Here is a 72089-nt window from a genome sequence, read left to right on the forward strand (position 1 = left end):
TTAATATGTGCCTCCTATGAACTTGAGCCCTACACGTATTTTGGGCTATGCCATGCCATATTTACAGGGGTGTATGCCATGTATTTTTGTGATCATTGTGGTGACTAGCACAAGCATGCAAAGTAGCTCTCGTGATGTTGCTGATTTCAGGGACTTATAATTCTTCTAAGTCATTTCCCTGATGTTATTTTAATGTCATGTATTCTTGTTGCTACAGAGTGATCCATGCCTCTTTTGAGCAAGTTCAGTAAGGCTGATTTTGAGATATTGTTATGCTCTATCCATACATGTCTTTGTTTGCAATTATGGAGTACCATAGCATGACTCAATCTTGCTCTACTTTTGCTATAAAATGTTCCTGGCAGATTGTTTACGTGTCAATCAATTTTGCCAAGGTTATTGTAGTTGATCCATGCATGCTATGAGGTTGTTCTTGCCATGGTTAGCTACTTGATCATGTCTTCTTGCTGGGTGTATGCTTAGTTTGTCAGGAAATGCCTTGTGGTGAGTGCATCAAGCTCGCAAACATGCCTACGTAACTCAGTTTTTGCCATGTCCGGTTTTCTGCCAAGTCTGAATCTGTTAACGAAACTTGCTATGTTCACATGGTTGCCATTGTATCTTCTGATCCCTTTTGGATTATGGTCATTAAGGGACTTCTGTTATATGCTTTGAGTAGTATCATGCCATGCCTTGATTTTCCATGATATCTTCCTGCATGTTGTTATCTTGCTCTAAACAATGCTTCCTGATGTTAATTCCTGACATGTTATTTTCACTAAGTCTGTGAACCTTATGTCTTTTGCACTTTTGTCATGCTTGTTTGAACCTGCTATTGTGTGAATTAGCCATAGCTCAGTGTTCATCTTTTGTCAAGAATCTTGAGTGGATCACTGCCATGTGCTTTGTTGCTATGTTAGAGTGCAGTAGCTGATTTTCTTGATGCATTCTAGATGGCATCGTGCTGTTAATCGCAGTTTTGTGCCATTATTGTTTTGCTTGCCATTTGCAAACCGTGCATCCGATTCTGGTGATCTTTATATCGATTTCGACCGAAATCAACTCATCTTTCCAGCGGCACTCTTGGTTTTCCAAGTTGACATCTGGTTCAATCTTTTCCTTCCGGAGAACGCATATGCATTGCATATCACATCCCGCATATCATGCCATGTTTTGCATCATGTTGCTTGCGCATTGCACCGTGGTTGATTGTGTCTCCCTTTGCTTGAGTTCTTGTTTGGGTAGAGCCGGGAGATGAGTGCGTGATTAAGGAACCCGTTGAGTATGCTTACAAGGTTCAAGCTTACGTCAACTCGGAGAACTTTGCAGGCAAGATGACCATACCCTCGAAATCACTTCTATCTTTTCTTGCTAGATGCTCGCTCTATTGCTATGCCTATGCTACGATACCTACCACATGCTTTATCATGCCTCCCATATTGCCATGTCAAACCTCTAACCCACCTTGTCCCAGCAAACCGTTGTTTGGCTATGTTACCGCTTTGCTCAACCCCTCTTATACCGTTGCTAGTTGCAGTTGAAGCTTGGAGTTTGTTCCTTGTTGGAACATGTTTATTGTTGGGATATCATTATTATAACTTGTTTACTTTAATGCATCTATATACTTTGTAAAGAGTGGAAGGCTCGGCCTTATGCCTGGTGTTTTGTTCCACTCTTGCCGCCCTAGTTTCCGTCATACCGGTGTTATGTTCCTTGATTTTGCGTTCCTTACGCGGCTGGGTTATAATGGGAACCCCTTGATAGTTCGCCTTGAATAAAAATCCTCCAGCAAGGCCCAACCTTGGTTTTACCATTTTCCACCTAGCCTTTATCCCTTGGGTTTCGCGGACTCAAGGGTCATCTTTACTTTAACCCCCCCCCCCCCGGGCCAGTGCTTCTCTAAGTGTTGGTCCAACCTGAGCGTCCGGCGCCCCCTGGGCAACCAAGGTCTATGCCAACCCGACGTCTGGCTCATCCGGTGTGCCCTGAGAACGAGATATGTGCAGCTCCTATCGGGATTTGTCGGCACATTCGGGCGGCTTTGCTGGTTTAGTTTTACCATTGTCAAGATGTCTTGTAACCGGGATTCCGAGTCTGATCGGGTCGTCCTGGGAGAAGGAATATCCTTCGTCGACCGTGAGAGCTTGTGATGGGCTAAGTTGGGACACCCCTGCAGGGATTTGAACTTTCGAAAGTCGTGCCCACGGTTATGGGCAGATGGGAATTTGTTAATGTCCGGTTGTAGAAAACCTGAAACTTAACTTAATTAAAATGGATCAACCGCGTGTGTAGCCATGATGGTCTCTTTTCGGCAGAGTCCGGGAAGAGAACACGGTCTCGTGTTATGCTTGAAAGTAAGTAGTCTAGGATCACTTCTTGATCAATACATTCTCGAACATGCTTTGCCTTCTCTTCTCGCTCTCATTTGCGTAAGTTAGCCACCATATATGCTAGTGCTTGCTACAGCTCCACCTCATACCTTTTACCTACCCATAAGCTTAAATAGTCTTAATCGCGAGGGTGTGAGATTACTGAGTCCCCGTGACTCACAGATTACTTCCAAAACCAGATGCAGGTGCCGATGATACCGTTCCAGGCGATGCGATTGAACTCAAGTGGGAGTTCAATGAGGACTCGGGACGATACTACGTTTCCTTTCCAGACGATCAGTAGTGGAGCCCAGTTGGGGCGATCGGGGACATTATGCATTTGGGGTTGTCTTTATTTTGGTTCCATAGTCGGACCTTGAGTGTATCTGGATGATTGTAATGCTATTTGTGTATTGTTTGAAGTGGCGTTTGTAAGCCAACTATGTACCTCTTTCTTATTCAGTACATGGGATGTGTAAAGATTACCCCTCTTGCGACATTGCCTATAATGCGGTTATGCCTCTAAGTCATGCTCCGACACGTGGGAGATATAGCCGCATTGTGGGTGTTACAGAGGTGACTTGCGTGTAGTCTCCTACTGGATTGATACCTTGGTTCTCAAAAACTGATGGAAATACTTACGCTACTTTGCTGCACCACCCTTTCCTCTTCAAGGGAAAACCAACACGGTGCTCAAGAGGCATCAACCAGCATCACCATCCTCCACGTCCAACCTAATGATGCCAAGGTCAACAAGGCTATGCCAAAGAGGTTGTACACTTGTTGCATCACTTTGTTACTCTGCATTCATGTGGATCCCTCAGGGATCCTTTGCTATGGAACTACTATGGTACTACTATTCGTGCATTTGGTTAGAAGGAGTGGAGCATAGCAAAACTGGAGGATGTTTTTCCTTTGGTGTCTCTTTCAAAGAAAAACTTAGGAGTTTTAATATCCACTTGGACGTCCTTTTCAAATTAATATGCATGAAGAACAAGACTAATTGCATTACTAGCATAATAAGATTCTTATTTTTTTCATTTTCACATGGTTTGACTTTAATTTGACCATGTTTCTCCATTCCTGTGTTCTTCCAATTCATGTGAACCAAACACCCAGGTTGACAGAAATCCTATGTTTCCAAATGCTCTGATTTGCACGTGCATTACTATCCTATTCCTGTGTTTTCCCTGTCCCTGCGTTTATAGAATCCTCCAATTCTAAGGAGCCCTTACAGATTTACTTCATTTTCAGATAGGCGTCAAAGAGAACTCTGTGTGTTATGTCCTGCTCCTGTCGTGTCGTCATTGACCCCACCTAAGGTGCACCATCGACAGAAGCGTTCACTGCAGCAGAGATTCCCCCTGCAGACTTTCTTTCGCCGCCTCAGATCATCTTCCCCGTTGCCGATAGCCACGCCAACTGCATTACCATCATCGACTGAGCAGATGAACCTGAGGACTACATAGTTCCGGAAGAGAGGTCGCAGTCTTTTGTGTTTTCTTATGTTATACATCGGTTATTATTACCTGCTACTTTATCATTCAAACTTGAGTTTTAATATGCCCGTCTCATATCGAGGCAGCAACGAATAGTATCTGTCTACTATCTGGTTCATCTGGGGTCTTCTATTGGGTTCATATTGGGTGGGCAACAAGTAGTAAATGATCCATTCTCTATCTTTTTAAAACTGAAGCTATAATCTACCTACTATCATTAGTTTTGGATCTATCCACTCATTTGCTACCATCAGTCTTGATTTCTGCATGCACCCCTTAGGACTTACAAAATCTAACTTTTTTTATTATGCATGTCACTTATTGTACACAATCATACTGAACATGTAGAGAAAAAGAGAAGACCGATGTGTGGGAATATAATGTCATGCAGACGCCGCTCCATGGTGGGCGAAATGCCCCCCCTCCCTCCCGCCATTCCAGATTGTATTCCAGAGGAAGATAACTGTTCAGATGGGGATTCAGAGCGAGCCGACCACTCCTATTTACCACCTGAGGTGTTTGCTCTAACATGGCATGCTGATGTTGGTCATATCATGCATATGGCGCCTCGCATTGCTTACATTATACATCTTATATGTCATCAGCTTAGTTTAGGTTTGCTTTATGTGAATGCCACCTGTTTGGTTTCTATATCATACTCCCACCGTTCCTAAATATTTGTCTTTTGTAGATTTCAACAAGTGACTACATATGGAGCAAAATGAGTGAATCTACACTCTAAAATATGTCTATATACATCCGTATGCGGTAGTCCATTTGAAATCTCAATAAAGACAAATATTTAGGAACAGAGGGAGTATATGGGAATTATGAAATGCCATCTTCTTTAGCCAGGCATCATATACGTGAATCATGCAATGCCATCCTGTTTAGCCAGTCATCGTATAATGTGAATTGTATCATGCCATATTTTTTTCATAATGTATTCCATTTGTCAACAATGTTTATACATTCATCTACTCTTCCTATGCATCAATCATTTGAGTCGGTCATGGGAAAATCTGGAGTGAAAACAAGGTCTTCTGAGCAGTCAGTGCTACCTGTCGATGCAGATTTCTTGCTGGTTACAGATAGCTCCTCAGAGGAGGATTCAGAGATAGATGACCAGTCATATCCCCCCCGAGGTGCATGCTCTAACTTGGCAGGGTTATATTGCTCATATCATGCATATGGTGTCTTGCATTGCCATGCCATCTGCTTAGATTAGACATGCTTTATGTGAATGTCTCCTGTTTGCTTTCTATATCACATATGTGAATTATGCAATGCCATGTTTTTTAGCCAGTTATCATATATGATAATCATGCACCGCCATGTAGCCAGGCATCATATATGTGAATTATCTCATGCCATCTTTTTTTCATTACGTATTCCATTTGTCGAAAATTAGTGTATATTGAACTACTCTTCATGTGTATCAGCCATTTGAGTCGGTTATGGAAAAATCAGGAGTGAAAACAATGTCTTTAGAGCAGGCAATGGTACCTGTTGAAGCATATTTCTCGATGGTTGCGAGGAGCTCCTCATAGGAGTTTTCAGAGACAGATGACCAGTCCTATATCCCACCTGAGGTGTATGCTCTAAGTTGCAATGTTTATATTTCTCATATCATGCATATGGTGTCTTGCATTGCTTAGTTTAGACATCATATGCACAACATTGAATTCGAACTGCTTAGTTTAGATATCATACATGCGAGTGCCAGCTGCTTAGTATATGAATCAATTATGTCAATTGTATCATGCCATCATGTATACCTAGACAACATGTATGTCAATTATTTCATCCCAACCTATTTTAGAAAGACATCATATAGTTTTGTCATGTCATCCTATTTAGATACTCATCATATGTTGAATTATGCCATTATATCCTGTTAAGTTATCAATCATATATCTGAAACTGTGTCATGTTATCCTGTTTAGTTAGGCATCATATATGTGAAATTGTGTCATGTTGTCCTATTTGGTTAGACAACATATATGTGAATTGCCACATCTGTCTATCATACAATGTCTGTATGTTCAATTTATTTTCTTGTTTATCAGCCATTTGAATTGGAGGGGGTGATGGCAGTATCTAAGGGAGCAAAAACCCGTTCTCCACAAAAGACAGCGCTACCCGTTGATGCAGATAGAACCATGGTTGTACTGGCCCACAAACTAGCCCCACCACACACAATCGAGACTCTTCCAGATTGCACACTTACACCGTTGGGCAGAGAACCAGCTACAATCCATCTAACCCCAACCCTAGCGGATAGTAACCCACTTGTAGTTGACAAAGCACCATGTCCACGACAGAGTACCCCCACACGAGCAGTTTGTAAAGCAACTGCAGTGCCCAAAGCACAAAGACCACCACAGCGTACCCAAACTCCATGTTTAAAGCAGAAGATCAACTGTTCTTAGGTCAGATTCCGTAGCTATTGTCCATACTCCTTTGCTGTTGCATCACTATATTTACTCATACCAACTACTTTCAAATTTGAAGAATCCAATTGAAACTTCAATGGCGCAACGGGTATGTTTTAAACCTATTTCTTTAACTGGATTGCTGTTCTAACTTCTTGCTCTATGTTGATTTCATTTTCAATTGTATAAAGAGTTACGTTCTCATGTGATGCACATTACAAGTGTTGCCAATGTTGTGTAGTTTCTCACACTTATATTCTGTCTATGCTGCTGTGTCTTAAAAATATATGAGTTGAACTGTGTCTCTATCTTGATTTGGCAACATAAACTAGAATGATATGGACAATACAGTGACCATAGTACAAAGATATATGTTTGTTTCATGTTGTTATCCTATCCACCTTACTACTCAACCGGTTTACCAAAATGAGTTTTGTATACTACATGCTAAGCCTGTGATGTGTCTGCTTGTTTCTCTTGTAGTATGCGAACAGAATATTAGAGAAGAGCACCCCACTACACAATGGTAGAAAAGTATTACAGATAAGGTTCAAGATAGTGCGACAGCCCTATTGGTCTCCAAGAAAGGTGATAAAAACGATCTTGTAGACAGTGAGAAAACCCCATAGTCCTGTGTTGATGTAGTGTTCGACTTACTATCCAGTACCGCTGGCACAAGCTCTTCGAACTCACTGCCTGAATCACTTCAGTTTCTTCAGGCTCAGCTACAAGTTGAAAGGCATCAGTCAGTTGTGCTGCGGCAAGAAGCCGAAGGTCTGAGGAAGTCCCTGCAGAATTCAGATGCATACTTTCTTGTGCAACAACAAGTGCTGGAGGATTTAAGCGCTAAACAAGAGAAAGTTAATAAGCTTGCTAAGCATCTTGCCAGCACTATGGGTACCCAGGATATAGTTTCTTGAGCTCTTTTGAAGTGGTTTCAATTCTGGACTTGTTTTGCTGCGGCGTTTATTTGCACTGCATGCCAAGTTTGACAACCAGTGTATATCATATGCGGCCTTGTTCCCTATATTTGCACTGGCGGCGAACTTTGTTGCCCAGTGGATGTAATATGTGTAATAGCTGTGATAGCCTAGCGTAAGTTGCTTGCTTATTTATTTCCTTGTTGTCTTGTTTATTTGTTTGCCTGTAGTCAGTGCAGTTCTTTTTCCGCGGTTTGCTAGTGGCCGCAATAACCTATTTTTAAAACTAGTCCACAATAACCATGGGCTATATATTTACTGCAGTTACCATGGGCCTCCTACAAGCCATAGAAACAATGGGCCTTCTAAGGGTCGTAGAAACGATGGGCCTTCTATGGGCCGTAGCATCAATGGGCTTTCTACGAACCGTATGATCGATCGGCCGAACATGGGCGAATAACAGACCGCGTTATGGGTCGTAAATGGGCTAGATTTGGAATCATCCATTCATGGGCCGACCATAACGGGCCGTCGTTAATCTACCGTATTTGATGACGCTACGAAAACGGCCCAATGGATTAACGGGCTGCAAACGGGCCAATTGTAACCACTGGCTGAATTTGGCCCACAAGCAGAAAAGGCCAGTAACGGGTCGTAAGTAACCAAATGCTGGAAATAAGCCAAGAATAAATGGACCCTTAGAAGGCCGAAAGATAACATGGGTTGGAAACGGCCCAATGGAATAATGGGCCGTTAATGGGTATAAAGCGGTACACTGTTCATTACGGGCCAGATTCACCACGGGTCGTTAATGGGCCAAGAGTTACAAATGGCCTCGTATGGGCCGAAAGACATCATGGGCCGTATATGGGCCGGAAGTTACAATGGGCTAGAATCATATTGGACGGCCCAGATGAAGCTACTGGGCTGAATTCCGATAGGCCATAACGGGCCGTGAGTTAGCGAGCCGTAAATGGGCTATATACGAACAGGCCATTAATAGGCTTTCCATGGGCCGGTCCATTACCATTTGACCAAGTCAAATGGGCCGGCCTTTTCACCGAAATGGGCTTCTATTGGGCCATGGCACGTGTCGACGTATCATAGGCGCCTCATGTCCAATGAATGGATCAAATCTGTCCCAACGGTGAGCCAACACGTGTTTCCTTCGGCCAATGACAATTTTACACGTGGAAAATCTTCATTGGTCCGGGCTGTTACGGCGACCCGTTACGGTGGGTGCCATGTGTCGGTCACCCTTGATGAAAGCACTTCCATGACGCGCGATTTATCGTCATGGAAGTGGACACTTCCTTGATTATAATATTGGTAATGTCATGGAACACTTCTACGACAGCACAGGTATGACTATCTTGATTTTTCATAAAATTGTCATGGATGTACATGCATGACAGAAAAGGTGACCTACTGTGACAAACACGTATCATCACGGAAGTGTCTTTTTTGTAGTGTAGAGTGTTGGAGGGGGTGGTACTGGAGTTGCTTCTAACAAATGGTGGGAGACAGTGGCGGAACTAGGAATGGGCCAGGCCCCATGCGAACTGGGCCAAGGCCCGGGCAGCTTAGTTGGCTGTAGCGTTTTATTGTAGCTATAGTGTTAAAATATACAAAGGAGATCGGCCTTACGCCCCAGGCCACCGCCCCTTCTGCCGAGGGCCTAAATCCGCACATGGTGGGAGAGGCTTGCTAGACAAACGGAGGGCACGCCTACAATATCAACAAGAGAGGGGATGGCTGCCTGTCTGTGCACGTGCGTGCGAGAGACAGGTCAGGAGGCATGCACGAATGACGAGGGGGGACGATATGGCTGTGGTAAGCAGATGTAACTACATAGGAAGATCAATCGTCCTTTGTCAGAGAAAGGAGAGACATAACTTGTGAGGTACGTCGATCGATGGGTGGGGGGAAATAGTTAAAGTCGACCTAAGTATATGTAGGGAGATCGATCGATATACATGCATGTATGTGTTAGAAGCAAATAAGGCCCGAGGAGAAGGATAGAGGGAGAGGCATGCATCTAGGAGGTGGTGCGAAAAGCATACTATATCGAGGGGGAAAGAGTGTGTGAGTACGAGATCGATGAAAAGAGTGGTGGGAGTGAGGCATGGACGGTGAGAAGAGAAGAGGGGAAGCTTGCGTTTGTGGTAGGCACACCTGGCTAGAGAGGCATATCGATCGATGTGTGCCATAAAGAAGGAGCTGGGGGGCCTACACACACCGTGGGTGAACGACGTAAAGTGAAAAGACGAATTTGCATGATGGAGCTAGAGAATGCTGAGGGAGGGTGAGAGGGATGCGGGCGTGTGCATGCACGAGAGAAAGTTAGCGCTAGCTACAAAGATAAGAGGATTGTGTGGGTGTAAAAGACGAATAGAGATCATAATTCATTATAAAAAGCAAATTCGGATATTTCAAGAATTTATCATGGTGTTTTAAACCGACTCATGCGTGAATATATATAACGGTGATACACATGGTGTGGTTATGAACATGTTATACTACATATAATATATTTTATCTCTACTCTTATAAAAACAGAGTTGTTGATGATGGTGTGCCTACCATCCTGCAATATAGGACGTCCGATTTATATCTGACGAATCGGAAGGAAACTATGGCAATTTTGAAAAAAAGATACCCACACCCCTCTCCACATTTGCAAATAAGGCCTCCCCTTGATCATGTTGATGTTCCGTGGAACGCATGGGCATCTTGCTAGTGCTACATATAATATATATAGAACATTGATTATAATTTGGGCTAATGTGTGGCTTTTGCAGCTCAGGGCTAAATACTTGTCATAATGTAGGGGGCGAGGCACTATACTTTGTGTGATAAACACGGTATACGTATGGAACATGGTTTAGATTATGAATATATAGTCAGTACATCAAATGTACTATTATTTGGAATCAACATCAAGTGTATTCAAAAAATTGAATTTGAGTTCATATAGTACACATATTTCATATCCATATGTATAGTAATCATGTGGTGTGGTGTTAAGGTAAGACACGAATGATGGTTGAAGTTGGCAACAATCATGATTGTAGATCCTTATTGAAATAGAGAAATGAATTCAAATTCAGTTCGAATTGCAGCGGTAGTATAGACATTTGGAATGCACTAAAATGTTGGTATGAGTACGTTACATGCATTATACAGCCAGCGAAAAAATTAATTGGACAGAACATGGATTCATAGTAGCTTTGAATAGCATTTGTATAGTAAAATGGGACAAGACTCTCTCTGTGTGGTGTGAATAGTTTTTTTTTGGTTTTTTTTCATTGAAGGAAGTGCGAATTGATTTGGTATGTACAAGTACAATAATACATGTTAGGCCCGTCCCTAAAATTCAACCTGCGCCTTGTTATATCCCGGAAATTCAGATATCGTACTCCCAGAACTGGCGCCTTCACAACCCGCGCCTTGCTATCCCAAAATTACAACACGTGCGAAAACTCCCTCCAGCTGCCAAATCCCGACACGTGAAATCCCCCTTCTAACCCTGAGCCGAAAGGGCCTCTAGTTCAAATCGGTGGGGGTACTTTTGTAACACACCCTACATTTTGGACAAGCACGTATCTAAGTCATGGTTCCCCTCCCATCGCCTCCCTTTTGCCATTCGAAATCCCAGGCCGCCATAACCTCCCCGCTCCAGCCGCGAAACCCCATCTTCCTCCGTCCGCCACCTCACGGCGGTCCAGCCGGAGCCTCTTCCCCGACGACGTCGTCCACCGCAACAGCCCGACGTCCCTCATCCACCTCCTCAGATGAGGATTCGTCATCCATCTCATCGTCCCGCTGGTTCAGCCGCCCCGTCCTCCACCTCCAAGGAGCTGCTCCGACGATCGTCTTGTCTATCGCGACTACTCCATCCCCACAGCACCACCTTAACCTGCTCCACCAGAACCGCATCATCCTCACCGACTCCTGGGACGAAGCCGAGGCCTACTCGGCGCCATCAAAGAGGTTGTACACTCATCGCATCACACCTTCTCCTTAACTCGACCTCCCAGCGCCGACGGTGCTCCATCCTGCACCCCCATGGAGCGGCTACCTCGAAGCCAGTGTCGTTGGCAACATCTCCACGGCGGCTCTCCCCCCAGTGCGAGGCCCCTTCGGCGACGGCGGCCATACCAGTCGGATTTGCTGCTGCTGCTTCGGCTCTCGCTCGCTCGCGCTGTTGCTGCTGCTGCTCCGGCTCTCGCTCGCTCGCCCAGTTGTTGCTGCTCTCCCCCTCGCTTGTGCTGCTGCTATGCTCCGATTTAGCTACACTTCAGTCGACTGAATCAACTTTTGGGTTAGTTGATTTTCAGGGGGTGGGGGCTTGATACGTCCATTTTGCATCATGCTTTTATATCGATATTTATTGCATTACGGGCTGTTATTACACATTATGTCATGATACTTATGCCTATTCTCTCTTACTTTACAATGTTTACATAAAGAGGGAGAATGCGGGCCGCTGGGATTCTGGCCTGGAAAAGGAGCAAATATTAGAGACCTATTTTGCAAAGCTCCAAAAGTCCTGAAACTTCACAGAAGTCATTTTCAGAACATATAAAAAATACTGAGCGCAAGAATTTCCAGAGGGGGGCCACACCCTGCCCACGAGGGTGGGGGCGCACCCTACCCCCATGGGCGCTCCCCCTACCTCATGGTCCCCCTGGTGGCCCTCTGATTCCCATCTTCTGCTATATGGAGTCCTTCGATGAGAAAAAAATGATAAGCAAGCTTTCGGGACGAGACTCCGCCGCCACGAGGAGGAACCTTGGCGGAACCAATCTAGGGCTCCGGCGGAGCTGTTCTGCCGGGGACACTTCCCTCCGGGAGGGGAAATCATCACCATGGTGATCACCAACGATCCTCTCATCGGGAGGGGGTCAATCTCCATCAACATCTTCACCCGCACCATCTCCTCTCAAACCCTAGTTCATCTCTTGTATCCAATTCTTGTCTCTAAGTCTGGGATTGGTACCTGTGGGTTGCTAGTAGTGTTGATTACTCCTTGTAGTTGATGCTATTTGGTTTATTTGGTGGAAGATCATATGTTCAGATCCTATATGCACATTAATACCCCTCTGATTATGAACATGAATATGCTTTGTGAGTAGTTATGTTTGTTCCTGAGGACATGGGAGAAGTCTTGCTATTAGTAGTCATGTGAATTTGGTATTCGTTCGATATTTTGATGAGATGTATGTTGTCTCTCCTCTAGTGGTGTTATGTGAACGTCGACTACATGACACTTCACCATTATTTGGGCCTAGAGGAAGGCATTGGGAAGTAATAAGTAGATGATGGGTTGCTAGAGTGACAGAAGCTTAAACCCTAGTTTATGTGTTACTTCGTAAGGGGCTGATTTGGATCCATATGTTTGATGCTATGGTTAGGTTTACCTTAATACTTTTGTTGTAGTTGCGGATGCTTGCAATAGGGGTTAATCATAAGTGGGATGCTTATCCAAGTAAGGACAATACCCAAGCACCGGTCCACCCACATACCAAATTATCAAAGTACCGAATGCGAATCATATGATCGTGATGAAACCTAGCTTGACGATAATTCCCATGTGTCCTCGAGACTGCTTTTATCTATATAAGAATTTGTCCAGGCTTGTCCTTTGCTACAAAAAGGATTGGGCCACCTTGCTGTACTTTATTTACTTTTGTTACTTGTTGCTCGTTACAAAATATCTTATCACAAAACTATCTGTTACCTATAATTTCAGTGCTTACAGAGAATACCTAGCTGAAAAGCGCTTATCATTTCCTTCTGCTCCTCGTTGGGTTAGACACTCTTACTTATCGAAAGGACTACGATAGATCCCCTATACTCATGGGTCATCAAGACTCTTTTCTGGCACTGTTGCCGGGAGTGAAGCGCCTTTGGTAGGTGGAATTTGGTAAGGAAAAATTTATATAGTATGCTAAAATTTACTGTCACTTGTTACTATGGAAAGTAATCCTTTGAGGGGCTTGTTCGGGGTATCTTCACCCCGACCAGTAGAGCATAGAGTTGCTCCTCAACCTACTGAACCTACTGAAAATGAAAATGTCTGCTTTGAAATTCCTTCGGGTATGATAGAAAAACTGCTAGCTAATCCTTTTGCAGGAGATGGAACATTACATCCTGATGAGCACCTAATATAAGTGGATGAAGTTTGTGGATTGTTTAAGCTTGCAGGTATGCCCGATGATGTTATCAAGAAGAAGGTCTTCCCTTTATCTTTGGAGGGAGACGCATTGACATGGTATAGGCTATGTGATGATATGGGATCATGGAACTACAAATGATTGAAATTGGAATTTCATCAGAAGTTTTATCTTATGTATCTTGTTCATCATGATCATAATTATATATGTAATTTTCATCCTCGCGAAGGAGAAAGCATCGCTCAAGCTTGGGGGATCTTAAATCAATGTTATATTCATGCCCCAATCATGAGCTCTCAAGAGAAATGATTATTCAAAATAATTATGCTCGGCTTTCTGATAACAATCGCACCATGCTCGATACTTCTTGTGCTGGCTCTTTTATGATGAAGACTATTGAATTCAAATGGGATTTATTGGAAAGAATTAAGCGCAACTCTGAAGATTGGGATCTCACCGAAGGTAAGGAGTCAGGTATGACACCTAAGCTTGATTGTGTTAAATCTTTTATGGATACCGATGTTTTCCGTAAATTTAGCACTGAATATGGACTTGACTCTGAGATAGTAGCTTCTTTCTGTGAATCTTTTGCTACTCATGTTGATCTCCCTAAGGAGAAGTGGTTTAAATATCATCCTCCCATAGAAGTAAAAGTAGCTGCACCTATTAAAGTTAAAGAAAATACTATCACTTTTAATGATCCTATTATTCCTACTGCTTATGTTGAGAAACCACCTTTTCCTGTTAGGATAAAAGATGATGCTAAAGCTTCAACTATGGTTCGTAAAAGCAATATTAGAACCTATACACCTCCTGAGCAAGTTAAAGTTGAACCTAATATTGATATTGTTAAGGATCTCTTGGCTGATATATTGTTGGGCATGTTATTTATTTCTGTGATGAAACTGCTAGGATTGCTAAACCTTGTGCTAAAGATAAACATAGACCTGTGGTAGGGATGCCTGTTATTTCTGTTAAAATAGGAGATCATTTTTATCATGGCTTGTGCGATATGGGTGCTAGTGCTAGTGCAATACCTATTGACTTATACAAAGAAATTATGCATGATATTGCACCTGCTGAGTTAGAAGATATTGATGTCACAATTAAACTTGCCAATAGAGATACTATCTCACCAATGGGGATTGTTAGAGATGTTGATGTCTTGTGTAGGAAAACTAAATATCCTGCTGATTTTCTTGTTCTTGGTTCCCCACAAGATAGCTTTTGTCCCATTATATTTGGTAGACCCTTCTTAAACACTGTTAATGCTAGGATAGATTGCAAAAGGATGTTATTACTATTGGTTTAGGTGATATGTCTCATGAGTTCAACTTTTCTAAATTTCGTAGACAACACCGTGAAGAAGAATTGCCTAGTAAAGATGAAATTATTGGTCTTGCTTCTATTGCCGTACCTCCTAGTGATCCTTTAGAACAATATTTGCTAGACCATGAAAATGATATGTATATGAATGAAAGAAGGGAAATAGATGAGGTGTTCTTTAAACAGGGACCTATTCTAAAACACAACTTGCCTGTTGAAATCTTAGGGGATCCTCCTCCACCCAAGGGTGATCCCGTGTTTGAGCTTAAACCATTGCCTAATACTCTTAAATATGCTTATCTTGATGAAAATAAGATATATCATGTTATTATTAGTGCTAACCTTTCAGAGAAGGAGGAAGAAAGATTATTGAAAACTCTGAAGAAGCACCGTGCTGCTATTGGATATACTCTTGATGATCTTAAGGGCAATAGTCCCACTCTATGTCAACACAAAATAAATTTGGAAAAAGATGCCAAACCAGTTATTGATCACCAATGACAGCTGAATCCTAAGATGAAAGAAGTGGTAAGAAAAGAAATACTAAAGCTTCTTGAGGTAGGTATAATTTATCCCGTTGCTGATAGTCAGTCGGTAAGTCCTGTCCATTGTGTTCCTAAGAAGAGAGGTATTACTGTCGTTGCTAATGATAAAGATGAATTGATTCCGCAAAGAATTATTATAGGTTATAGGATGGTAATTGATTTCTGCAAATTAAATAAGGCTACTAAAAAGATCATTACCCCTTACCTTTTATTGATCAAATGCTAGAAAGATTATCCAAAGATACTCATTTTTGCTTTCTAGATGGTTATTCTGCTTTCTCTCAAATACCTATATTAGCTGATGATCAATCTAAGACTACTTTTACTTGCCCTTTCGGTACTTTTGCTTATAGACATATGCCTTTTGGTTTATGTAATGCACCTGCTACCTTTCAAAGATGCATGATGGCTATATTTTCTGATTTTTGTGATAAGATATGTGAGGTATTCATGGATGATTTCTCCGTTTATGGATCCTCTTTTGATGATTGCTTAAGCAACCTTGATCGAGTTTGCATAGATGTGAAGAAACTAACCTTGTCTTGAATTGGGAGAAGTGCCATTTTATGGTTAATGAAGGTATTGTCTTGGGGCACAAAATTTCTGAAAGAGGCATTAAAGTTGATAAAGCTAAAGTTGATGCTATTGAAAAGATGTCGTGTCCGAAGGACATCAAAGGTATAAGAAGTTTCCTTGGCCATGCCGGTTTTTATAGGAGGTTCATTAAGGACTTCTCAAAAATTTCTCGGCCTCTGACTAATTTATTACAAAAATATATACCATTCGTCTTTGATGATGATTGTGTAGAAGCCTTTGAAATACTTAAGAAAACATTAATCTCTACACCTATTGTTCAGCCACCTGATTGGAATTTACCTTTTGAAATTATGTGTGATGCTGGTGATTATGATGTAGGTGCTGTTCTAGGGCAAAGAGTTGATAAGAAATTAAATGTTATTCAATATGCTAGTAAAACTCTAGACAATGCTCAGAGAAATTATGCCACTACTGAAAAAGAATTTTTAGCACTTGTATTTGCTTGTGATAAGTTCAGACCTTATATTGTTGATTCTAAAGTAACTATTCACACGGATCATGCTACTATTAAATATCTTATGGAAAAGAAATATGTTAAACTTAGACTTATTAGATGGGTTCCCTTGCTACAAGAATTTGATTTCCATATTATTGATAGAAAGAGAGCTGTGAACCCCGTTGCAGATAACTTGTCTAGGTTAGAAAATGTTCTTGATGACCCACTACCTATTGATGATAGCTTTCCTGTTGAACAATTAAATGTCATAAATGCTTCTCACACTGCTCCATGGTATGCTGATTATGCTAATTACATTGTTGCTAAATTTATACCACCTAGTTTCACATACCAGCAAAAGACAAAGGTTTTCTATGATTTAAGACATTACTTTCGGGATGACCCACATCTTTATAAAGAAGGAGTAGATAGTGTTATTAGACGTTGTGTGCCTGAGGATGAATAGGAACAGATCCTACGCAAGTATCACTCTGAAGCTTATGGAGGACACCACGCTGGAGATATAACTGCACATAAGGTATTGCAATCCGGTTTTTATTGGCCTACTCTCTTCAAGGATGGCCGTAAGTTTGTATTATCTTGTGATGAATGTCAAAGAATTGGTAATATCAGTAGACGTCAAGAAATGCCTATGAATTATTCACTTGTTATTGAACCACTTGATGTTTGGGGCTTTGATTATATGGGACCTTTTTCCTGCCTCTAATGGATATACACATATTTTAGTTGCTGTTGATTACGTTACTAAGTGGGTAGAAGCTATTCCAACTAGTAGTGCTGATCATAAAACCTCTATTAAGATGCTTAAAGAAGTTATTTTTCCGAGGTTTGGAGTCCCTAGATATTTAATGACTGATGGTGGTTCACATTTTATTCATGGTGCTTTCCGTAAAATGCTTGCTAAGTATGATGTTAATCATAGAATTGCATCACCTTATCACCCACAGTCTAGTGGTCAAGTAGAATTGAGTAATAGAGAGCTCAAATTAATTTTGCAAAAGACTGTTAATAGATCTAGAAAGAGTTGGTCCAAGAAAATTGATGATGCATTATGGGCCTATAGAACTGCATATAAAAATCCTATGGGTATGTCCCCGTATATAAAATGGTTTATGGAAAAGCATGTCACTTACCTCTCGAACTAGAACATGAGGCATATTGGGCTATTAAAGAGCTCAATTATGATTTCAAACTTGCCGGTGAGAAGAGGTTATTTGACATTAGCTCACTTGATTAATGGAGAACCCAAGCCTATGAGAATGCCAAATTGTTTAAAGAAAAAGTTAAAAGATGGCATGACAAAAGGATACAAAAGCGTGAGTTTAATGTAGGTGATTATGTATTTCTATACAACTCTCATTTAAGATTTTTTGCAGGAAAACTTATCTCTAAATGGGAAGGTCCTTACGTTATCGAGGAGGTCTATCATTCCAGTGCCATAAAAATCAACAACTTCGAAGGCACGAATCCGAAGGTGGTGAACGGTCAAATAATCAAACATTATATCTCAGGTAATCCTATAAATGTTGAAACCAATGTTATTGAAACTGTAACCCCAGAGAAATACATAAGAGACACTTTCCGGAATGTTTCAGACTTCGAAAAGGAATATGTATGTGGTACGGTAAGTAAACCGACTCCAAAACAGTTCTAATGGCAATTTTTCTCCGTTTTGGAATATTTAGAAAAATAGAAAAATAGAAAAATAAGAAGCAGTCCGGGAAGGACACGAGGGCTCCACGAGGGTGGAGGGCGCGCCCTACCCCCCTGGCGCGCCCCCTGCCTCGTGGGCACCTCGTGTGCTCTCTGGACTCCGTTTTCTTGTACGATACGTATTTGGTCGGTAAAAATTCATTATGTAATCTCCTGAAGGTTTTGACCACCGTATCACGCAAAAATCTCATGTTCTTGTCTCGAGCTGTTTTCTGTCAGGTTGTCAAAGCCAAGCATCATGTCGTCTCGCTCCTCCTCCAACAATCCGAGCAACGATGCTTGCCTAATGAAGACAGAGCTGAAGAGAGAAGAACCCATGGAGATCAACAAGGATGAAGGGATCAAGAAGGCCATGGAGGACCAAGTTCCGGCAACACAAGACATCCTTCAACTTGATCACAATCTTCTTAGCCCAACTGAGATCGAAGCTTTCAAGATGATTGAGTTAGCTCGTATACAAAACAAGTATCTCACATGTGAAAATATTTTGCTGAAGGAGCATATCATCGCTCTCAAGGGCATTATCCGCAAGTTAGAAGACCTCCTACGCTCGATGTGCGACTATCCATCATCACCACCACCTTCTTCACCAACAGAGGAGACATAATCATAAGGGTATGGGCACCCCCCTTGGCAACTGCCAAGCTTGGGGGAGGTGCCCCGGTATTGTATCACCATCACTTCTATCTTTACCATTTTTCTTAGTTCGATCCTTTTGGTAATATCTTGATCTAGTAGCATAAAGTTTTAGTATGATCTACTTGTGAGTTTTGCTTTATGATCCTTTTATGTAATCGAGTCCGTGAGATATATATAATAAAGATTAGTGTTGAGTCAAGGGCTTGATTATCATGCTATGATCTTGAGTGAATAAAAGAAAAGGGAAAGAATAAATATAAAATAAAATAGATCATATGGGTCTTATGAAGAGTAATGAGCTCACATAGAAAGAGTATGATGAATAAAAGCTGTTGAGAGTTGACAAACATAGTTTTGGTCATCGTTGCAATTAATAGGAAGTAATAAAGAAAGAGAGGTTTTCACATATAAATACACTATCTTGGACATCTTTTATGATTATGAGCACTCATTAAAATATGACATGCTAAAGAGTTGACGTTGGACAAGGAAGACAATGTAATGGGTTATGTTTTCTTACATCTGAGATAAATTATATTGTCATGGATCATCCAACATGATTGAGCTTGCCTTTACCTCTCATGCTAGCCAATTCTTTGCACCAAGTAGAGATACTACTTGTGCTTCCAAATATCCCTAAACCCAGTTTTGCCATGAGAGTCCACCATATCTACCTATGGATTGAGTAAGATCCTTCGAGTAAGTTGTCATCGGTGCAAGCAATAAAAATTGCTCTCTAAATTGTATGACATTAGTGTGGGAGAAAATAAGCTTTACACGATCTTGTGATATGGAAGAAATAAAAGCGATGGACTGCATAATAAAGGTCCATATCACAAGTGGCAATATAAAGTGACGTTCTTTCGCACTAAGATTTTGTGCATCCAACCATAAAAGCGCATGACAACCTCTACTTCCCTCTGCGAAGGGCCTATATTTTACTTTTATCTCCTACCTTGCATAAGAGTCATGGTGATCTTCACCCTTCCTTTTTCATTTTATCTTTTGGCAAGCACAACATGTTGGAAAGATCCTGGTATATATGGCTAATTGGATGTGAGTTTTCATGAACTATTATTGTTGACATTACCCTTGAGGTAAAACATTGGGAGGCAAAAATATAAGCCCCTATCTTTCTCTGTGTCCGATTAAAACTCCATACCCATAAAGTATTGCATGAGTGTTAGCAATTGTGAAAGACTATATGATAGTTGAGTATGTGGACTTGTTGAAAAGCTCTTACATTGACTCTTTCCAATGTTATGATAAATTGCGATTGCTCCAATGACTGAGATTATAGTTTGTTAGTTTTCAACGAAGTTTATGATTCATACTTCAAATTGTGATTGAATTGTTACTCTTCCATAAGAGATCATATGACAAGAATTATATACGTTGTTGTTCTAAGAATGATCATGATGCCCTCATGTCCGTATTTTATTTTTATCGACACCTCTATCTCTAAACATGTGGACATATTTTTCGATTTCGGCTTTCGCTTGAGGACAAGCGAGGTCTAAGCTTGGGGGAGTTGATACGTCCATTTTGCATCATGCTTTTATATCGATATTTATTGCATTATGGGCTATTATTACACATTATGTCACGATACTTATGCCTATTCTCTCTTATTTTACAAGGTTTACAAAAAGAGGGAGAATGCCGGCAGCTAGGATTCTGGGCTGGAAAAGGAGCAAATATTAGAGACCAATTCTGCACAGCTCCAAAAGTCCTGAAACTTCACGGAAGTCATTTTCAGAACACATAAAAAATACTGAGCACAAGAAGTTCCAGAGGGGGGCCACACCCTGCCCACGAGGGTGGGGGCGCGCCCTACCCCCTGGGTGCACCCCCTGCCTCGTGGTCCCCCTGGTGGCCCTCCGATGCCCATCTTCTGCTATGTGGTGTCCTTCGATGAGAAAAAATGATAAGCAAGATTTCGGGAAGAGACTCTGCCGCCACGAGGAGGAACCTTGGCGGAACCAATCTAGGGCTCCGACGGAGCTGTTCTGCCAGGGACACTTCCCTCCGGGAGGGGGAAATCATCGCCATCGTCATCACCAACGATCCTCTCATTAGGAGGGGTCAATCTCCATCAACATCTTCACCAGCACCATCTCCTCTCAAACCCTAGTTCATCTCTTGTATCCAATTCTTGTCTCTAAGTCTGGGATTGGTACCTGTGGGTTGCTAGTAGTGTTGATTACTCCTTGTAGTTGATGCTAGTTGGTTTATTTGGTGGAAGATCATATGTTCAGATCCTATATGTACATTAATACCACTCTGATTATGAACATGAATATGCTTTGTGAGTAGTTATGTTTGTTCCTGAGGACATGGGAGTAGTCAAGTGAATTTGGTATTCGTTCGATATTTTGATGAGATGTATGTTGTCTCTCCTCTAGTGGTGTTATGTGAACATCGACTACATGACACTTCACCATTATTTGGGCCTAGAGGAAGGCATTGGGAAGTAATAAGTAGATGATGGGTTGCTAGAGTGACAGAAGCTTAAACCCTAGTTTATGTGTTGCTTCATTAAGGGGCTGATTTGGATCCATATGTTTCATGCTATGGTTAGGTTTACCTTAATACTTTTGTTGTAGTTGCGGATGCTTGCAATAGAGGTTAATCATAAGTGGGATGCTTGTCCAAGTAAGGACAGTACCCAAGCACCGGTCCACCCACATACCAAATTATCAAAGTACCGAACGCGAATCATATGATCATGATGAAACCTAGCTTGACGATAATTCCCATGTGTCCTCGGGATCGCTTTTCTCTATATAAGAATTTGTCCAGGCTTGTCCTTTGCTACAAAAAGGATTGGGCCACCTTGCTTCACTTTATTTACTTTTGTTACTTGTTGCTCGTTACAAATTATCTTATCACAAAACTATCTCTTACCTATAATTTCAGTGCTTGCAGAGAATACCTTGCTGAAAACTGCTTATCATTTCCTTCTGCTCCTCGTTGGGTTCGACACTCTTACTTATCGAAAGGACAACTATAGATCCCCTATACTTGTGGGTCATCAGGGCTCGTCGGAGTTACCCCACTATCTATCGCCGCAGCGGGGAGGGGGGCTCGCTGGAGAGGTACCCCACTATCTATCTTAGGGTTCAGGGGTGGGGGTGGTGGTCGCCGGCGGTGGGGCGCGGTGGTGGGGCGGGGGGGGGGGGATCACTGGAGAAAAACATCCGCACAGGGGGGGCTAGAGGGCTAGCCGGGGCGGCGGCAGACCGACGGTGGGGAGTGGTTTCGGGGCAGTGGCGGACCGGTGGGGGGGAATTGTTTCGGGGCGACGAGGCGGCGTGGGAGCCAGCGGTTCGGCCGGTGGTGGCTGGCGGCTCAGGGGGGTGCAGGTTGAAGATTAACTGCATGCCCTCCCTAAACTACATGTCAAGTGCCACTCTGCTACCATTGTGTTCAGTTTCGACAGTAACATTCAGATTCCACAGTAAATTTCAGTTTCGACAGTTAAGTTCAGAGTCAACGGTTTTTACATCATCTGTTGTAGTTAGGTGGTTTTTCATGATGTAAATTTTACATATATTTTACATCATCTATTGGAGATGCTATTAGAATCCCACTCGAGATTAACGATGTATGTCTTGTGCTGCTTCAGACTTGACGTCTTACGGCTCACCGGAGCTGTTCCAACGAAGAACAGTCCATCACAATCGAGAAGTGCCCTGGACGCCGTCTACAGATTCCTCAGAACTTCCTCCATGCCTCCGACAGCCACCTCTGCCTCAACTTTTTCAGCGACCAACCCAATGATGCTGAGGTCGACACGGCTAAAACAAAGAGGTTGTACACTTGTTGCATCGCTTATTACTCTACATTCATGTCGATCCATTAGGGCTATTTTGGTTCAACGGAAAACATAGCAATAGGAAATTTTCCTATGGCACTCTACTATTCAATTATTCATGCATTTCGTTGAAAGGAATGGAGCAAAACATCCACCCGGACCTACTTTTCAAAATCCTATGCATGAAAACAAGACCAAGTGCACTAGTGGCAGAATAACATTCTAACTATACACGCTTTCATATGGTTCCACTTTATTTTGGCCAAGTTCCTTTGGATTCATCTTCTCTTCCAATTCCTGTGAACCAAACACCCAAGTTGACAGAAATTCTGTGTTTACAAATGCTCTGTTTACCATGTGCATTCCTATCCTATTCTGGTGTTTTTCCTATCCCTGCGTTTTTAGAATCATGCAAGCCAAATGAGCCCTTACATAATTACTTCAGTTACAGGTAGGTGTCGAAGGAAATTTTGTGTGGTTTGTCCTGCTCTTGCCGCAACGTCGTCCACCTCACCTGAGCTGCTCCATCGATAGAAGCATCCACCAAACCAGACATCATGACTCTTGACCGTCTTTCGCCGCTTCAGATCTCCTTCCCTGCCATCGGCACCCACCACAACGGCATCACCATCATCGACTCATGTAATGCCCCAAGTCCGATGCGCCAGGTGTCTTCCAGTTATCCGCTGTCGTTGCCAGGTCATTTGCTTGTGTGTCGCATCTTTTCCATGTCATCATGTGCATTGCATCCTCATGTTTGCAAAACTTGCATCCGTCCCGGTCTCCTAGCTTTCTCTGTTGTCCGTTTCGGAATCCGACACTCTCACACGCACCCGTTGCACCTCTCAAACCTTGTTTCATGAGCGGGAGAAAAACTTTCTCAGAATGGGCCGAGATTTGTCGAGTGGTCTTGGTATATCACCGGTAGACCGGCTATCAAATTCCATTCCACTTGGAGGTCGTTTCATACCCCAATGGTTAACCGTGTAACCGCGAAACCCCTATCTCTTTTCAGCCCAGCACCCCTTCTTAACAGCCCACTAGCCCATCTAAACCCCCTCCATGCTCTCCGTTGTTGGATCATGATCGTGCGGGCAAAAACCGCACCTCATTTCGAGTCTCCAAGCTCCCCCTACCTATAAATTACCCTCCCCATCCAAAATCACAGTCCAAACACTACCTTCCCCTTCCTCGTGCAGCCGGACATGTCCACCCTCGCCGGACATATCCAGCCAGCCACGTTGCCCGGCCAGTCCGGTGATGCCACGTCACCAACACCGCTACCCCGACCAATGGGGCCGCGCCATGTCACCCCATCCACCTCCTCCGCGCCTCCTCTCTCTCTCTCTCCCCGCCGCCGTGGCCTGCCGAGGCCCAAGGCCGGCCCGCCCCGGGCCATGACTAGGCCTGTCCGTGCTTGAGCTCATCGCCCGCGTGCCCGCTCGTGCTCGCCGCCATGCCGTCAACGTCCTCCACCGCCGCTCGCCCGGCGTCGCCTCCACCCAGCCACCCGTTCGCCGGCGCCGCCACCGCACTTCCACCGTGTCGCGCCGCCCCTCCTGTAACACCCTCGATGCGGCTATATCTCCTATGTGTCGAAGCACGACTTAGAGGCATAACCGCATTGAAAGCAATGTCGCAAGTGAGGTAATCTTGACAACAACCCATGTAATACAATAAGGGAAAGAGATACATAGTTGGCCTACAATCACCACTTCACACAATACATGAGTAAAGCATTACATCAACACTTGCAATCAAGGTCTGACTACGGAACCAAAATAAAGAAGACTACCCCAAATGCTACAGATCCCCGATCGTCCCAACTGGGCTCCACTACCGATCAACTGGCAACGGAAACAACATAACGAACACGATCTTCATCGAGCTCCTCCTTGAGCTTGGTTGCATCACCTGCACGGTATCATCGGCACCTGCAAACTGGTTTTGGAAGTATCTATGAGTCACGGGGACTCAGCAATCTCACACCCTCGCGATCAAGACTATTTAAGCTTATAGGAAGGGTAAAAGCTATGAGGTGGAGGTGCAGCAAGCGACTAGCATATCTAGTGGCTAACATACGCAAATGAGAGCGAGAAGAGAAGGCAAAGCACGTTCGAGAAACTATGATCAAGAAGTGATCCTAGAACAACCTACATCAAGCATTACTCCAACACCGTGTTCACTTCCCGGACTCCGCCGAGAAGAGACCATCATGGTTACACACGCGGTTGGTGCATTTTAATAAAGATCAACTTCAGGTTTTGTACAACCGGACATTAACAAATTCCCATCTGCCCATAACCGTGGGCACGGCTTTCGAAAGTTCAAATCCCTGCAGGGGTGTCCCAACTTAGCCCATCACAAGCTCTCATGGTCAACGAAGGATATTCCTTCTCCCAAGACAATCCGATCAAACTCGGCATCCCGGTTACAAGACATCCTCGACAATGGTAAAACAAGTCCAGCAAGACCGCCCGATGCGCCGACATCCTGATAGGAGCTGCACATATCTCGTTCTCAGGGCAACACCGGATGAACACTACGTACAGCTAAAACCAGCCCTCAAGTTTCCCTGAGGTGGTGCCAAAAGTGGCTCTGTTTCGGAGTAACTCTTAGACAAGCGCTGGCCCGTGGGGGTTAAAATAAAGATGACCCTTGGGCTGGCCTAACCCAAGGGAAAGAGAGGCTAGGTGGCGAATGGTAAAACCAAGGTTGGGCCTTGCTGGAGGAGTTTTATTCAAGGCGAACTGTCAAGGGGTTCCCATTGTAACCCAACCGTGTAAGGAACGCAAAATCCGGGAACATAACACAGATATGACGGAAACTAGGGCGACAAGAGTGGAACAAAACACCGGACATAAGGCCGAGCCTTCCACCCTTTACCAAGTATATAGATGCATTAATTAAATAAGAGATATTGTGATATCCCAACAAAATATCCATGTTCCAACAAGGAACAAACTCCAATCTTCACCTGCAACTAACAACGCTATAAGAGGGGCTGAGAAAAGCGGTAACATAGCTAAACAACGGTTTGCTAGGACAAGGTGGTTAGAGGCTTGGCTTAACAATATGGGAGGCATGATAAGCAAGTGGTAGGTATCGTAGTATAGGCATAGCAAAAGAGCGAGCATCTAGCAAGCAAAGATAGAAGTGATTTCGAGGGTATGGTCATCTTGCTTGAAATTCCGCAAGGAAGAAGAACGAGTCCATGAAGAACACAAACGGACGTAGCCAACGGATCCTCACAAACGCAACGTTACCGGAACCAACCCGAAGAAGCAACACCGGAAAGGAGCAAACAACATAGTAAACAACCATCACATAATCATGTCATGATGCACAATCAAGTATGATGCATGTCCGGTGTACATATGCATGGCATGGCAAAGTGCACAAACAATCCTACAAATTAAGTGGACCTCAATATGCCGTTGCATATTGACGAAACACCACATGACTTATTTAGTTCTCTCTCGTTTAGGTACCCAACAAGATTAAATGTTGATTAAAATGGCAAGAGGGTGAAGCAAAATAAAACTACCTATCTAGTCAAGTTTAAATGAGGCCAGAAGCAACGAACAGCAATTCTGGTAAATCCCCATATGCATATATTAGGTTTGGTACTGTTCTGTCCTAAACACAATTTTATAGTTGTTAAACATGCAAAGTGATGCCACCATGTTAAACTAGGCATTCTTCCACCCCATTTACATATAAAGTTTATTAAAATCCGAGTTACGATTATTTAGATATGAATTAAATCATTTTAACATGGCATATGGACAAATTTAACCAAACAGCATGTTTAAACATTTTAAACATGGATGAAAATGACATATTATGAAACTACACAAAATTCTAAGCATCTTTCATATAAAGTTTGTTTTAAAATGATGCACCGTTTGTGAGTTATTATATGCATGTTGTGCAAGGGGTTTTCTGTTAAACTGCAAAACCTGGGATAATAGCTAAATTCGCAGAGCCTCAAAAAAATAGATACTGGGCCGGATCTGCTGGCCCAACAACGAGAAAAAAGGGGTGGGGCTCCAGGGGTGTTCTCACCATGGGCTTGGCCCATTAGTTGGAGGGAAGGCAGCTGGGCCTGGCACGGCTAAGACCGAGCCGACACTCGCGGTCAACGGGGACCGGATCAAGCCAGGGAGCTCGGGCTGTGCGTGCGCGCATGCATGAGGCGTGTGGCGCTGCAGCTGTTCGAGGCAAAGCAGGGGCGCAGCGCTGGGGTCGTCCCACGCGGGAAGCAGAGGGAGGTTCGAGCATCCATGGAGGCACTTCTGCGGCAGCACGACCATGGCTTGAAGAAGAACGGGGCGACGGCGGTTCGAACAGAGGAGGCCGACAATGGCGTCCTGGTTGGGGACGAGGAGATCCTCGAGGCAGAAGCGCACGAGGCACGGGCGGCCGGTGGCTCTGGTCGCCGGTGGAGCTTCGGTGGTCACACGTCGACGCAATGGCCATGGCGATGTCCCTGTGAACCAGAGTGAGAGAGAGAGGAAAAACTAGGTGAGAAAGAGAGGGATCCAGAGGGAAACGACATGGGGAGAAGGAGGCATCGGGGAGATGTGCCTGGTGACCACGGCGGCATCCTCCTGGACGGCTCGATCGAGGGGAGGCACTGGTTGGCTTGCTGCCGAAAACGAGGCGGAGAAGGTGAGAGGCGGCGGTGGATCCGAGAAGGAAGCTGGTTGGCTAGGTGGGGAAGACGAGGAGGAGACCAGGTGGGTCGACGGCGGCGCGAAGGGAAAGGATGGATGGGACTAGGCCTCCTAATTTTAGGGTTGGACCAAATATATACATCAGGTGAAAAAGGTTAGGGGCTATCTGGAGCCTCCGATCAAAATCGGACGGTCGCGAATAAAATAGCTAGGGAGTCCAAATAAGAAAACGGTGACTGTCGGTGTCAAAACCGGCGGATCTCAGGTAGGGGGTCCCGAACTGTGCGTCTAGGTCGGATGGTAACAGGAGGCAGGGGGCATGATGTTTTACCCAGGTTCAGGCCCTCTTGATGGAGGTAAAACCCTACGTCCTGCTTGATTAATATTGATGATATGGGTAGTACAAGAGTAGATCTACCACGAGATCAGAGAGGCTAAACCCTAGAAGCTAGCCTATGGTATGATTGTTGTTCGTCCTACGGACTAAAACTCTCCGGTTTATATAGACACTGGAGAGGGCTAGGGTTACACAGAGTCGGTTACAATGGTAGGAGATCTACAAATCCGTATCGCCAAGCTTGCCTTCCACACCAAGGAAAGTCCCTTCCGGACACGGGACGAAGTCTTCAATCTTGTATCTTCATAGTCGAGGAGTCTGGCCAAAGGTATAGTCCGGCCATCCGGACACCCCCTAATCCAGGACTCCCTCAGTAGCCCCTGAACCAGGCTTCAATGACGACGAGTCCGGCGCGTAGATTGTCTTCGGCATTGCAAGGCGGGTTCCTCCTCCAAGTACTTCATTGAAGATTTTTAACACAAAGGTAGTGTCCGGCTCTGCAAAATAAGTTTCCACATGTTGCCATAGAGAGAATAATATTTACACGAATCTAATCTGCTGACGTATTCCGTAGCGTGACATCACACCACGGCCAAGCCTTTATTCGAATCGTTTTACTGTCCCACCTCAGCGCGTTTAGCGACGTGGTTTCCTTGGCACGTCTTGTTAAAGCAGAGATCGTGTCCCCTTATTCCGGGATTCTCATTAATACGAGTGTGGGTAACCCAACCGCGCCATTGACTACGGTGCATGGGAGATAAGCGAGTTTTACCACGCTGGTGGGGGCGCATAGTCGCGTCCGCCCATATAAGGGGATAAGGATCCACCTTTTCATCCACACCTTCTTCCTCCTTTGCCTATCCATTTCCGCGCACTCGAGCTCCAGCGCCCAAGTCCGCACACCCCACCTCAACCTTCTCCAGCCATGCCCGGAGCGGGAGGCAAGTGGATGGTCTCCTCCGTCATGGAGGGACATATCAAAAGACTGAGGAAGGCCGGATACTTGTCTAACGACATTGCGCACCGGCTTCCCGAAGAGGGGCAGCTCATCCCCAACCCTAGGCCCCATGAGAGGGTGGTGTTCCTCCCCCATTTCCTCCGCGGACTGGGCTTCCCTCTCCACCCAGTTGTCCGGGGGCTCATGTTCTACTATGGCCTGGACTTCTACGATCTGGCCTCGAACTTTGTCCTCAACATCTCGGCGTTTATCGTCGTGTGCGAGGCTTTCTTCTGCATCCGCCCCCATTTCGGCCTATGGCTCAAGACTTTCAATGGCAAGGCAAAGGTGGTGCGTGGCACCCAGGCGGAGTGCGGAGGCACCATGGTGGGCAAGATGCCCAACGTCCCATGGCCTGAGGGCTCCTTCGTGGAGTCCCTAAAGGGGTGGCAATCGGGGTGGTTTTATATCACCGAGCCACGCGACCCTGAATGGGTCGCAGCCCCCGGGTTCCGATCCGGACCTCCTACGCGGCTCACCTCCTGGAAAGAGACATGCCTGTCGTGGGGTAAAGAAGGAGAGCTGACCGGACTCCAAACATGTGTCCAAACCCTGGTGGACAAGAAGTTCAAACTTGTCAACGTAGTCCAGGTTATGCTCATCCGTCGGATCCTCCCGTGTCAACAACGGGCTTTCAACCTGTGGGAGTTCGACCCGGCGCAGCACCGAACTCTGAGCAGGCTCTTTGACACAACGTACGAAGATGCCTGGAAGGTGCTTTTCAAGGGCGCCGAGTCCCCCGCATCCGCTACTGAGGATTGCAGATTCAGCACGCAGCGTCGCGCTCGTGCGGTAAGCTATTTTTACCTTTTACAGGGTATTAGTTTTTCATAGTGTGACTCTATGCGGGATCTTAAGCTCCCTTACCTTTGACAGGATTGGCAGGAGACGTCCGGACAGAACAACTGTCCGGCTCCTTTGCCCGAAGGCCCAGCGGACGCTCGCTTGGCGAAGCTGCTGGTTCCGGCACCATATGTCGTGCCGGAGAAGAAGGCCACGGGGACTCGGAAGAGTGCCCGGCGCCTGGGGGTGTCGGATTCATCATCCGATGACTCCAAGACGCACTCCTCCTGTGAAGACAAGGAGGAGGAAGAAGAGACCTCTCCCCCTCTAGCGGGGGGGGGGGAGAGAAGAAAAGGAAGGCTGCCCCAACTGGGGAGGCCGAAGGATCCAAGAAGGGGAAAACCCTTCCTCCGGACGGCTCCACCAATGCCGATGACAGCAAAGAGGAGTGGCCGCACAGGGCCAAGCCCCTGGCGAGATCGTAAGTGTCCGGATACCAAAGTGATTCATAGTATTCCTCCATTGCACAGCTTTTCCTTATGTCGAACATGTTTATGCAGTCCACCCAAAGACCGGCTCGACGTGTCGTCAAGCGGTTCCCTGGATTCGTCGGATGTGAATTCGCTTCCGATGGCTACCTCCCCCCACCCTATGGACGATGCCGAGGTGCTGTCCCAACAGGTTCCAAGCCAGGAGGAGGTGGTCCTGGAGGCGCCGCAAGGCGACCTCCCGGACTCCAGGCGCAAAGGGGATAAAACCCCCAAGGGCTCCGAGTCCGGCCTTGAGCCAGACACCGCGCCGGAACCTTCAATGGCTCCGGACTCCAGTAGGCAGCCTCCTTCCAAGAGGAGTGAGCCTACCGAGCCGGCGACCTCCGTCCAACCGGAGGCACCAGACAATTTGCTGGAGACGCTTAACAACGCCTCCATCGATGAGGAGCACCGCACTATTATGAGTGCGGTGATCCAGAAGGTTCAGTCCACCAAGAGCGGACTGACTGAAGCCTGTGCCAGCCTTCTAATAGGCTTTGAGGTAAGTAAAGAATATGTAAAAATATTACCACATAGACAGTAGCCCCTGATGCTCTGTTCGGCATTCGGAAAGAAAAGCCGAATAGAGGATCTAATAACATTCGCAGGAGTCCAACATGATCAAGTCAATATGCGTATGCAGGCTTCGCTGCTGGCCTCCGCCGCACTGTCTGCGGGGGTGGATATGCTGAAGCAGAACCTCGAGCGGTCCGAGCAAAATCTCGGCCTAGCCAAGCAACAGCTCGAGGAGAATGAAGGTAAGGAATACCTTATTGAAATATGTGAAAGGTGCAATTGCAAAAAGTGACAGGATTAACGCGGCTATTGTAGGGGCCACAACTGAGGTGGCGACCCTTAAGCAAGCGCTGTCCGAGGCCGAAAAGAGGGCGGCCACGGAGCGCACCGAGTGGGAGAAGCATGAGACGCGGGGTGGCGAGGTGCGGCAAGAGCTCCAGGCTCTCATGAAAAAACATGAGAGTTTCGAGCTTGACTCGAAGACGCAAGAGTCTGAGCTCGCGGCGGCCATTGAAGATGCCAAGTCTGCCAAGGCCGAAGCCCAGAAGGCCCACTAGGAGGTTGAGGCAATAAAAAAGATAGCGGCGGGTAAGGCATTCTTTATGCAAAGCAAGCACGTAAAAGTGAATTACTTGTCACTTACCCGAATCCGGAGCTCTCCAGGAGCATTCGCTGACTTGCCCCGTAGCGTGTCGGATGCCGCCGCCTTCTACCGAGCCGAGGAGGGAAGCTCGACGGAGAAGGTGTTCTGGTCTCAGTATGCTGAGCCCGAACACCCGGTGCCCTTAAGAGACCAGCTAAAACAGCTGGTCGAGCTCCATAAGGTGGCTGAACAGGCCATGAAGGGCCTCATAGTCCGGTTGTGGCCTGGAGAGGCCATGCCTGGGAGCTACTTCGGGCTGGTGAGGCGGCTGGTGGAGGCCTGTCCAAGGCTCGAAGTCATCAAGTGCTCCGTATGCATCGAGGGTGCCCGTAGGGCGCTTGCCCGTGCGAAGGTGCACTGGGCAAGCTGGATGCTGAGAAGCTTGTGAAGGACGGGCCACCGCCGGGCAAGGAGCATCGCAAGCCCGAGATGTATTATGAGGGCGTTCTGAAGGGTGCTGTTCCATGAATGTAATTTCTCAGTGAACTCGCTCATTTTGTCCCGTGCGTTGAAAACTTGTTCATGTGCGCTAAGCAATGCTTTTTGAATTTAAAATACTACCTTCTGTGCGGCCGTTTATGAAATTTGAGAGATGGCGAGTCGTCAGCTTCTGCCCCCATGGCACGAGTGCTGGGGTGTTCGGGATAAACATGACCGCTCTTTTTCCCATTCTTGGGTCCTTCGAGGGAGGCGCTCAACACAACAAACAAGGCAATCGGACTATAATGCTTGAACACTCTCACTTAGCCATAGAATTCTATAATTTTAAATTTCAGCGAAGCCCCTAGTGTTCGGAAGACTGAGTTCGGGGCGCTATCCACGCCTAGGCCGGACAAAGCCGACTCCTCGCTCTAAAACCTCTCGAACAGGACCAGCTCTCGCCTCATCATGACGGTCAGTTTTAGCTTTCTCTACTGAGGTGCTTAGCCCAGCTCAACTGGGCCACAATCGCAGTAGTTCTCCTAGTGCTACCTTAGCCGATATAATGGAACGTAAGGTACCAAAACATAGGAGCCAGGCAAACCCAACTATTAACCCGAGACACGATTCGGAGCCGATTCATATAATGCTATAAGTTCGGGGTGCCGCACTTGTGAAAGTGTTCGGACTTCTCACACCATGTTGTGGGGTACTTAAGCCCCTGGCGTATTGGCCGTACCAAAGTGTACGGGTGCAACATGTCATTAATGAACATATATTCGTAAAAAAGAGGTAATGCAATAATAGACGGAAGCTATGCATTGTTTATTTAAAAAAGCTGCGATCAAAGCAGAACGATACAAATAGTGCGATAAGCAAAAGATGGGACTATCAAATATGTCCTTTCCAGGGGCGAGCTGCGGAATGTTATGCGAAATAGGTATACTGCTCGTTATAGAGACCACCTTAGAGTTCCATAGTGCGGCGTAGCTTTCTGCTTCCCTGGTTGTATCGTTTGTGCGGCAATTGTACTGCCAGACAAGCCCTCCGAAGAATGGAGTCCTGAAAAATAAGAGAAAATTAATAAATCGGCAGCCCCTAGTGCGGTTTAAGCCGCGTTTCGGGCGTGCCGTGATGGTGCCCCTCCCCCTGTGCCCATGGTATTTCTAGAGCGTAGTTATGTACGCGCAACACTGGTTTCGCAAGTTCGCGAGGGCTGGGGTTGGGGACGCATTGCTACGCTTGCTCGGAACGTGCCTGGCGGTCTTGTTGTAGGTTACTCCGGGCGCGCTTGACGGTGTCCGGACGTTTAATGGCCAGACTTGAGAGTTGCCTTGAGAGGCTGCTTTGTACTTCCGCTGTGATAGCCGCCATATGCTCCTCCGTTCGGAGAGAGCGTTCGGTGTTTCCATTGACCGTGATGACTCCTCGAGGGCCTGGCATCTTGAGCTTGAGGTATGCATAGTGCGGCACGGCATTGAATTTGGCAAATGCGGTTCGCCCGCGCAGTGCGTGATAGCCACTGCGGAACGGGACTATGTCGAAGTTTAACTCCTCGCTTCGGAAATTATCCGGAGATCCTAAGACCACTTCAAGTGTAACTAAGCCTGTACAGTTGGCTTCTACACCTGGTATGACGCCTTTAAAGGTCGTTCTGGTGGGTTTAATCCTCGAGGGATCGATGCCCATTTTCCGCACTATATCCTGATGAAGCAGGTTCAGGCTGCTGCCGCCGTCCATAAGGACTCTAGTGAGGTGAAATCCGTCAATAATTGGGTCTAGAACCAATGCGGCGAATCCGCCATGACGGATGCTAGTGGGGTGGTCCCTTCGATCAAAAGTGATCGGGCAGGAAGACCATGGGTTGAACTTTGGGGCGACTGGCTCCATCGCGTATACGTCCCTTAGCGCATGCTTCCGCTCCCTCTTGGGGACGTGGGTTGCGTATATCATGTTCACCGTCCGCACTTGTGGGGGAAAACCTTTCTGTCCACTGTTGTTCGGCGGCCGGGGCTCCTCCTCATCATCGCTATGCGGCCCTTGTCTCTGCTTTCAGAATTTAACTTGCCTGCCTGCTTGAACACCCAACAATCCCTGTTGGTGTGATTGGATGGTTTTTCGGGCGTGCCATATATCTGGCATGAGCGGTAGAGTATTCGGTCCAAACTGGACGGGTCCGGAGTATTTCTTTTGAATGGCTTTTTCTGCTGACCGGGTTTAGAGCCTCTGAATCCGGCATTAACTACCATATCCTCAGCATTGTCGCCGTTAATGTGGCGCTTTTGCTTGTTGCGACGTGACCTACCACTACTGTCCTTGGTATCCGAATTACCAGGGCTCTTGGTCATGTTATTGCTGCGAGCTAGCCAGCTATCTTCTCCCGCGCAAAAGCGGGTCATAAGTGTCGTGAGGGCTGCCATAGATTTCGGCTTTTCCTATCCTAGGTGCCGTGCAAGCCACTCGTCGCAGATGTTATGCTTGAAGGCTGCTAGGGCCTCTGTGTCCGGGCAGTTGACGATTTGATTTTTCTTGGTTAGGAACCGTGTCCAGAATTGTCTGGCCGATTCCTGTGGCTGCTGAATTATGTGGCTTAGGTCATCTGGGTCTGGTGGTTGCACATAAGTGCCCTGGAAATTGTCGAGGAATGCGGCTTCCAGGTCCTCCCAACAACCAATTGATTCTGCTGGCAAGATGTTAAGCCAATGCCAGTCTGGTCCTTTAAGCTTGAGTGGGAGGTATTTGATGGCGTGTAGGTCATCACCGCGGGCCATGTGGATATGAAGGAGATAGTCCTCGATCCATACCGCAGGATCTGTTGTGTCATCGTATGATTCGATGTTCACGGGTTTGAAACCCTCGAGGATTTGATGATCCATTACTTCATCTGTGAAGCATAGTGGGTGTGCGGCGCCTCTGTATTGGGCTACATCATGACGCAACTCAAACGAGCTTTGTCTACTGTGTTCGGCCCGGCCAGATTTACTGTATCCGGCGTGACGAGTACCGTCTCGTGCCATGGGGCGCCCACGTGATCCGTAGATCGATCTTGTTTGCCTTGCCTTGTCCTCCAATATATCTCGCAGGTCTGGCACATTTTCCCATGCCTTGGTGGTTGTTGAGCGGCGCCGGGGTGCGGCTTGAGTGGAGGGCCGAGAGGCCTCTCTGTCGCGGCCACGGGGTGGCCGGTCGGCCGCATCATGCGTTGGTGATCTAGGTTTAAGTGCTTCCTCCTCTAATTGGGGTAGCAACCTACGCTTTGGGTAGCTCTAGGAGGGGCGTTCGAGTTCATACTCTTCGGCCGCAAGGACTTCAGTCCACCTGTCGGCTAGCAAATCTTGATCAGCTCTAAGTTGTTGCTATTTTTTCTTGAGGCTGCTCGTCGTGGCCATAAGCCTGCGTTTGAAACGCTCTTGTTCGGTGGGATCCTCCGGGACGACAAATTCGTCGTCATCGAGGCTTGCCTCGTCTTCGGAGGGAGGCATATAATTACTGTCCTCGACCTCTCTGTCTGCCGCTCTCTCATGAGGGCTGGCTTCTCTATCCTCCTGTGCTGAATCTTGCTGGAGGTGGTTGTCTTCAGCACTGTCCGGGGTGTTATTATCCCCCGTGCCGGAATCACCGTTTTTGTTTTGGCGGGATTTAGAGTGGCGCCGCTGACGCCGGCGCTTAGGCTGCTTCTTGGAGGGGTCATCCTCTGCTGTTCCATCGCCATTGCCTTCTTTTGGGGTGTCCACCATGTATATATCATACGACGAGGTGGCTTTCCAGTGCCCTATAGGCGCTGGTTCTTGATTGTCTCCTGCATTGGCGTCCATACCGTCGATGTCTTCGGAGTCGAAGTCGAGCATGTCGGTTAAATCATCGACAGTGGCTATGAAGTGGGTGGTGGGTGGGCTTTGAATTTCTTCATCATCCGCATCCCAACCTTGCTGACCATAGTCTGGTCAGGGCTCTCCTAACAAAGAGAGAGACTTTAGTGAATTCAAAATATCGCCGAAGGGCGAGTGCTGAAAGATGTCCGCGGCGGTGAACTCCATGATCGGCGCCCAATCGGGTTTGATCGGTCGGGGCGCGCAGGGCTCGGAGTTTGGAGAGGAGTCCGGCTCCTTGGAGTCATGGGCTTTGCAGAGAATAGGGCTGGTGTTCGGCTTGATCGCCGTAGAGATTGCAGCCCCCGAGGCGGTGTCTAACCACCCATCCTCGGTTGGTGTGATCGGCTCCGAGCTAGGGGTCGGAGGGGACACAGGTGCGGCCTCCAGGGCACTGTTCGGCGGCAGAGCTAAATCATGCCCATCGTGACAGTGCGGCGCGCTCGGCGGTGGCTCGAATCCGCCGAAGATCAAGTCTCCGCGGATGTCGGCCGTGTAGTTCAAACTTCCAAATCTGACCTGATGGCCAGGGGCATAGCTTTCGATCTACTCCAGATGACCAAGCAAATTGGCCCACAGTGCAAAGCCGCCGAATACGAAGATCTGTCCGGGGAGAAAAGTCTCACCCTGGATCGCATCGCCGTTGATGATCGGAGAAGCCATCGGGCCTAAAAGTGACGACACAGAGGAACTCTCAAGAAAGCACCAATGTCGGTGTCAAAACCGGCGGATCTCGGGTAGGGGGTGCCGAACTGTGCGTCTAGGTCGGATGGTAACAGGAGGCAGGGGACATCATGTTTTACCAAGGTTCAGGCCCTATTGATGGAGGTAAAACCCTACGTCTTGCTTGATTAATATTGATGATATGGGTAGTACAAGAGTAGATCTACCACGAGATCAGAGAGGCTAAACCCTAGAAGCTAGTCTATGGTATGATTGTTGTTCGTCCTACGAACTAAAACTCTTCGGTTTATATAGACACCGGAGAGGGCTAGGGTTACACAGAGTCGGTTACAATGGTAGGAGATCTACATATCCGTATCGCCAAGCTTGCCTTCCACGCCAAGGAAAGTCCCTTCCGAACATGGGACGAAGTCTTCAATCTTGTATCTTCATAGTCCTGGAGTCCGGCCGAAGGTATAGTCCGTCCATCCGGACACCCCCTAATCCAGGACTCCCTCAGTGACGTTTGTTAGATGTTTGGGGATGATCCGGACATAATGGTAGCGACAGTCCGGGTCGGGTCCGGGACAGCTTTCGGGCGCGCACGCAAGGAGAGCCGCGGGTTGACGAGAGAGGTTGGGTTGGACCTGGCGGTAGGTAGTGGGCTGTGTAGATGGTCTCGAGCTGAGAGAAGAGAAGAGAGGGAGGCCCGGCGACTGTTTCCGGAGACCGAAAACGTCCAACGATAGACCGGCTATATTGCCGCTATAGTTATCCGTTGGGGCGTCAAACGAACTCTAAATGCGATGAAACTTGGCAGGTGGCCTACTGACAACAAAACAACACCGCACGCCAACTTTTAACCCATTCTGAGAACATTTTCCGGCCACTTATAAAATAATATTTCGGACATGCCGCGAGCGCGTGCAAGTGTGTCTGGGCTCAGAACGGATGATGGACGGAACTGGGGAACCCGGACGGATGAAAGTTTTGAAAACATGCAAATGCAATGTAGATGATGACATGACAAGATGCAACACGCAAGCAAATGACATGGCAACATTGGCGAATAATTGGAAGACACCTGGCGCATCGGTCTCGGGGCGTCACAACACTCCACCACTATGAGAGGATCTCGTCCCGAGATCTAGAATGGCACCGGAGGGACAATGGAAGAGAAAGAGAAGAGGTAAAACTAAGTTGCTTCTTTGCCCAATGAGTGAAACCAAAGAACCTTGAAAAGATTAAGCCATTTCTAGAAAAGAATACAATGGAGATGACGAAGTTGAAAACACTCCGTTAGAAAAGAGGAACAAGGAAGAACAACTTCGGGCAGCACTCCGATTGAAAAGAAAAGGAATTGAATAAGAACTTGATAAGATGAGAAGATACTTGATTAAATCACAACACACTGTCTCCAGAACTATTTAATGAATGGAACAAGGGATTAGAAAGATTTCAGACAGCACTCCGGTTGAAAAGAGGTGCAAGGCTTGATAAGGCAAAAAGAACTTGAGCAAAAGGGCACAACACTCCGGTTAAATGGATAGGCATGAAAAGAACATGATCTTTGACAAAACGAGATGATGGGTGAAAAGAACAACATCGCAATGCCTCCAGAACAAAAGAATAGAAGATAGATAATTGAAATAGGAGAATGGAGAAGAAAAATGCCAACTTCTGCCACAAAAGAGCTTGAAAAGGCATCCTTAGGAGAAGGGTCGAGCGGAGTTGTTGGAAAATCAACAACGAAAAGATAAGCTTGATATGGTCTTACGGAATACCTCTCAAATTATGAGGTGACAACCTGCCACTCACGGGAAAAAGAATTGAATTGGTATGACCAAGGAGACGAGAAACTATTTCACCGGTAGGATAAAAGAAGAACTTGGGTCATTTATGAGTACCACAATTAGCAACAATCCTTAGGGAAGGCTTTAGGTGAAACATGACACAAGATAACTCCAACAAAGAGGTGGATGGATTTAAAATATCTCATTCTTAACAACATGTGAATCATGAAGCATGAACTCAAATTATCAAGAATGCCATAACACCACCTCAAAAGATAAGGGAGAAACAATTGCACTCCGGATTGCAAGATGAAGAAAGCTTGATCTCTTCTGGAAAAAAATCTCAATGAAAAAAAACTTCTAGAAGGAATTAAATCCTTGATGAACCATCATGTAGAACCTTCATGAAGACCTTCGTTAAACAAAAGAATGATCAAACGGAAGGAAAGAGAAGTTGAAAACACAAGGTGAATCCTTGTACCGATTTAGATGAATCTCCGTGGTGAAATAATTGAAAAAGTTTGGAACTCCAGGAAAAAGAGAAGATGAAACAATTTAAATCAGGAATTTGATGAGCCTCCGGAATAGGGAATTGAGTTCACTCGATGAAACAAGAATAAGAATTACATTATGCTTATCCTTCACCAATTAAATTGATGACAATCAACGGATTTGACATATTACTTATTCTCATAGAAAAGATTAAGATATATATAGCGTCAACTTGGAAAGGTCTTCGATGATCCACTGGTAGGATTGGAAAGAACGAGTGAATTGATATGATAACGAAGGAAGAGACATCTTGAATGAACCACCTAAGAATTAAATGAACGAAGTAAAGGATGAATCACCGGTAAGAATTAGCAAATGAACGAACATACATTAGACAGTTAAGATACATGAGAACGAAGAGATATGAACTAAGAAGAGGATATTTGAAAGAAGCACCGGTAGGTTGGAGAATGATAACTGAAAACTGAGAATGAATAAACTTGAATTGATGGACTCCAGCTAGTTGAAAGGAATTCTCACAATCAAAACAATTATGAGAGGATGGCCTCGAACTAGAACCACGAATCTCTGAGAGAACGGATAAGATATGGAGGTAAAACTCTTCTTCGGTCTTCAAATACAGAGAATGACGATGAGAAACACCACCATGAATTGTTGATGCACTCCGTAACGAAAAATAGAAAAGGTTGAGCCAATGATGAAAGAATTTGAAAGATCTTGGGGAAAAGGCATTTGACTGATGGTAACTCATTCTTACATCAAACTTGGCAAAGAATTTGAGAATAACTCCAAAAAGAATTAGAAGATTCAGGTAAGATCCTGGAAAAAGACCTGTGGATTAGGGCCCACTCAAGAGAAACACCGTTGAACAATTACTTGAAAGGGAGATTGCACCGGTTGATTTAAATGGCTTAAATGAGATAACAACCTCGAAATAGGTTGAACGGATCTTGAATGACAAGACGATCCTTCTGAGATATCTTGAGCACTCCAGAACAATTGAATAGCAAGCGGGGAATGATTATGAGGCGCACCGGTATAAGAAAAGCATTGGGCAAAAAGAAAAGACTATGCTCAATACCAAAGCTTGAATTGAATCCACCGGAGAAGGAAAAAATGAAGAATGATGAACTTGAGGTTCCGTTAGGATCTTCATGAGAATCACCGGGTAAGGACATTGACGGAAAAGAATGAAGAGACTTCATATTCATAAGATAGATACTTGATAAAGAAATCCGAGTCCTCGAAGAAAAAAGGTGGGTGGACGGGAAAAACAAAGACAGCTCGGGACGAATGAAACAAACAACGTTGAGAAGACTTGGAGTTGACCTTATAGATGAGACAAATGGTAGGATCAACTTGAAGAGAATCACACCGGTTGAGAAGGATTGACATGACAAACTCGATGATCGAGAAGGATTAGTATTCACCTCGGAGTATGAGAACACCGTTTAGGAAAGGTATGGAATCAAACACTTGATTTCGAAGCAACTCGAATACCCAACTCAAAAGAAAACAAAGGATTGGCTTGCAAAATAAGCCGGAACAAACATATGATAGAGATTTCGTCTGAAGTTTTCGTGGTGGGGCCTACCCGGGCTCGATCGTACAGCACCATCATGTACAAGGCAGTGCACATGACATACGAAGCGTCCCCGAGTCGGCATAGCCAAGGACTCTTTAAGACACAACGAGACCACTGTAAAACCAACCGTGGATAGGCGGACCACTACATGTCGAACCCGAATTTCATATCATACATCTATCGGAAAGATATCCTAAGAGATACTTGAATTCCCACTTATAAACTCCCAAAATTCTCCCGTTTATGCAATCAGGTGTTGGGGATACAGGGGAAGCATAATATCTCACCCAAAACTAGCAAACCCTACATCCAGTTGTATCCATCCTTCAATTCATAACCAACAAACCTTCGGAAATCGTTTACCGCAACCTTCAAAAAGCATCTGTTATACGAGTTATGGCAATACTCCCGAACTCCCGCCCCAGTACTGGGTGGCGTCGAGGTTATCTCACCAACAACTGCATAGAAGAGATTTTCGATGTCGGCGAAAAACTCAGGTATTCCAGAATTGCAACAATAAAATTGTGACGACAACACCTCGGAGCTCAACTCCCCGGGACACTGCCACAACCCCTAAATGTCAGGAGGCACCAAGAACAATGTTCTCTTCACAAAACCAACGGAATGATTCCAAGATACCCGCGTGATCCTAAAAAAATTTAGTGAAATTGGAGAAGAGAAGAGTCAAAACTGTACATCAGGATGCCTCACCAGAGCGACGAAGGGACTGAGGAGTAAAAAAGAAGTCCTACTCTCCGATATATATATAATCCTAAATGACTCAAACATTTTTCTAGACTCAACAACGCCAGCGATTCGATCAAGCAGGGGGCTCCTAAGTCGGGGAAGGCTCTGATACCAACTTGTAACGTCCTCGATGCGGCTATATCTCCCACGTGTTGAAGCACGACTTAGAGGCATAACCGCATTGAAAGCAATGTCGCAAGTGAGGTAATCTTCACAACAACCCATGTAATACAATAAGGGAAAGAGATACATAGTTGGCTTACAATCGCCACGTCACACAATACATGAATAAAGCATTACATCAACAATTACAACCAAGGTCCGACTACAGAACCAAAATAAAGAAGACTACCCCAAATGCTACAGATCCCCGATCGTCCCAACTGGGCTCCACTACTGATCAACTGGAAACGGAAACAACATAACGAACATGATCTTCATCGAGCTCCTCCTTGAGCTTGGCTGCGTCACCTGCACGGTATCATCGGCACCTGCAAACTAGTTTTGGAAGTATCTGTGAGTCACGGGGACTCAACAATCTCACACCCTCGCGATCAAGACTATTTAAGTTATAGGAAGGGTAAAAGGTATGAGGTGGAGCTGTAGCAAGCGACTAGCATATCTGGTGGATAACATACGCAAATGAGAGCGAGAAGAGAAGGCAAAGCACGTTCGAGAAACTATGATCAAGAAGTGATCCTAGAACAACCTACGTCAATCATTACTCCAACACCGTGTTCACTTCCCGGACTCCGCAGAGAAGAGACCATCATGGTTACACACGCGGTTGGTGCATTTTAATTAAGATCAACTTCAGGTTTTCTACAACCGGACATTAACAAATTCCCATCTGCCCATAATCGCGGGCACGCTTTTGAAAGTTCAAATCCCTGCAGGGGTGTCCCAACTTAGCCCATCACAAGCTCTGTCAGCGAAGGATATTCCTTCTCCCAAGACAATCCGATCAGACTCGGCATCCCGGTTACAAGACATCCTCGACAATGGTAAAACAAGTCCAGCAAGACCGCCCGATGCGCCGACATCCTCATAGGAGCTGCACATATCTCGTTCTCAGGGCAACACCGGATGAACACTACGTACAGCTAAAACCAGCCCTCAAGTTTCCCTGAGGTGGTGCCAAAAGTGGCTCTGTTTCGGAGTAACTCTTAGACAAGCGCTGGCCCGTGGGGGTTAAAATAAAGATGACCCTTGGGCTGGCCTAACCCAAGGGAAAGAGAGGCTAGGTGGCGAATGGTAAAACCAAGGTTGGGCCTTGCTGGAGGAGTTTTATTCAAGGCGAACTGTCAAGGGGTTCCCATTGTAACCCAACCGTGTAAGGAACGCAAAATCCGGGAACATAACACAGATATGACGGAAACTAGGGCGACAAGAGTGGAACAAAACACCGGACATAAGGCCGAGCCTTCCACCCTTTACCAAGTATATAGATGCATTAATTAAATAAGAGATATTGTGATATCCCAACAAAATATCCATGTTCCAACAAGGAAAAAACTCCAATCTTCACTTGCAACTAACAACGCTATAAGAGGGGCTGAGCAAAGCGGTAACATAGCCAAACAACAGTTTTCTAGGACAAGGTGGTTAGAGGCTTGGCTTAACAATATGGGAGGCATGATAAACAAGTGGTAGGTATCGCAGCATAGGCATAGCAAAAGAGCGAGCATCTAGCAAGCAAGGATAGAAGTGATTTCGAGGGTATGGTCATCTTGCCTGAAATCCCGCAAGGAAGAAGAACGAGTCCATGAAGAAGACAAACGGACGTAGCCAACGGATCCTCACAGACGCAACGTTACCGGAACCAACCCAAAGAAGCAACGCCGGAAAGGAGCAAACAACATAGTAAACAACCATCACATAGTCATGTCATGATGCACAATCAAGTATGATGCATGTCCGGTTTACATATGCATGGCATGGCAAAGTGCACAAACAATCCTACAAATTAAGTGGACCTCAATATGCAACTCCGTTGCATATTGACGAAACACCACATGACTTATTTAGTTCTCTCTCGTTTAGGTACCCAACAAGATTAAATGTTGATTAAAATGGCAAGAGGGTGAAGCAAAATAAAACTACCTATCTAGTCAAGTTTAAATGAGGCCGGAAGCAACGAACAACAATTCCGGTAAATCCCCATATGCATATATTAGGTTTGGTACTGTTCTGTCCTAAACGCAATTTTATAGTTGTTAAACATGCAAAGTGATGCCACCATGTTAAACTAGGCAATTTTCCACCCCATTTACATATAAAGTTTATTAAAATCCGAGTTACGGTTATTTAGTTATGAATTAAATCATTTTAACATGGCATAGGGACAAATTTAACCAAACAACATGTTTAAACATTTTAAAAATGGATGAAAATGACATATTATGAAACTACACAAAATTCTAAGCATCTTTCATATAAAGTTTGTTTTAAAATGATGCACCGTTTGTGAGTTATTATATGCATGCTATGCAAGGGGTTTTCTGTAAAACTGCAAAACCTGGGATAATAGCTAAATTCGCAGAGCCTCAAAAAAATAGATACTGGGCCGGATCTGCTGGCCCAACAACAGGAAAAAAGGGGTGGGGCGCCAGGGGTGTTCTCACCATGGGCTTGGTCCATTAGTTGGAGGGAAGGCAGCTGGGCCTGGCACGGCTAAGACCCAGTCGACGCTCGCGGTCAACGGGGACCGGATCGAGCCAGGGAGCTCGGGCTGTGCGCGCGCGCGTGTAGGAGGCGTGTGGCGCTGCAGCTGTTCTAGGCAAAGTAGAGGGAAGCAGAGGGAGGTTCGAGCATCCATGGCGGCACTTCTGTGGTAGCACAACCACGGCTTGAAGAAGAACGGGGCGACGACGGTTCGAACAGAGGAGGCCGACCATGGCGTCCTGGTTGGGGACGAGGAGATCCTCGAGGCAGAAGCGCACGAGGCTCGGGCGGCCGGTGGCTCTGGTCGCCGGTGGAGCTTCGGTGGTCACACGTCAATGCGATGGCCATGGCGACGTCCCTGTGAACCAGAGTGAGAGAGAGAGGAAAAACAAGGTGAGAAAGAGAGGGATCCAGAGGGAAACGACATGGGGAGAAGGAGGCGTCGGGGAGATGTTCCTGGTGACCACGGCAGCATCCTCCTGGACGGCTGGATCGAGGGGAGGCACTGGTTGTCTTGCTGTCGAAAACGAGGCAGAGAAGGTGGGAGGTGGCGGTGGATCTGAGAAGGAAGCTGGTTGGATAGGTGGGGAAGACGAGGAGGAGACCAGGTGGGTCGGCGGCGGCGCGAAGGGAAAGGATGGATGGGACAAGGCCTCCTAATTTTTAGGGTTGGACCAAATATATACATCAGGTGAAAAAGGTTAGGGGCTATTTGGAGCCTCCGATCAAAATCGGACGGTCGCGAATAAAATAGCTAGGGAGTCCAAATAAGAAAACGGTGACGTTTTGTAGATGTTTGGGGATGATCCGGACACAACGGTAGCGACAGTCCGGGTCGGCTCCGGGACAGCTTTTGGGCGCGCGCGCGAGGAGGGCCGCGGGTTGACGAGAGAGGTTAGGTTGGACCTGGCGGTAGGTAGTGGGCTGTGTAGACGCTCTCGAGCTGAGAGAAGAGAAGAGAGGGAGGCCCGGCGACTGTTTCCGGAGACCGAAAACGTTCGACGATAGACCGGCTATATTGCCGCTATAGTTATCCGTTGGGGCTCTCAAACAAACTCCAAATGCGACAAAACATGGCAGGCGGCCTACTGACAACAAAACAACACTGCACGCCAACTTTCAACCCATTCCGAGAATATTTTCCGGCCACTTATAAAATAATATTTCGGACATGCCGCGGGCGCATGCAAGTGTGTCTGGGCTCAGAACAGACGACGGACGGAACTGGGGAACCCGGACAGATGCAAGTTTTGAAAACATGCAGATGCAATGCAGATGATGACATGACAAGATGCAACACGCAAGCAAATGACATGGCAATGTCGGCGAATAACTGGAAGACACCTGGCGCATCGGTCTCGGGGCGTCACACCGCCATGGCAGCCGCCTCCCCGCAGCTCTCCCGCGTAGCCCTGCTCCTTCCTCCGACCAGCCGCTGCACCTTGCTCGCCGGAGCATCCTTCCCAAGCACTGCCAACCACCCCTGACACCAGATCTGGGATCCCCGCCCCCGGATCTCCCCATTTCTGGCCTCCGCTCCTTCGCCGGAGCCCCGCCCCGTCGACCTCCATCGCCGGAGCCACCGCCGTCTGGTCCCCGTTCGGGAGGACGACACCCGCGACCTCCACGCTCGCCCTTCTCGTGGGCCACACCCTCGCCCGTCGGCCCACCGCTGCTACTTCCCCGCCGGCCCAGCTCCACTGATCTGCGAGCCAGCTCCCTCCCCCGTCAACTGGGCCTCGGCCCAAATGGTCAGCAGCCCCACTAAGCCCCGCCCGTGCGTCATTTACTATATGTCGCTCATCTAGTTTTTTTTTCAAAATTACTAAGTCCCTGTTTTCATGCATTATGTTAGCATCTTTGACCTGCCATATATGTGTGCATGCGTGTACAAATTAAGCGTATGATATGTCAAAATGTTCTTCTCGTGATGCTCTACATGATGGTGTGATTTGCATGCATGTTAGGATGCATTATGCCATCCTAATCCCTGTTGCAAAAGTGCTATATGATATAAACTGCTAAAACTTGTCATAACTTGTTGATTTGTCTTTTTCATTGCATTTTGTGTGTGCATATTTTGTGCATCATGTCCATATGTTTTAGAAGTATATTCATGCCATCTTTATAGTGGTGTAATCCATTTATCTTTATTTGCCTTGTGGTGACTAGCACAAGGTTGTGAAGTGTGCTACTTAATGTTGTTGATTTATGAGACTTAGTGAATTTTGCTAAGTCTGAAACTTTTACAATATGTTGCCATGTTAACATGAAGCTACCATCAATTCCATGCATAATCTGGAGATGCTTAGTTGACATGTTTTGATGATCATATTATTATCTATCATGCCATGCCTTTGGATGCCTCATATATGACCTGTAGCATATGTTTTCATTGCCTTGAACATGCCTATATGATGGTCCAGTTTTCTGTTAACTTCATGATGCCATGTTGTGAGCTTTCTATTGATCAATATATGCCTCTTTTGGAGTTGCTCCGATTACATGATTTGAATTATGCTATGAGTACTTTGTCCATGTGCCAAGTTTGTTAATTTTGGACTTCATATGACCTCTGTTCCATGCATGCAAACATGTTATGCTGATGTTGCTGTTTTACCCTTGCTGAAACTGTTACAACATGCAGTTTGTCTTGATGGTTCCCACTAGTCTATGAGTCATATGTATATGATGCCTTGGTGTTATTTTCCCTTTGTTAGGTGTAATTTGATTACATGCCCTTGGTTGTCTTTATAACTTTTTGTAGCTTGTCTCTTTCTTACTCTCAAGTTGCCATCATGCAAAATTGTCATCCTGTTAACAGCATTTTCCTTTTTGCATGAATCATTGTGATTACTCCATGCTTCATATGAACTTGTGCCCATGGACTAAGTTTAAGTATATCATGTCTACTACATGCCCATGTCTTTTTAATCATTATTAATGTTTCTTTGCTTGATGTTATGTGCCTCCAAAGTTAGCATCATAATGTTATGTTTTGCATTCCCAAATTTCCTCTAAGTCCGAGAATCAGCTTATATCTTGTTGCTTGTTGATTGCCATTAGTCTAGGGCTCATTTGGAGATGCTTAGTAATCCCGTTTTGCCATTGTTTACCTGTACTTTAATGACATGATTTTGCTTGCTATGTTCTTGCACTATATTGTCATTGTTTCATGCCTCCAATATGTCAACATGTTATTCCTGCTCACATGTATGCCCTGTTTTTCACTAAGGCATAATATGTGTTATTAAGTTGCTTTTTTGCATTGATCATCTTGGATTAATCTTGATGCCTATGAACCTAAACCTTAAATGTTATTTGAAGCATGTTACCTTTACTTTGAGTGCATGTCAACTTTGTGCCCTTATGATTCATGTAGCATGTTTTTTCATTGATTGGAAAGTGCTTAGTTGTTGTTTTGGGCAGATTGTGTTTGAATCTTGTATTGAGTGTATGTGTTGAACTGTTGCTCCGTTTTGGGCATGCTCTATATGAAACTTCCTTAGTTTTGCATGTAGTTTCATGTTACCTTGTTGCATCCATGTTTTGGAGTGTTCGTGATGTTGTTCGTATGCACTTTGCATCAATGCCATGTTTAACTTGTTTTGCTCATATCTTCTAGGCCGTAGCTCTGAATTAAACGAACTTTATATGTAACTTGACTAAAAAACAGTGTAGATCATCTTGGTGTACTTTAACTTGATGTTTAACCACTTCAACTTAATAGTATGTTCAGATCTGGACCAATTTCGAAATTTGCCTATGAGGACTTACCAGAGTTGTTATATGTTGTTTCCGGCCTCATTTAAACTTGCTTTGATGTGTGGCTCTTGTATGCACCATCTCTTGCCATGAGTAGAATCATGTAGCCTTGTCATGCATCATACTTGGTTGAGCATCATGTCTTGTTTATGTGTTGTGTGTTTACCATGTTGTTTGCTTCTTTTCGGTTGTGCTCCTTCTCGATAGTTCCTGTTTCGTTGCGATTGTGAGGATTTGTTTGACTACGTGGCTTCATCTTCTTCATGCACTCGTTCTTCTTCCTAGAGGTATTTCAAGCAAGATGACCGTCACCTTGGATCTCACTACTATCTTTGCTGCTAGTTGTCTCGTTGTTATCGCTATGTCGCGGTACCTACCACTTGTTTATCATGACTCCCAAATTTACCATGATAGGCTCTAACCTTTTCACCCTTCTTAGCAAACCGTTGTTTGGCTATGTTACCACTTTGCTCAGCCCCTCTTATTGCGTTGCTAGTTGCAGGTTGTTCCATGTTGGGACATGGATAAGTTGGGATATCACAATATCACTTTTTTATTTAATGCCTCTATATACTTGGTAAAGGGTGGAAGGCTCGCCCTTATGCCTGGTGTTTTGTTCCACTCTTGCCGCCCTAGTTTCCGTCATACCGGTGTTATGTTCCTTGATATTGCATCCCTAACGCGATGAGGGGTATGGGACCCTCTTGACAGTTTGCTTTGCATAAAAATCTTCCAGCAAGGCCCAACCTTGGTTTTAACATTTGCCTAATAAGAACCTAAACTTTTCCTATGGAGTTATAAACCCGAGGATCATCTTTATTCAACCCCCCGGGCCAATGCTCCTCTGAGTGTTGGTCCAAACCGGGCGATGTCCGGCGCCCCCTGGGCAACCAGGGTCTCAGCCAACCCAACGTCTTCCCATCCGGTGTGCCCTGAGAACGAGATATGCACGGCTCCTATCGGGATTTGTCGGTGCATCGGGTGGTCTTGCTGATTTTGTTTTACCATTGTCGATATGTCTTGTGCACCGGGATTCCGAGTCTGATCGGGTGTCCCGCGTTGGAGGATTATCTCCACAGATCGTGAGCTTGTCATGGGCTAAGTTGAAACATCCCTGCAGGGTTTAAACTTTCGAGAGTCGTGCCCGCGGTTATGTGGCAGATAGGAATTTGTTAATATCCGGTTGTACAAGACTTGAAGTAAACTCTATTAAAAATACACCAACCGCATTGCGTAACCGTGATGGTCTCTTCTCGGGGAAGCTCAAGAAGAGAACACTGTTGGATTATGTTTGAACATAAGTAGTGTAGGATCACTTCTTGATCATTATTAGTTTACGACCATTTGCGTAGTTTCTCATCTTACTCTTGTATTCGTAAGTTAGCCTCCATACATTGCTTAGTCGTGGCTGCAACCTCACCACTTTACCCCTTCCATACCCCTTTAAGCTTTGCTAGTATTGATACCCATGCTAATGGGATCTCTGAGTCCTCGTGGCTCATAGATTACTACACCAACAGTTGCAGGTACAGGTAATGCGATGATCATGACGTGAGAGCGATGTTTTGCTTGTGTTGGAGTTCTTCTTCTTCTTCGATCTTGGGATAGGTTCCTGGTCGGCAACCTGGGCTAGCAGGGTGGATGTCGTTTGAGCTTCTGTTTGTGATTCATCCGTAGTCGGATTTTATTCTCTTCTATGATGTGTTGATGTATTCGTGCAGCATTTGTATGCCTTGTATGTATCCCCATCTATTTGTCTAATGGTTTGATGTAATGATATCCACCTTGAAAAAGTGTGTCAATATGCGGTTCTATCCTTGGTGGGACCTTTGAGTCCCTTTAGGATAGTGTCGCATATTGGGCATGACAAGTTGGTATCAGAGCCTCGACCGACCCTACGAGTCCCCTTGTTTGATCGTGTAGATTGGCCGTTGTCGAGTCTAGAAGAAAAACTTCTTCGGAGTCTAGTTATATTGGAGAGTAGGACTTCTTTTTACTCCTCGGTCCCTTCGTCGCTCTGGTAAGGAATCTTGTCGTAGGTGTTTTGAACTACTCCTCTTCCCCTTCAATTTTTTTTAGGATCACGCGGTTAGTTTTCGTTCGTTGCAATGTCAACTCTTTTCATCTAGTGCATTTCTCGTCAACATGATTCGGCCTCTTCATCTTTCGTGAGATTAGTCCTCAGCTCTTTCTCAACGATGTGTTTTCCCCATCTGAAGTTGTCCTTCTTTTTCCACCTGCCCACTCCTTTTCTTCTCGGAGCCGGAGTCCGTAATTAAGTATCCATCCTACTCGTGTGAAGCCTTCGCATTATTTCCTCAATTAACTCAACTGGTGCTATTCTCTTCAAATTATTCGTCGGTTCCTCGTTCCAAGATGCTTTTGTTTTCCCACCCTGCCACCCCTTTTATTCCTAGAGTCTGAGCCTCTATTAGAGCATCAGTTTCATTCTTGCGGAGCCTCTTTAGTTTTTCCTCGATTGTCTCAACCAGTGAATTCTCGTCTAGTCCATCATTATTCGTCTCGTTTTCCTTCTGGTGGATCCAATTCAAGTTTTTTGGTGTTGATCATATTCTTTTCCTCGACTCAAGTGTTTTCATTTGCTCGTTCGCCTCTTGCCATTTAATCATTCCGGAGTGCAGAAGACATCTCAGAAGATTCGTGTTTGCATTCAGTTAATTCGAGGTTGTCACCTCATTCGAGTCTTTCAGTTGTTCCGGTGCATCATCTCTCTCTCTCTCCCACAATCCTTCCCAACAGTACTTCTTTTCAGTGGGCCCTAACCCACAGGTTATTTCCTAGGATCTTACCTGACTCTTGTAATTTTCCCGGAGTTGTTCTCAAATTCTTTTCGAAGTTTGACGTAAGAATGAGTTTCATCAGTCAGATGCCTTCCAAGATCGATCTCAAAGTTTTTTCATTGTTGGTTCAACCTCTTTGCTTTTCATTCTCCCAGAGTATCTCCACAATTGTGGTGGTGTTCCTCCTCGTCATTCCCAACATGTGAAGACCGAAGAAGAGTTTTCCTATAAACATTGTCCGTTCTCTCGAAGACTCGTGGTTCTAGCTTTATGTTATCATTTCAAATTGTTTCCAATCATGCGATTCTTTTCTTACCCATCCAGAGTATTTCAGGAACTATTTTCCATTTCGATTATCCGGAGGCCTCCATTTCAGAAGATTCCTTTGTTCCAAGCTTTCAGCTTTGTTCGTTCCCATATTTGTACCGGTGCTTCGTTCAAGCATTCTTTAATCAGTTCGCGATCTCTTCGTTCTCTTGCATCCTAATTCACTCAAGTATCTTCGTTCATTTTCTACTTCTTTCTGGCGGTTCATTCTCTTTTTCGTCATTCATTTCAATTCTTACGGTGTCTAGTTAAATATTCCTTCTCCTTTGCTATCATATCAATTCACTCGTTCTTTCCAATGGTTCAGGAATACCATCCCAAGTTTTGTGCTATATCTCCCCTTAATCTCTTACAAAGCGAATAAGTTGTATGCAATCCATTGCTACCCATCAATTTAATTGGTGAAGGATAAGCATAACATAATTCTTATTCTTCTCCATCAAGTAGATTTATTCCGCCATGCGGAGATTGTTCGTGAGGAATAATCTCTTGGTTCCAAGTTGTTCATCTTTTCTTTCCGGAGTTCCAAGTTTCTCGCTTATCTCATCGCGAAGCTCCATCTAAATCATCGCATGGCTTTAATTTTATTATTTTCATCCTTCAATTCTATCTCATCATCCGTTTGTTACCGGAGTTCTTCATGGTGGTTCGTAAGAATTTAATTCATTCAGCAAGTGTTCATCAAGATTCTTGTTGGGGGAGCGCAAGTATCTTTTCCTTTTGCGTCTCAAAGTGCAATTAATTATCCGTATGCTTTTGAAGTGGAGTTTTCTATTTCTTCATTCTTCTCAGCTATTCAATAATTTCATGGTGGAAGAAATTCACCGCAGGTGTTGAGATGTTTTCCATAAACCCACGCAAATCAATTATTCTGTTGTTGAATTTCTAACAACTCCGTTCAACCCTTCCTTGCAAGGATCCCTCTCAACTCAATTGTGCTAGAAGTTGTCATTTTGTTTTTCGTTCTTTTCATTCACATCTTTCAATTCTTTCGGAGGCATCGTGTTGTCCCTCTCGTCAAGTATCATCCCGTCTTATCAAGTTCATGTTGTATTCTTTCCATGTCCAGCCGAAGTGCTGCCGGAATTCTTTCGTTCATATTCCTTTTCTATCTTGTTCTAAACGGAGCGGTTTCAGAGTTTGTCTTGTTCCTTGAGCTATTTGCTCTCGTCATATTCGTTGTCCCTCTTTTCCATCCGAGTGCTCTCGTTCTTGTTCACCTTCTCTCTTGCATTCTTGTTTCACCTCATCCTATTTCTCTTCCATCTCGTTCCTAAGATCTCGGGATGAGATCTCTTGTTAGTGGAGGAGAGTTGTAAAGCCTCGAGTCTGATGCGCCAGGTGTCTTCCAGTTATTTGTTGTCGTTTCCAGGTCATTGCTTGCGTGTCGCATCATTGCCATGTCATCATGTGCATTGCATCCTCCTGTTTGCAAAACATGCATCCGTCCCGGTCTCCCAGCTTTCTCCGTTGTCTGTTTTGTAATCTAATACTCTCACACGCACCCGTTGCACCTCCCAAACCTTGTTTCGTGAGCGGAATAAAAAAGTTCTTGGAATGGGCTGAGATTTCTCGAGTGGTCTTGGTATATCACAGGTAGACCGCCTGCCAAATTTCGTTCCATTTGGAGGTCATTTGATGCCCCAACGGTTAACCGTGTAACCGCGAAACCCCCCTCTCTTTGCAGCCCAGCACCCCTTCTTAACAGCCCACTAGCCCATCTAAATCCCCTCCATGCTCTCCGTTGTTGGATCACGATCGTGTGGGCGAAAACTACATCTCATTTGAACTCTCCTAGCTCCCTCTACCTATAAATTACCCTTCCCCGTTCAAAATCGCATTCCAAACCCTACCTTCCCCTTCCTCGCGCCGCCAGACATGTCCAGCCGGCCACATCGCCCGGCCAATCCGGTGATGCCACGTCATCAGCACCGCCGCCCCGACCAATGGGGTTGCGCCACATCACCCCAGCCACCTCATTCGTGCCTCCTCTCTCCCTCTCCCCGCCACCGCGGCCCGCCGGGGCCCGAGGCCAGCCCGCCCCGGGCCGCGACCAGGCCCGTCCGACCCCGAGCTCCTCGCCCGCGCTCGCCACCATGTCGTCGACCTCCTCCGCCGCCGCTCGCCTAACGTCGCCTCCACCCCGTCGTCTGTTCGCCGGTACCGCCACCGTGCCGCGCCGCCCCGCCATGGCCGCCGCCTCCCCGCAGCTCTCCCATGTCGCCCCGCTCCTTCCTTCGACCAGTCGTCGCACCTAGCTCGCCGGAGCAGCCTTCCCGAGCGCCGCCGACCACCCCTGAATCCGGGATCCTCGCCCCCGGATCTCCCCATTTCTGGCCTTCGCTCCTTCGCCGGAGCCCCGCCCCGCCGACCTCCATCGCCGGAGCCGCCGCCATCTGGTCCCCGTTCGGGAGGATGACGCCCGCGACCTCCTCGCTCGCCCTGCCCGTGGGCTGTGCCCTCGCTCGCCGGCCCACCGCTGCCGCTTCCCCGCCGGCCCAGCTCCGCGGATCTGCGGCCTAGCTCCCTCTCCCGTCAACTAGGCCTCGGCCCATATGGTGAGCAGCCCCACTAAGCCCCGCCTGTGCGTCGTTTACTATATGCCGCTCATCTTTTTTTTTGAAACGACTAAGTCCCTCTTTTCATGCATTATGTTAGCACCTTTGACCTGCCAAATATGTATGCACGTGTGTCCAAATTGAGCGTATGATATGTCAAAATTTTCTTCTCATGATGATCTACATGATGGTGTGATTTGCATGCATGTTAGGATGCATTATGCCATGCTAATCCCTGTTGCAAGAGTGCTATATGATATAAGCTGCTGAAATTTGTCATAACTTGCTGATTTGTCTTTTTCATTGCATTTTGTGTGTGCATCATGTTCATATATTTTAGGAGCATATTCATGCCATCTTTACAGTGGTACAATCCATGTATTTTTATGTTCCTTGTGGTGACTAGAAAAAGCATGTGAAGGGTGCTACTTAATGTTGCTGATTTCTGAGACTTAGTAAATTTTGCTAAGTCTGTAACTGTTACAATATGTTGCCATGTTAACATGAAGCTACCATCAATTCCATGCATAATCTGGAGATGCCTAGTTGACATGTTTTGATGTCCATGTTATGCTCTATCATGGTATTCCTTTTGGATGCCTCATATATGTCATGTAGCATATGTTTTCATTGCCTTGAACATGCCTATATGATGTTCTAGTTTTCTGTTAACTTCATGATGCCATGTTGTGAGCTTGTTATTGATCAATCTATGCCTCTTTGGAGTTGCTCCAATTACATGATTTGAAATATGTTATGAGTACTTTGTCCACGTGCCAAGTTTCTTAATTTTGGACTTCATATGACCTATGTTCCATGGTTGCGAACATGCTAGGCTGATGTTGCTGTTTTACCCTTGCTGAAACTGTTACAACATGCAATCTTGTCTTGATGGTTCCCATTAGTCTATGAGACATATGGTTGTATCTTGTCTCTTTCTTTCTCTCAAGTTCCCATCATGCTAAATTTGTCATCTTGTTACTAGCATGTTCCTTTTTGCATGAATCATTGTGATTACTCATTGCTTCATATGAACTTGTGCCTATGGACTAAGTTTAATTATATCATGTCTACTACATGCCCATGTCTTTTGAATCATTATTAAAGTTGCTTTGCATGATGTTATGTGCCTCCAAAGTCAGCATCATAATGTTATGTTTTGCATTACCAGATTTCCTCTAAGTCTAAGAATCAGCTTATATCTTGTTGCATCTTGTCTTGTTGATTGCCATTGATCTAGGGCTCATTTGGAGATGCTTAATAATCATGTTTTGCCATGTTTAACATGTACTTTGATTCCATGCTTTTGCTTGTTATGTTCTTGCACTATATCATCATTGTTTCATGCCTCCAACATGTCAACATGTTATTCCTGCTCACATGTATGCCATGTTTTTCACTAAGGCATAATCTGTGTTATTAAGTTGCCTTTTGCATTGATCATCTTGGATTAATCTTGATGCCTATGAACCTAAACCTTAAATGTTATTTGAAGCATGTTATCTATACTTTGAGTGCATGTTAAGTTTGTGCCCTTATGATTCCTATAGCATGTTGTTTCATTGATTGCAAAGTGCTTAGTTGTTGTTTTGGGCAGATCGTGTTTGAATCTTGTATTGAGTGTATGTGTTGAACCGTTGCTCCATTTTGGGCATGCTCTATATGAAACTTGCTTAGTTTTGCATGTAGTTTCATGTTACCTTGTTGCATCCATGTTTTGGGGTGTTTGTGATGTTGTTTGTATGCATTTTGCATCAATGACAAGTTTAACTTGTTTTGCTCATATCTTCTAGGCCGTAGCTACGAATTAAACGAACTTTATATGTAACTTAACTAGAAAATCGTGTAGATCATCTTGGTGCACTTTAACTTGATGTTTAACCACTTCAACTTAATGTTATGTTCAGATCTGGACCAATTTCGAAATTTTCATATGAGGACTTACCAGAGTTGTTATATGTTGTTTCCGGCCTCATTTAAACTTGCTTTGATATGTGGCTCTAGTATTCATCATCTCTTGCCATGAGTAGAATCATGTAGCCTTGTCATGCATCATACTTGGTTGAGCATCATGTCTTGTTTATGTGTTGTCTGTTTACCATGTTGTTTGTTTCTTTCCGGTTGTGCTCCTTCTCGATAGTTCCTGTTTCGTTGCTATTGTGAGGATCCTTTCGACTACGTGGCTTCATCTTCTTCGTGGACTCGTTCTTCTTCCTAGCGGTATTTCAGGCAAGATGGCCGTCACCTTGGATCTCACTACTATCTTTGCTCCTAGTTGTCTCATTGCTATCGCTATGTCACGCTACCTACCACTTGTTTATCAAGCCTCCCAAATTTTCCATGATAGCCTCTAACCTTTTCACCCTTCCTAGAAAACCGTTGTTTGGCTATGTGCAGCTCCTATCTGGATTTGTCGGCGCATCAAGAGGTGTTGCTGGTTTTGTTTTACCATTGTCGAAATGTCTTGTGCACCGGGATTCCGAGTTTGATCGGGTGTACCGCGATGGAGGATTGTCTCAGCGGATCGTGAGCTTGTCATGGGCTAAGTTGAGACACCCCTGCAGGGTTTAAACTTTCGAGAGCCGTGCCCGCGGTTATGTAGCAAATGGGAATTTGTTAATATCCGGTTCTAGAAGACTTGAAGTAAACTCTATTAAAAATACACCAACCGCGTTGCGTAACCGTGATTGTCTCTTCTCGAGGAAGCTCGAGAAGAGAACACGGTTGGGTTATGTTTGAACGGTAGTAGTGTAGGATCACTTTTTGATCATTACTAGTTTGCGACTGTTTGCGTAGTTTCTCATCTTACTCTTGTATTCGTAAGTTAGCCACCATACATTGCTTAGTCGCGGCTGAAACCTCACCACTTTACCCCTTCCATACCCCTTTAAGCTTTGCTAGTCTTGATACCCATGGTAATGGGATTGCTGAGTCCTTGTGGCTCACATATTACTACACCAACAGTTGCAGGTATAGATAATGCGATGATCATGACGTGAGAGCGATGTTTTGCTTGTGTTGGAGTTCTTCTTCTTCTTCGTCATCGATCTTGGGATAGGTTCCTGGTCGGTAGCCTGGGCTAGCAGGGTGGATGTCGTTTGAGCTTCTGTTTGTGATTCATCCGTAGTCGGATGTTATTCTCTTGTATGATGTATTGATGTATTCGTGCGCCCATTTGTATGCCTTGTATGTATCCCCATCTATTTATGTAATGGTTTGATGTAATGATATCCACCTTGCAAAAGCATGTCAATATGCGGTTCTATCCTTGGTGGGACCTTCGAGTCCCTTTAGGATAGTGTCGCATATTGGGCGTGACAACTCAGCAGATGAACCTGAGGAGTACACGGGTCCACAAGAGAGGTCGCACTCTTTTGTTCATGCTTATGTTATGCATTGCTTAAAATTACCTGCTACTTCATCGTCATGCTCACCTCTTAGACTCCAAGTGAGGAATTAGTTATGGGGCACATATCGAGGAAGCTATGAATAGTATCTCTGTCTAATATCTGGTTCACCTAGGGTATGCCTATGTTGTTCATCTTGGGTGGAAAACAAATAGTAAAGCAATCATCATATGTCTTTTTATTAAATTAAAGCAATCATCAGCCTGCTATCATTATCTTTGGATCCATCCACTAGTTGTTACCATTACTCTAGATTTCTGCATGCTCTCCTTACATAATCTCACCATATTTTTTTCATATGCATGTCAGATATTGTACACAGTCATGCTGAACATGTAGAGAAAAAGAGAAGAGTTTTGCGCGGCAATACAATGTCATGCAGATATCGCTCCATGGTGGGTTCAATGGCAACCCCCCCTCTCCAGATTGTAATCTAGAGGAAGATATATGTTCTGAGGTGGATTCAGACGCAGCTGACCACTCCTATTTACCCCCCCCCAAGGTGTTTGCTCTACCTTGGCATGATGATGTTAGTCATATCATGCATATGCTGCCTTGCAGTGCCTACTTTTGACACCATATATGTCATTTGCTTAGTTTAGACATGTTCTGTAATGCCACATGTTTAGTTTCTATACCATATATGGGAACTATGCAGTCTCATGTCTTTTAGCCAGCCATAATATATGTGAAATGTGCAATGCCATCCTGTTTAACCAGGCATCATATATTTAAATGATATCTTGCCAATCCTTTTCTTCACTACATTTCCATTTGTCGACAATGTTTGTACATTAAACTACTCTTCCCGTGAATCAGCCATTTGGGTGGGAGATGGAAAAATCTGGAGTGAAAACAAGGCCTTCAAAGCAGACAGTGCTACCTGTCGAAGCAGATCTCTTGTTGGGTCCTGATAGCTCCTCAGAGATGGATTCAGAGACAGATGACCAGTCCTATTCCCCTACTATGTCATGCTATCCATTTTAGTTAAACAATATACATGTCAACTATTTCATGCCCTCTTTTTTCCACACTATCTATTGCATATGTCTCTCATACAATGTCTGTACATTCAACTATGTTTCCTGTTTATCAGCCATTTGAATTGGAGCGGGTGATGCCAGTATCTAGTGGAGTAAAAACACAGTCTTCAAATAAAATAGTGCTACCTCTTGGTGGAGATAGCACCCCGGTTGTACATGCACGAGAACCGGCCCTATGACACATAACCCAGACTCTCGCAGATTGTATCCCTACTGTGATGGTCCGAGAACCAGCTTCACCCAATCTAACCCCAACCCCAGAAGATAGTAACCCAGTTCCTGTTGACACAGCACCATCTCCACCACAGAGCTCCCAAACAAGAGCATTTAGTAAGGCAGCTCAAGTGCCCAAAGGGCCAGTACTACCACGGTGAACCCCAACTCCACAAGTTAGTACGCCTATTCCCGTGGAGGAAGCACAACCAGCCAGTCGTAGTTTAGCATCTATCGCATTTGATGTTGTTAAATCCTATGTGTGTATCTTCCCATCTTGGAAATATTATACTGAAGATGAAGGAAAATGCCAGTTGCAGGTGTTTGTCCAGGAGTTATGTGTAAGTTATGTTATTCATGGCAATTACTTTGCTTTGTCCCATACATTCTACCTCCATGATGATTATAATACAACAAATTTTCCCATTTTTCTCTATAGAGAAGGACCGATTTGGAAACTCAGGATGAGGTAACCTGTGCTAATACCTCTGCTATCTTCAAGAATGATTGGTGGCAATATCGGAATTACCTGAAGAAAACGTACTTCACTGGCAAAGAAACTCATCAAATTCCCTTACATTCTCCTGAGACACATTTACTGGATGATGACTGCGAACGCCTTGTTCTGTACTGGTCTTGAACCAAGAATGTGGTAAGGTCTATGAGCTCATTTTTAAGTCCTGTATTCTTGTGTCTTACTGTACTCTGTTCATGTAGAACAAGTGCTTAAACCTGAAGAACAACTGTTCTAATTTAAGATTCCATTGCTATCGTGCATACTGCTTTGCTCTTGTATCACTGTATTTAGTCATGCAAACTTATTTTTAAATTGAAGGATCCAATCGAAACTCCAATGGCACAGCAGGTATGTACATGCATGTTTCTTAACAGGTTTGCTCTTATCAATAGCTTTGTTGATTTCAATTTCAATTGTGTATACAGTTGACTTCTCATATCATGCACATTACTAGAATCACAACAGAGCCAATAGTGTTGTTGTACATGTAGACCTGTCGTACCCATCTGAAATCTTGTTGTGCCGTGTAGTATCCCACGCTTTGTATTCTCTCACTGCTGCTTTATCTTGAACTGATATGATTTGAACCGTGTCTCTATTTTGATTTGGCAAGACAATGCAGTGACCATAGGACGTGGATATATGTTTGTTTGATGCTTTTATTATGTACTAGTACTTGGCAATAGAAGACTTGGTAGTCTAATCATGTCCACCTTACTAATGAACTGGTTCACCAAAATGAGTTTCATATACAAGTACATGCTAAACCTGTTATCTGTCTGCTTGTTTCTTCTTTTAGAATGCTGACAGAATATTGGGGAAGAGTGCCTTATTAAGCAATGGTAAATGAAGTAATGCAAATAAGGTTCAGGATAGTGAGATATCCTTGTTGGTCTCCAACAAAGCTGATAAAACAGCTAAGGAAGACTATCTTGAAGACAGTGAGACAACCCCAAAGTCCTGTCTTGGTTTAGTGTTCAAGTTACTGGCCACTACCGCTTGCGCAAGCTATTCAAACTCACTGTCTGAATCAATTCGATTTCTTGAGTCTCAACTACAAGCTGAAAGACATCGATCAGCTGTGCTGCGACAAGAAGCGGAAGGACTGCAGAAATCCCTGGAGCATTCAGATGCATACTTTCTGGTGCAACAGGAAGCGTTGGAGGATTTTAGCGCCAAACAGTACAAAGCTAATAAGCTTGCTAAGCTTATTGCTAGCATGGTGGATACCCACGATAACATTTCTTGAGCTCTTCTGAAGTTGTTTCAGTTATGCTCTTGTTTTGCTGCTGTGTTTATTTGCATTGGTGGCCAATTTTGACGGTCAGTGTATGTAGTATGCTGCTTTGTTCCCTATATTTGCACTGGTGGCGAACTTTGATGCCCAGTGGATGTAATATGTGTAATAGTTGTAATAGGCTAGCGTTAGTTGCTTGCTTATTTTTTCCTTACTATCTTATTTAGTTGTTTGCTTGTAGTCACTACAGTTCTTTTTCTGCGTTTCTCTAGTGGCCACAATAACCTATTTTTGGTAACTAGGCCACAATAATCATGGCAACACACGGACTGTTGTAACAATGGGCCTCCTCCGGGTCGTAGGATCCATGGTCCTTCTACAGGCCGTAGGATCCATGGACCTTCTACGGGCCATAGGATCCATGGACTTTCTACGGGCCTTATGATCCATGGGCCTTCTATGGGTCGTAGGTCCATTGGTCTTCTATGGGCCGTAGGATACATGGGCCTTCTACGGGGTGTATAATCATTTCGCCAAACATGGGTCGTACTATTCATGGACCATAACGGGCCGTTAATAGGCCGTATTTGATAATGTTGTGAAAACAGCCCAACAGGTTAACGGGCCACAAACTGGCCGAATGTAACCACGGGCTGAATTTGGCCCACAAACGGAACAAGCCAGTAACGGACCGTAACTAACCGAATTCTAGAAATGAGCCCAAGAATAAATGGGCCCTTAGAAGGCCGAAAGTTAACACTGGCTGGAAACGGCCGATGGAATGATGGGTCGTTAATGGGTATAAAGTGATACACTGTTCATTATGGGCCAGTTTCATCCCAGGCCTTTATTGGGCCCGGAGTTACGATGGGCCTCATATGGGCCGAAATACATCATGGGCCATACATGGGCCGGAAGTAACAACGGGCTGGAATCATATTGGACGGCCTAGATGAAGCTACTAGGCTTAATTTCATTAGGCCGTAACGGGCCGGGAGTTAGCGGGCTGTAAATAGGTGATATACAAACAGGCCGTTAACAGGCTTTCCGTGGACCGACCCGTTACCTTTTGACCAAGTCAAATGGGCCGGCCTTTTCACCGGAATGGGCCTCTATTGGGTCGTGCCACATGTCGACGTATCATAGGCGCCTCCTGTCCAATGAGTGGATGACATCTATCCCAACGGCGAGCCAACACGTGTTTCCTCTGGCCAATGAGAATTTTACACGTGGAAAATCCCCATTGGTCCGGGCTGTTAATGGGTTATCGGATCCAAAACCGGACCTGATAGCTTAACGGCGACCCGTTATGGTGGATGCCACATGTCGGTCACCCTTGACGAAAACACTTCTATGACGCGCGATTTATCGTCATGGAAGTGGACACTTCCGTGATGATAATTTTGGTAATGTCATGGAACACTTCTATGACAGCACATGTATGACTATCTAGATTTTGTCATAAAATCATCATGGATGTACATGCATGACAGAAAACTGATCTACTGTGACAAACACGTATCATCACGGAAGTGTATTTTTTGTAGTGATCTCATACAAAAACGTATATCATATCATGTCTTGACCATATCACATCACAACATGCCCTGCAAGAACAAGTTAGACGTCCTCTACTTTGTTGTTGCAAGTTTTACATGGCTGCTACGGGCTTCTAGCAAGAACCATTCTTACGTATGCATCAAAACCACAACGATTTTTCGTCAAGTGTGTTGTTTTAACCTTCAACAAGGACCGGTCGTAGTCAAATTCGATTCAACTAAAGTAGGAGAAACAGACACCCGGCAGCCACCTTTATGCAAAACAAGTTGCATGTCTGTCAGTGGAACCAGTCTCATGAACATGGTCATGTAAATTTGGCCCGGGCCGCTTCATCCAACAATACTGCCGAATCAAAATAAGACGTTGGTGGTAAGCAGTATGAGTATGATCGCCCACAACTCCTTGTGTTCTACTCGTGCAAATCATCTACGCATAGACCTGGCTCGGGTGCCACTGTTGTGGAACGTAGCATGCGATTTCAAAAATTTCATACACTCACTCAAGATCTATCTAGGAGATGCATAACAACAAGAGGGGGAGAGTGTGTCCACGTAACCTCGTAGACCGAAAGTGGAAGCGTTTGACAACGCAGTTGATGTAGTCGAACTTCTTCTCGTCCCGACTGTCGGTGTCAAAACCGGCGAATCTCGGGTAGGGGGTCCCGAACTGTTCGTCTGAGGTTGATGGTAACAGGAGGCAGGGAACACAATGTTTACCCAGGTTCGGGCCCTCTCGATGGAGATAAAACCCTACATCCTGCTGGATTAATATTGATGAGTATGGGGGTTACAAGAGTTGATCTACCACGTGATCGTAATGGCTAAACCCTAGAAGTCTAGCCTATCTTATTATGATTGTTCTGTGTCTCTACAGACTAAGCCCTCCGGTTTATATAGACACCGAAGGGGACTAGGGTTATACCAAGTCGGTAACATAGAAAGGCAATAGTATATCCAGACGCCTAGCTTGCCTTCCACGCAAAGGAGAGTCCCATCCGGACACGGGAGAATGTCTTCTATCTTGTATCTTCATGGCCCAATAGTCCGGCCCACGTACCATAGTCCAGAAGCCCGAGGACCCCCTAATCCAGGACTCCCTCAGTAGCCCCTGAACACGGACATAGTCTTCAAACACAAAGATCGTGTCCGGATCTGCAAAACAAGTTCCACATGCCTCCGTAGAGAATATAATATTTCATGAGTCCAATCTGCTGACAATTTTTCTGGGACGTGATATCACGTCACCATCTGGTTATTATATCGAACCGTTTTTTTCCTCGCTCGTCGTTCCACGTTCCGAGGCACAGTTTCATTGGCACGTCTTGTCGAAGCAGAGATCGTGTCCCCTTATTGCGGGATCCTCATCAACACGGGCGTGGGTATTCCAACCATTCGGTTGGAATGATTCCACGAATAGGCAGGTTTCAAGGTCGAGGTGGAGGTGTTTGATATTTATTTCCTTTATAAAGGGACTAGAGCCCATCTGGCTTTTTTATGCCAACCCTTTCCTCATCCTCTCCAACCTCGAGCTCCAACGTCCAAGGTTTTGATTGTTTCAAGCTTCCCAGCCATGGCCGGCCCCAGTCCTCAAGGTCGGTGGGTGCCTTCCTCCGTCACAGAGGAGGACATCGCGAAGCTTCGGGCAGCCAGATACCTCACCGCGGAAATCCCCCCCAGGCTTCCTGCTCAAGGGCAGGTTATTCCTACTCCCAGATCCTGCGAGAGGGTTGTATTCATCTCCCACTTCCTCCGAGGGCTAGGGTTCGCCCTCCACCCATTTGTTCAAGGGCTTATGTTCTATTACGGGCTGGACTTTCACAATCTAACTCTGGACTCCTTCCTTCACATCTTGTCGTTTATTATAATGTGCGAAGCTTTCCTCCGTATTCCCCCACTCTTCGGCTTATGGCTTAAGACCTTTAATGTAAAGCCGAGGGTAGTCGACGGGGGACGGGAAGAGTGCGGTGGTGCTACAGTGGAAAAACTTATCAATGCTCCCTGGCTAAAAGGATCCTTCATGGAATCTTTCGACTTATGGCAGCGGGAGTGGTTTTACATCACTGAGCCCCGTGGCACCAAATGGGCGGCCACACCTGCGTTCCGATCTGGTCCTCCAATTCAATTCGCATCGTGGGTCAATAAGGGTTTGGATTGGGGATCAACCGATGAGGTGTAGACTCTACAGACCCGCATCCGGAGTCTCCTTGAGAAGAATACTGAACTCCTCGACGTGATTCAAGTAATGCTAGTCCGCCGGGTCCTCCTATGCCAAAGACGGCCTCTCCGTATGTGGGACTTTAATCCAGAGGGACCGCGAACCCTTCAACACTTCTTCGGTGCGACACAAAGAGGAACGTGGAAGTTATTTTTTGGGAAACGAAAACAGTGGTCAGATACTACAGAGGACATCGGCCTTGACTGCAACCATCCGGATACCTCGGTAAGTACTCGATTCTCGAACACATCTTAGATATACTTCTGTAACACCCCAGATGTAATTTACCTTATTTGTACTCCAACTCTTGCCGTTTCCGGCCCTAAGTTATTCTATTTCCTCGTTGTCGGGTTTTTGTCTCCATGTGTTGTTGTCTTTGTCATGCATCTCATATCATGTCATCATGTGCATTGCATTTGCATACGTGTTCGTCTCATGCATCCGAGCATTTTCCCCGTTGTCCGTTTTGCATTCCGGCGCTCATATGTCCTTCGGTGGTCTTTTATACCTCTTTTCGTGTATGGGTGTTAAACATTTTCCAATTGGACCGATACTTGCCATGCAGCCTTGTTTACTACCAGTAGACCGCATGTCAAGTTTCGTGCCATTTGGACTTCGTTTGATACTCCAACGGTTAACCGAGGGACCGAAAAGGACTCGTGTGTGTTGCAGCCCAACACTCTTCCAAACTGGCCCAAAACCCACCTAAACCCTCTCCATCATCTAGAGCGTTCGATCACGATCGCGTGGCCGCAAACCGCACCTCATTTGGAGCTTCCTAGGTCCTCCTACCCCTATATATAGATCCCTACATTCCAAATCCGGGTGAAACCCTAAAAATTCAGCTCCCCGCGCCGCCGGACACATTTCCGCCGACGGACACGTCCGGGTTGCTCCGCCGCCGCCACGTGGCGCGCCCCCACTGGCCCGGCCACATCTCACCGCCACCGGCCCGGGAGAGCCCGCGCGCGGCCCCCCGAGCCCATCGCCGCCGCGCCTCCTCTCGCCGACCCCGCCGCCTTTCTTCCCGCGGTCCGGCGACTGGTGCCGCCACCGACCACCGCTCCGTCGCGCCGGCCTGCTCCGTCTCCGGCGAGCCTCGCCGCCCCGGCCTCTCCGCCGCGCTGCTCCGCCGTCGAACTCCTCCTCCGGTCGGCGAGCCCCTCCAAGTTCGGCCCCGGCGACCTCCCCTCCGACGTTTCTGACGAGCAACTCCGGCGATCTCCTCGGGCGACGTGCGCAGCTACAGTGCCGGTCGATCTAAGATCCAGGTCCAGTTTCCTCACAGTTGACTTTTTCTTCCCGAAACCCTAGGTTTTTGAATTCTTCCGCATGCCATAACTCTACATCCGTAGCTCCGATTCAGGCGTGTAGCACATCAAAATGTCCGTCTCGACGAGTACATCATTTCATCTCAGTGCATCATTTTCATTTGAGCTCATCTTGATGCCCGAAATGCTGTTGGAAGAGGGCCATGTGATGAATTTGTCAGATCCGTTTCAGCAAATGACCTTTTGTCATTTTTGCCATGATTAATGTGTGCATGCTATGATCCCGAGCTCTACATGTGTTTTGATGAATGCCATGCCATCTTTACAGGGGTGTATGCCATGTATTTTTTGTGATATTTGTGGTGACTAGAACAAGCATGGAAAGTAGCTTAATCGTTGATGCTGATTTCAGGGACTTAGAATTTCACTAAGTCCTTGTTCTGTTTTTGTTTTTATGATATATGTTCCTGTTGTTTCCTAGTGAACCGTGCCTCTTTTGAGGATGACCAGTAAGGATGTTTTGTTAATATTGTTGTGCTCTGTCCATCCATGTCTTTGTTTGCAATTATGGAGCACCCTAGCTTGAGTCAATCGAGCTCTACTTTTGCTATAAAATGTTCCTGGCAGATTGTTAACATGTTTAGCGATTTTGCCGAGGTTGTTACTATTGATTCGTGCATGCTATGTTGTTTTTCTTGCCATGTGTAGCTTCTATGCCATGTCTTCTTAATGAGTGTATGCTTAGTTTGTCATGCAATGCCTCGTAGTGAGTGTATCGAGCTCGTAAACATGCCTACTTGTGAATCTATTTTGCATGTTCCAGTTTTTCACTAAGTCTGAATCTGCTTATGTTTTTGCTATGTTCACATGCTTGCAATTGTATTTTCTGATCCCTTTTGACTCAAGGTCACTAAGGGACTTTTATTATATGATTAGAGTAGCTTCATGCCATGCCTTGATTTGCCATGATATGTTCCCGTAGCACGTAGTTTTCATGCTCTAAAGATTGCTTCCTGATGATAAATTCCTGATTTGTGTTAATTTCACAAAGTCTGAAACCTGTTATCATTTGCACTTTTGCCATGCTTGTTTGAATCTACTAATGTTTGAATTAGCCATAGCTCAGTGTTCATCTTTTGTCAAGCATTATGAGTGGATCCCTGCCATGTATTTCTGTCGGTGTACTAGAGTAGGGGTACCCTAGTATCCCGAACTTGTGCACGGGCAGTCGCAGCATCCCGCGGCAAGGCTTGCTGGGTGACCGCCAAGGACCTCCGTGGTTCCTTTGGAGCCATCCAAGGACAGAGTATCCAAGCCAAGGAGACAAGACCCCGGCAAGAGGAGCTCGCCGGGAAGGCCAACCAAGGCACCTCAAGACCCCGGCAAGAGGAGCTTGCCGGGAAGGCCAACCAAGGCACCTCAAGACCCCGGCAAGAGGAGCTTGCCAGGAAGGCCAACCAAGGCATATCAAGGAACTTGCCGCGACACGCCACACGTCCCGGCAAGGCCCAGTGAGCGACAAGCTCCCGGACGCGACAAGACAACGACCGCGGCAAGGCGCTTGCCGCGGCAAGCCACCACTCTGTGCCCGCGCTCCAGCACATCCACCAACGTGTCGCTCTGGGACCCTTCCAGGCGTACGTGGCGGGAGGCTGTGCAGCCGGCGGCGCGCGGTGGCAAGCGACGCTGACAAGATTGCCATCGTGGCGAGCGGTGGCGTCCCTGACGGTCCCTTTTGCACTATTTAGGCGACGCAGACGGGCATTTAATGCCCTTGTCCCCTGCCGTCAGGGTTAGGTATGATACACTGTAGCAGGTAGCTGTACCTACCGCAACACCTTTCCATTTTTACCCTTGTCTACGTTGCCACCTGTCGGTGACCCCTTGAGCATATAAAAGGAGGCCCATGCGCAACGTAGAGGAGGGGGGGGGAGAGAACACTCACGCTCGGTCTCGTTAGCTGCTGGGGTGTACAGTAGCACTCCGTGCTCCCGAGCAAGAACTCAATACAAACCACAAAGCAGGAGTAGGGTTTTACGCATCCGTGTGGCCCGAACCTGGGTAAAGTTCTCGTGTGCTTCGCCTCGATCCGCTCTTCGTGCGACCCTCGCCCCCGCCGAACCGAAAGGGACTCGGTCCGCCGGTCCCATAGGTGTTCGTGGATCGGTCCCCCGACATCTTTGGCGCGCCAGGTAGGGGGGCGTCGGGGTTGTGTGAACCAGATCCGGCGTCCACACGAGCTAGATCTTCATCATCTTCATCGACATGCCGCCGAAGAAGAAGGCTTCGGAGGCGGCTGCTCCGTCCGCGCCGAACCAACCACCGCCGGAGCAAACGGTTGATGGGGCAGACGCCGGCGGAAGAACGGGCGTCAACGAGGGAGCTCACGGTGCTGCCAGGTCCAAGGACAAGGCTGCGCTGCCCATCGGCGGCGTAGCCGGCTCCCACAACGACCGGGCGCACTCCAAGACCTCGGCGTCCGTACATGCGCCACGCCCATCTCAGGAGGCGCGGGACCGGCAGCGTCATGGTGCTCACGGTACCATGCGTTTGCTGGACCAAGATAGAGCTGGTGGATCTCGGAGTGCTCAAGACCACCATGCACGCAAACATGCTGGCGCGAGCGAGACACGGTCGCCTGGACGGGATACTGCTCCTTCTAACATAGTTAGAAGTCCGAGCATATCCCGCTCCTTGCACCATTCGCCACTGGCAGAGCTCAAAACGCCATTGCCGATGGCCTATCAAAGTGCGCCGCACTTAAGTTACCTGTGGAACCAGGGATCTTTGTGCTCAAGCTGACTCAACCGTCTGTAACACCATCAACTGGACAGAGCAAGAAGAGGAAGTTGATTTTTGGTGACTATTTTCCGGCAGAGCTTCCCGAAGCCGCCGCCAAGAAGGTCCCCAAGATCAACGCCAAGAGCGCTGAGGAGCAGCCTGCTCCGGCAAGCCCTAGGGTTTGTTCCGTTGAAGCACAAACTCCCGACAAGTTTTGCTCCGGCAAGCTTGCCGGGGAACGTCAAGCTCCGGCAGAGCCGCAGGTTCTCGCCGTAGAAGCGGATGTTCCCGCAGCAGCAAATTTGCCTTTAGTCCTTGTTGTCGAGCCACAAGCTCCAGCATGGGCACAGCAGATTGTCCATTTCCTTCAGACAAGAGAACTTCCCGAAGAGCAAGAAGAAGCAGAAAGAGTAGCCCGGCAGTCAAGTATGTACCAGTTTGTCGACAACACACTGTACAGAAGAAGACTCAACGGTGTGAAATTGAAGTGTATTCACCGGGAAGACGGACAAAAGCTGTTGGCAGAGATACATGGAGGCATATGTGGTCACCACATTGGCGCAAGAGCACTTGCCGGCAAAGCATTCCGGCAAGGTTTCTTTTGGCCGACAGCCCTCCAGGATGCAACTGCACAAGTAACCAAGTGTGAAGCGTGCCAGTTCCATTCCAAGCAGATACACCAACCAGCTCAAGCTCTCCAGACGATCCCTTTATCATGGCCATTTTCGGTCTGGGGGCTCGACATCCTCGGCCCCTTCCCCCGAGCAGTCGGGGGCTTTGAGTACTTGTATGTTGCAATCGACAAGTTCACAAAGTGGCCGGAAGTGGAAGCAGTGAGAAAGGTGACAGCAGAGTCAGCAGTCAAGTTCTTCAGGTCGATTGTTTGCCGTTTTGGGATCCCTAACAGGATAATCACCGACAACGGTACAAAATTCACGAGCCGCACCTTCATGCAGTACGTCCAAGATCTTGGCGCCAAGGTCTGCTTCGCTTCTGTTGCTCACCCGAGAAGCAACGGTCAAGCGGAGAGGGCAAATGCTGAAGTGCTGCGTGGGCTCAAGACCAAGACTTTTGACAGGCTGCACAAGTGCGGAAGAAACTGGATCGAGGAGCTGCTGGTGGTTCTTTGGTCGATCAGGACGACGCCAAATCGAGCCACTGGCCAGACACCTTTCGCTCTAGTCTATGGAGCAGAGGCAGTTCTCCCCACGAAACTCGTATACGGGTCACCTCGAGTGCTCGCTTATGATGAGCTTGAGCAAGAGCAGCTGCAACAAGATGACGCGCTGCTCCTTGAGGAAGACCGTCTTCAGGCTGCTGTACGAGCTGCTCGCTACCAGCAAGCTTTGCGCCGCTACCATAGCCGCAAAGTTAACGCCAGAAGTCTCGAGGAAAGCAACCTTGTTCTTCGGCGTGTTCAGTCCGCCAAGAATTCCAACAAGTTGACGCCGAAGTGGGAAGGCCCTTACCGGGTGAAACGAGTCACTAGGCCTGGCGCTGTCCGCCTTGAGACCGAAGATTGCATTCCGGTGAGCAATTCCTGGAACATTGAGCATCTTCGTAAGTTTTACCCGTAAGGCGCGGTTGCCGGAACCTTTTCCGGCAACCACCTTTTGTACAAGTCTTGCCGCTGTTGCATGTAATCCTTTGTACAAAGACGGGCGCAGACCCCCTGCATAAGTAAAGCTCATGTGCTCCGCACATCTTGTCAATTTCATGCATTCTATTTTTTGCATATGTGATCTGACACTTTGTGCAGCACCTGCTCCCCAGTAAGTAATAACGAGCCGTAAGGCTCCATATCTTTATTTTCTCCTCTTTCTTCTTTCTCAAGGAAAGGAAGGTTCCCTCGCCCACAAGTTTGCCGGGGGGGAAGGATAAGATGATGGTATGGACCAGGCGTCGTTCAAGAAAGTTTCGCCTTACCGGGAAGCAAACAACAGAAAAGCTAAGTTGCCAAAGTTTGAGTAATCAGATTTTTAAAATTTTTAAGTTATCTCCGTTGAACGACCGCACTTTGTATGGAAAACCTGTGCGCGGAGGAACCGACTCGTAGCTAGTTGCGCCCTTACTTTGTTTCGAGTCCGCTCAACAACTTAAGTGAGCTGCGACTAGTTGCGACAAGGTTTCTTGTCGGTAGCAGCACCGCCAGTAGGCTGCTAACGTCCCGCACTCAGCGCTCGCGGCTAAGGTGCCTGCACCAACAATTTCCCTAAAAGCGTAGGGCGAAAACATACAAAGGGAGGAATCAAGTAAAGGGAATAACATTGCAATCATTACCCTGAATAGAGTTATATTACAAGGCAGCTTGTCGCGGCTCTAACAGATTGTTCTCATAACATGACCAGCAACGACAAGAAAAGAAGAAAACAGGCGGCCTAGTCTACGCGATCGCCCTCAATCCTCCTGATCCCGCTCACCTTGTCCACAATGGGTGCGACAAGGGTCTTGAGCGCCTCCAGATCAGCATCCGGCGGCAGGGTCTTGAGGACGTTGGTGAGGTTGAGGCCTGGGTTGCGGAAGGCCACCTTCACCAACACTTTTTGAAGAGCTCCCGCGCAGATCTTGCACGACTCGTCGGCCAGCTGCTTTGGGATCCTCTCCCGGAGTCGCTGGAGGGCCGTCGCCACGCCTTTGAAGAACAAGACGAGCTTGGCGCTGGGTTGGAGGTTCTCGTCGGAGGGATACCCGAGATCCTCCATCCCCAGCTGCGCCAGCTCCCTGTCAATGTCTGCGGCAACATTCACAAGACCCTCCGTCCAGTGCTCCACATTCTCCCTAAAAGCATTCTGGGCGGCGGCAGCACTCTCCAGCAGCGCCTTGTCGGCCTTGATCTCCTCCATCAAGGCCACCTCCTGCTCCTTGGCACCGTCCAGCGTCTTGGTCAAAGTGGTCAGCTTCAACTCAAGATCTGCGTTGGAGTCCTTGGCGGCACTAAGCTCTTCACCACTCACCTTGAGATCGGCCTCCAGCTGTGCCACCTTGGTCTCCAGCTCCTTCTTGGCGGCCTCGGCAGCTGCGGCAGCATCCTCTGCTTGCTTAAGGGCTCCGCCGAGTTTCTCCTCGCGCACGGCAAGCTCCTCCTCGTGGGCGTCAAGGTTGACCTTCCGCTGCGCCAGCTCGCCCTCCTACGCGGACAGCTTCTCAGCGGCAAGCCGCTGTTGCTCTTCGACTTCGGCCTTCTCGAGGAAGAAGACCTTCTGCGCTTCGGCGAGTTGCTCTCGCTCCTCTGCCAGAGACTGGAGAGCTTCCTGGTTGAGACTCTGGAGCTCCTCCGCGCGCTTCTCGATGTCCGCTCCCGCCTTCGCGACATGCGCCTCGCGGGAGTCCAGCTTGGCTTGCCGTGCGCGGTAGAGCGACAACAGCTTCCGCAGCAGCCGCTCCTCCTCAGGCTCGCCGCTGCTGCTGCTCGGCGCATCAACTAGCGTCAGCCCAGCGGAGGCGAGCACCTCTCCGTCAAAGATCTCTCCTTCGACCAGCGCCCTGGAGCTTGACGCCCAGGGGAGGTTGATGAAGACGCCATCGCCGGCCTTCAAGTAGACGCCTGGCTGGGGCTCTTCGGAGCCTAGCGCTGCGGCAGCGGCGGACGGGTCGGCGGTCGACGTAGCGCCTGGCGCTCCTGCGGCCTCAGGGCCGTCAGTGCGATCGCCAGACCCCTCGCCAGCTGCTGCGGCAGCAGCTTTCGCGGCCTCGTCGCCGGCGGGATCATCAGCGCCGGCTGCTTCTTCAGTGGCAGCGGCGTCGTCGGCAGCAACCTCGGTCTCCATCGGCTCCGTAGCAGACGGGTCTGATGGCCGGAAAAGTGAGAAAAGTTAAGCAAATATCCAAAAAGAAGAAGAACCCAAGGGAAGTTTTGAAGCGAGAGAAGTACCTGTACCGGGTTCTGCGGTCGTGGTCTCCGCCGCCGGGGGGCCGCTGGTGCTGTCCCTTGCCGGAGAACTCCCCCTTGCCGGAGAACTCTCCCTTGCCGGAGGACTCTCCCTTGGCATTTCGGGGGCGGCCTCCGGGCGCTCCTGGTGAGGCTGCTCTGCTCCTACACAAACCAACAGTCAGATATCAGCAAATACAGAGTATCCATGCGCGCCTCATAGCGAAAAGCGAACCATATACTTACGCTGGGGGCTGCTCTGGAGAACAGTTGCCGGGTCCGGCAAGGTTGTCTCGGGCGCACCCCCTGCTGTCGTGGTGGGTTCGTCCTCGATGACAATCACCGGGACCTTGGCTTTCTTCGCTGCTCTCTGGGCCAGAGTCCTGAAAAGGAATAAGTTCAGAGTAAAGCAAATGAGATACAAGACAAAACAACAAGAATTGAAGAACTACAAGTACAACAAGAGAATCTTACTCTTCTTCTTCCTCGTCGGAGCTGAACGCGGAGAAGTCGAAGTCCGGCTCACGTCCGGCGCAAGGAGGCGGAGGAGTAGCTTCCCTTGGCCGCTTGGCGGGAACAGTGGCGGTGGTCTTAGACGACCCTGCTCCGGCTGCCGCCGCGGCGTGAGGAGCAACAGGAGCAGAAGCGGTGGTCCGCGTGGACCCCGCTCCAGTTGCCGCCGCAGCGTGAGGTGCTCCCGCGACAACAGTGCTTGCCGCGGTGGAGCGTGTCACGCGGCGCGGCGACTGTTGACTCGCCTGCCACCCCGCTACGTCACTGGCCTTGCGGAGACGCCTTCTTGGAGGAGATGGAGGCTCTGCTTGCGGCGAGCTGCCTGAAGATGAGGAGGAACAGGAGTTGATTCCCAACGAGCCGCTCGTATCCTTGGCGGGCTCGCTCGACTCGACGTCATGCCCGGCAAGCTCTTTCTCGCCGGCGGGCTCCCCTCGCTCGGCACGGCTTGCCGCCTCTGCTGCGTCTGCCTCCTCCACGGTGAATCCAAATTCGCCGGCGGCTGCGGCTGCCGCCGCCTCTTCCAGCCTAGTGGCGATGCGTATCATCTCCGCATCGGTGGTGTCGCGGGTGAGGCTATCCTTTTCGTCGGGGCGGACCGGCACTTCTACCAAGCCGTCAAAGAACTCCTGCACGACGTCGTCTGCAGGCTCTTGCCAAGTTGGGGCAATTCCATGCGAATCGCACAACGGCATCATTGCACGGATGCGGTCGAGCGCGAAGTTGTTGCACAGCGAAACGACACCCTTCAGCAACCTAAACACTTCGGGATGTTGAGG

Source organism: Triticum urartu, chromosome 3 (assembly GCF_003073215.2).
Source record: "Triticum urartu cultivar G1812 chromosome 3, Tu2.1, whole genome shotgun sequence".
Taxonomy (NCBI): Eukaryota; Viridiplantae; Streptophyta; class Magnoliopsida; order Poales; family Poaceae; genus Triticum; species Triticum urartu.